This window comes from Lactuca saligna, chromosome 7, assembly GCF_052625555.1.
Source record: "Lactuca saligna cultivar CGN05327 chromosome 7, ASM5262555v1, whole genome shotgun sequence".
In the NCBI taxonomy this organism is placed as follows: Eukaryota; Viridiplantae; Streptophyta; class Magnoliopsida; order Asterales; family Asteraceae; genus Lactuca; species Lactuca saligna.
Genome location: NC_136423.1, coordinates 150,205,613 through 150,277,701, shown reverse-complemented (window position 1 = coordinate 150,277,701; position 72,089 = coordinate 150,205,613). Strand labels below are relative to the sequence as shown.

At 36.4% G+C, this 72,089-nt stretch overlaps 5 protein-coding genes across 5 annotated transcripts; 2 read left to right on the top strand and 3 right to left on the bottom strand.

Moving 5' to 3' along the window:
• Positions 1–13,586: 13,586 nt before the first annotated feature.
• Positions 13,587–15,417, bottom strand: CCB4 (cofactor assembly of complex C). The gene is made up of 8 exons (XM_078965654.1): positions 15,274–15,417; positions 15,036–15,202; positions 14,730–14,829; positions 14,566–14,639; positions 14,318–14,496; positions 14,172–14,242; positions 13,985–14,065; positions 13,587–13,823 (listed from the first exon to the last, which is right to left on the bottom strand). Exons 1-8 carry the CDS (start codon positions 15,379–15,381, stop codon positions 13,728–13,730), a joined length of 876 nt encoding a protein of 291 aa, XP_078821780.1. The 5' UTR covers positions 15,382–15,417; the 3' UTR covers positions 13,587–13,727.
• Positions 15,418–29,193: 13,776 nt separating this feature from the next.
• On the top strand, positions 29,194–31,980 carry LOC145004161 (purple acid phosphatase 2-like). The gene is made up of 8 exons (XM_078963052.1): positions 29,194–29,709; positions 29,911–30,114; positions 30,212–30,323; positions 30,416–30,645; positions 30,739–30,877; positions 30,984–31,204; positions 31,356–31,477; positions 31,582–31,980. The coding sequence occupies exons 1-8, from the start codon at positions 29,530–29,532 to the stop codon at positions 31,772–31,774; spliced, it is 1,401 nt and encodes a 466-aa protein (XP_078819178.1). The 5' UTR covers positions 29,194–29,529; the 3' UTR covers positions 31,775–31,980.
• A 1,953-nt stretch (positions 31,981–33,933) lies between these two features.
• Positions 33,934–37,696, top strand: LOC145004160 (uncharacterized). The gene is made up of 11 exons (XM_078963051.1): positions 33,934–34,341; positions 34,556–34,665; positions 34,909–34,999; positions 35,116–35,263; positions 35,351–35,488; positions 35,602–35,741; positions 36,007–36,054; positions 36,130–36,240; positions 36,328–36,509; positions 36,594–36,715; positions 37,242–37,696. Exons 1-11 carry the CDS (start codon positions 34,138–34,140, stop codon positions 37,442–37,444), a joined length of 1,497 nt encoding a protein of 498 aa, XP_078819177.1. The 5' UTR covers positions 33,934–34,137; the 3' UTR covers positions 37,445–37,696.
• Positions 37,697–39,088: 1,392 nt separating this feature from the next.
• LOC145005152 (chromatin remodeling protein SHL-like) lies at positions 39,089–40,732 on the bottom strand. The gene is made up of 5 exons (XM_078964202.1): positions 40,597–40,732; positions 40,157–40,502; positions 39,774–39,842; positions 39,482–39,617; positions 39,089–39,377 (listed from the first exon to the last, which is right to left on the bottom strand). Exons 1-5 carry the CDS (start codon positions 40,679–40,681, stop codon positions 39,351–39,353), a joined length of 663 nt encoding a protein of 220 aa, XP_078820328.1. The 5' UTR covers positions 40,682–40,732; the 3' UTR covers positions 39,089–39,350.
• Positions 40,733–48,691: 7,959 nt separating this feature from the next.
• On the bottom strand, positions 48,692–53,708 carry LOC145006360 (beta-galactosidase 3-like). Its single transcript, XM_078965446.1, has 18 exons — positions 53,502–53,708; positions 53,323–53,418; positions 53,087–53,199; positions 52,922–52,988; positions 52,606–52,698; positions 52,353–52,496; positions 52,058–52,149; positions 51,695–51,800; positions 51,523–51,610; positions 51,185–51,303; positions 50,823–50,987; positions 50,580–50,758; positions 50,341–50,444; positions 50,128–50,237; positions 49,933–50,043; positions 49,705–49,818; positions 49,266–49,468; positions 48,692–49,117 (listed from the first exon to the last, which is right to left on the bottom strand). Exons 1-18 carry the CDS (start codon positions 53,670–53,672, stop codon positions 49,006–49,008), a joined length of 2,187 nt encoding a protein of 728 aa, XP_078821572.1. The 5' UTR covers positions 53,673–53,708; the 3' UTR covers positions 48,692–49,005.
• Between the last annotated feature and the right edge of the window lie 18,381 nt (positions 53,709–72,089).

Below are 72,089 nucleotides of genomic sequence, written 5' to 3'. Positions count from 1 at the left end.
TAGCTAATGACTCCTCAAAAAGAAGCGCTTGGCGGGAGGCAACCCGTCGTTAGAGTTTGCTTTCTTTTACTCTTTATTTTTTTATTATTTTGGTTGTGTGTTTCAATTTTAATCTTCAAAATCATCGGACTTATCTGCTTAAGGGAGCGCCTGGCTTAAGAGTGGGGTGAAAAGATTTTGAATAAATAGCAAAATTTTAAAAATTAGTAATGTTTTACAAGAGACTCGCCGAGTCTGACCCTGACTCGACGATTATATACTGATTTCAGAAAAAAAACTTTGACTGCGCGTTTGGACTCGCCGAGTCTGACCCTGACTCGACGAGTCGATTTTATTTACTGAAAAAAAAAATAATCATATTCGAAATTACTTTTACATCTAATAGGGTTTTAACCCTAAAAATTCAGTTTCCACACCACACTCGCCGGGTGCCTCTCTCTACAACTCTCTCTCAAGCATTCAAGAGTTCCTTCAACTTTTCTTCCAAATTCTCAAGGTTTAAACTCAAAAGGTAACAACTTTCTTCTTGATTTCTAGATAGAATGTGATTATAAGGTCATCTATACTTGCAATTTCATGAAAAAAAAAAACCCGTTTTTGAAAAGTGATTAAATTCTAGGTTTTCGATTTGGTCATGAATATTGTTGTTTTGAACGTTTATTGTGGCCTTATTGCTTAGTAGGAAGTCCCTGAACAAAACCCTTGCAAGAATTTAAAGTTTTCATGGTTCAATTTTGTGAGACCCGACGACCGACTCGTACAGGTCGCGCGACTCGCCGAGTCGGGCGTGGACTCGACGAGTCCAGTCGATTTACAGGAACAGTTCGATTTTTTTAATTATATTCTGTGTTTTCTGGGTCTGGTTTATATGTTTTGCAGGAATCATGTTTAGAAGAGGACAATCTTCAAGTGGTAGCCAAGGGGAATTTCCATGGTTAAATTTCCCGCAAATCGAATCCGCTTCAACAATGCGGAAGTGGAAAAAGAAGCTTTCCGATATCAAAAAGAAGGAGGTCTATGTACCGAACAGAATTGATTGGGAGTGGTTGCAACATGTGCGATATGAAGAAGAATTAGCTCCGTATCTTCTAAAGGAGTTCCAACATGACGGCGAGTCGATGATATATGATGGTTGGAGCCGGGTCTTCCGCATACAAGAGCCGGTATATTTGGAGCTTTGCTTGGAGTTTTTCTCCACGGTATCTTTTACCGGTGGAGTGGATTTATATCATCCGGCGAGCTTCACGTTTTGTCTTGGGGGCAAGTATCATCAATGCTCGGTGGTGGATCTTGCTTGCCGACTAGGGATTTATGATCAACCTTTGGTTTCAACGAACCTCTTTCGGGCCTTTTTGGCAACCACTCACATGGTGTTCCCCGATGGAGTTACTAGCACGGGTTGGTGGAATACTATAGGGAATAAAGTTTATATCCCGAAGTCAGCACAAGAAGGGAGCATCCGATCCCCGACTCACCGCCTCATTCACCGTCTTATTTCCTCCACCATCAACCAAAGGAAGGACGATGACAAGGTTTCCAACCTTGATGTTTTCTACCTATGGAGCATTATCACGCCCGGCGTCTTTTGCAACATCCCGTGGTGCATTGCTTCATACCTCTCAGCGGGTGCGGTCAAATATTGCAAAACATCGCGTATCAATGGAGGCATATGTCACTCGATTGGCTAATTCATTCGGGTTGATGAACCGTGGTGCATGGAACCTCCTGACATTGATCCCGACACCCCCATTTAATCCCATTCTTTTCCGCAGAGCACGAATCATTGAAGACTATGGTGGTGGCCATTATGCCATCCCAAATGATGACCCAGTTGTAGGTCCCGAAGCACCGGGAAGGAGGGTGAGATCGCGAAGGGAACGGGATGTGGAGGATGAGCCGCCAGTGATTCCGGTAGAGACTGAAGACGTACCAATGGATTGGTACAATATAGAGATGAGGCGGATGCAAGACCAAATGGCTAGGGGGCTAAATTTTAGCAACCAATCCCACATACGACTTTTTGACCACTTCAATATTCCACATATTGATGGTGGGAATTACCCATACATTCCATCGTGGGACGAGAGGATTGGTGCACGACAAAGCGGAGCTGGGGGAAGTGGAGCCAACGATGATGAGGAGGAAGATGAGGATTGATCTTTGTGTTTTTGTGTTCAAACAATTTCAATTTTTATTTTGTTTTGTTTTTGGTGTGTATGCTTTGAGATATTATTATGTTAATAGTTGTTTGCTTTAGTTATTTTTAGGATTGCATTTTGATTGCTTGCTTAGGATGGTATAGATATGTAAAGCATGGATGTTTTTGCGTGTGAGAGCGAGTCAAGGAAGCGAGTTTTTAACGTCAAAGTGTCAAGTCCGGTCTTAGGGGTATGAGCGATTGAGTCCGCCTGTGAGGAAGGGTTAACGAAGTTGTGAGAGGCTAAAACAGTTGCCACATACCAAGATTTTTCATTCAGTGGCCAACTCGTCGAGTGCACTAAGCTGACTCGACGAGTCGCTTTGTATTTCCAGAAATTTTTAGACGGCGCGCTGCTACTCGGCGAGTCCATCATCAGACTCGACGAGTCATTCATTTTTTGAGCCGAACGACTGCTGATTTGATGCTAATACTTATACTACTTGCATCCTTCTAATTCCATATCCATTCTTGAAGATCTTACGCCGATTTTCGCATGTTTAGAGCGACCCACACGAGACATGGATGAGATTTTTCCATGTATAACGTTTATTGAAGATGGAGCTTAAATGAGAGTGATCAACCTATCCACTGCTATCCCAGGGGAGTTTGTTCCAATTCCCTCTTTATTTTTCTGTTTTTATGCATAATATGCAATGAGGGCATTGCATCACATAAGTGTGGGGTAGGGGGTTGGTTACATAATAGTCAAATTTTAAAAAAATTTGCATACCAAAAGGATTATTTAGGATACTAATTTAGAAAATTTTGGTAAAAAATTAGGATTCCATGTTAGAATTGTGTTAATAATTGCATGAGAACCCAAATGTTTAGTTGAGCCTATATACGTTCTAGTGCATTTGTGGCTTCCTTATTTCAGTGAAATCATGAGACAAAAACACGACCTTGCTCAGCCTGAGGGATGTAATATGTTAGCAGCCTAAACCTAAAATGTATCCAGGAAGATTTTTATCATTAGCCAATAAAGGTTGAGATTGAGCGCCCCTACTTAAGCATGTAGGGATTTGAGTGAAAAAAACAAGTGAGGTATACATGTAATAAAAAAAAGAGAGAGAATTACAAGAAAAAGTTTGAAGAATTTTTGGAGCATCAAAGTCAAATATCAAATATGAAGATCGAAAATTCCGAAGAAATCCAAAAAAGTTGAAGATACCAAAAATCAAACAAAAAGGTGTTGAATTCAAAGATATCCAAGATCAAATTATCAAGCAAGTGAAGAATTCCAAAGAGCTCCATAGTGGTATCGAAAAGTTGTAATTCTAGATTATGTATGCTTGGGTTGCTCAATTAAAAATACCTTGAGGGTAAAGAGGTTTTCTGAGGATGGATTCGGAGGGTTGCATAAAATGAGCATAGTTCGGGGTGAGTGGGTGAATGTTTATGAGGATTGTGAGTATTTGAAGTATGGGGGGTTTTTAGGAATTTTAGACACAAATGCATGCGTTGCGGTCTTGGCATAATGGCTGGGTTGGATTGGAGTTATTATATGTGATTCTAATGTGTTAAAATTCAGTTTTGCTTGAGGGCAAGCAAAAGACAAGTATGGGGTATTTTGATATGTGCATATTTAGTGTGTATTAAGTGTAATTTATTATTCATATATTAGCTAAATTGTTGCATATTATGGACAAAACGTACTTAAAAGTGTTAAATTATGTTTTTCAGTCCAAAGATGAAGCTCGGAAGCGAAAGGAAGCAAGAGAAGCGGTTAGGAGCTCAAGAGTGGAAAGAAGAAAGAAAACACCCATAAAAGGCTTCTACTCGTCGAGTTGCCCCTTGACTCGACGAGTCCGGTCGCGGAATCAGGAAGATAAGCATTCGGAAGTCAAGATAGTTATCGGATTACGACCATTGTGAGAGGGACTCGACGAGTCACCATATGACTCGACGAGTCGGAACGCATATATAAAGATAACTCTACAATGCGAGAGGGAAGAATTCTGGGAAGTTTCAGAAGTGCTTAGCTGCGAATAAGAAGCCAGAAGAACCCTAAAAGTCGACCAAAGAAGCTAGAATCCAATCCCGGGAGTAATTAAGGCGTAATTTCACCATTCTACTTAATTATTTTGTTTTGTCAACATGATTAAGCAACTTGAACTTATTTGTTTGCTGTTATTTACCTTAGTTATGAACTAATTTCTTTAAACTTCTGTTTGGGAATACAAAGTTGACAATATGGTTTGATTGATTGGTAGGATTAATTCCAAGTTGGTGATTAATTGTTATTTTAGCTTGCTAAAGAACCTTGTATATGAATGATAATTAATTTTCTGTTAATAGGAAGATAATTGATTAGCATGACCATCTATTGATTATCAACCTCATATGATATGTGACCACTATATCATATGTCTAGGATTAATGAATATGAAACTAGGATTAATAAGGAAATTGAGTAAACTCATGTGCAAGCTTGTAAGATAACCATCGAACAAGAGGTTAATTAAGAATAACGAATTAATTAGCTATTGCAAGTCTAACTTAACCCGAATAATTAATCTAGTAAATATAATTAAATTAAGCAATTGGCCACTGTTTGAATTAGTTTATTTGCTAAGGATTAGGGTAGTGAACACAAACTTAATCACTTGAATCGGTAACCAACGAAAGAATTAATCCATTGCACTATTACCTTAAAATCAACCATAAAGTCAACCGAGTTGAACTAAACAGAAGTTTCTTTCCCATTATTGAATCTAGTTGAATTGTTCTTTTCTAGTATTGCATTAGTTTTAGTTAGTAAGTTTCTAGTCTTGTAAAACTAGAGAAAAAACCCCTATTTGCTTCATTAACTTAGATAGAATTAGTTTTTAATTTAATTTGCCGTTCCCTGTGTTCGATACCCTACTTATTTAGCTATACCACAATTGATAGGTTCACTGCCTTTTGTGTGTTATTTGATAATTAAAGTAGGATTAAAACTAAGTGAGTTTTACACACACCAACAAACGTCATAACATTCCCACGCCTGAAGAACGTTGTTACAGGAAGCCTATGTCAATAACATGGTTATAAAACTCACATGAAGTATTAAAAACACAATGATTTATGGGGTTATCAAATATCTTAGTGATTTTATACATACATAAATCTATTATTCTAGGCATGACAACTACTAATGCATTACACTTTTGGAACTTTTAAACTACCACACACTCATGGAAAAATATTGGATTTTTCAGAAGTAAACTCAGTGATTTATACCAAACTTTAAATTTTTTTACATAAACGCTAATGAAATCACCAACTTAATTGTTGACACTCTTTCAAAACTACTTGTATTTCTCAGGGATTCAGTAATACAGGTAGACTTCAGCTTTTGGAGAAGTGATGCTAAGTCGTCAGTTTAAAACTCATTTTGTCATCATATTGTAATTTGTTTTGAACAAGTATCATTCAACAATGTAACTTTTAAATTATATATATGATGGTTGATTTGCTTTCTTTGCTATGTATTCAATTGTTACGATGCTACATGAAGTCATCTGTCCTCGTACGTTTCCGCCGTTCTAGTTTGGGGGTGTGATAGTGATCCTGTTATATAGTGGGAACCTCGGGATATTAGAAGTTGAGTAGTCAGTTGAGGGATAAACGGACTGGATTCAACGATAATTATTCAGTATGAGTGGTCTGTCAGGGAATCGAACCATCTCAAGACAGCAGATTTCAGACGGAGTAGATGTGATCTTGTTGCGAGGAATTCGTTCACCTGCGTATTTTAGGGCTTTCCGAAGATTGGTCACAACTACCCTGGGAAGGCTAGGGTGTGCCCAGGATAGTGACCATGTTACTAGAATGGTTGGGTGAGTAAGGAATGGTAAGGAATGATTTCGACGACGAAATCTAATTTAAATGAGAGAGAGTTATAACACCATGTTTATTAAACAAATATGTAAGTAAATTAATGATCGTATCGTAGCCCTAAAATCAACAATTATATATCAAGGTGTTGGTCTCGAGGAGCTAATTGTCACAATTTTAGAGATTAGGGGTTAAAAGTGTAAAATCTGGATTTTGGTTGTAAATAATTATGAAGACAGGGACTGTTTGGCAACAATTAGGACTCAATATGAAAGGAATTATGGAAGCAAGGGATAAAATGTAAATTCTGGATTTATATTGTAAAGATTTATGGAATCAGGGGATAAATGGGTAAATATTGGATTAATTTGAAAAGATCCTATGGGGAGGCACTAGACTTGTAACTATGCAAAAGTTTTAAGGTGGACGGGGTTTATAACCCGTCACATTCTCCATACCAAACCCTAAACCTAGTTGTTATGTCTCGGCCATCAGCACCGGTTTTCTTTCATACTCCGATCATCCATGGCCACCAACGACTGTCGCCCAACCAACATCGCCGTCATCAATGAGAGTCGTTGGTCATCCAACTCCTTCGTTGCTTCCGTCGCCTGCAAGGATCACAAGTAGTTACAGCCATGTTCTGCCAACAAAGCTGTGAACCGCATGAACCGACGACCCGCTGCTCCCATAGACCGATCAGACCACAACGCCACACTCCGTCCTCTTCTGTCGATGCACGGTCGTTGTAGCCGCATGTTACAAAAGGGGTAAAATATCTCAAATATTTTATAAAAACAAATTATCTTTTAGTTGAATCAATTGCATAAGTTTTAATTTTGTGAAATTCTTTTACAATAAAATTCACAAAAATCAGTTATTGGTGAATTATGAAGATTTGAATTGTTCTTGGCCATGAACAACTTACTACCTTTGAAGGGTTTACGGTCTTTGAAGGTCACGATCCGTTCTTGGTGAATTATGAAGATTTGAAGGGTTCACGGCCGTGAACTCAAGAACACGATGTTTGAATCAGCAAAAAAGCGGGTGTTTTATGCTCCAAAACGTGTTCTAAGGTAGTTAGAGTGATAGATGAAAAGGAAACTTGAGAATTCTTGGGTTTTCGGGTGAGGGTTTTTAGAGAGAGAAGGGTGTTTGCTGCCAGAAAAGGAAAAGTGAGGGTAGGAGTCATGTATATATAGGTTGGGGGTATGGTCGGTGGTGGGGTCCAGCTGTGAATGGGTTTACGACCGTGTTTGGGTTTATGGTCGTGATTGGGTTCACGGCCGTGAACACCGGTCAGGTCGGATTCGCAGATTTTTCGGAGTAACTCGAGTTTTTCGCGCGATTTTGGTTCTGACTCATATATATAAAATTCAATCATATAACTTAAATGATTTTCCAAATCATAAGAATTTGAGGGAACTAAATAAAAATTTGAATCAGAGACTGGAATGGGAACTAAATAAAAATTTCAATCAGAATATGGCTCTTGCGCTTATTCCAAAACTTTTTCTTTCCACCGCTCTCCTTGGGTGGTTCGTGGGCGGCTAGAATGGGATCTTGACGACCCCAATGATCAATCAGAGTCTGCGCCAACCATTTGGAACTGTCAAACATCAGCAAATTTGTAGCCAATACATTCCCTTGAATTGGGGGTGTTAACCCCCATATGTACCTTTCTACTTTCTTGCTCTCCGGGGTGACCATTCCCGGGAAGAAAAGATAAAGATCACCGAATCTCTCGGTGTAAGTAGCAATGTCTGAGCCTTTCATCTTCAAATTCCAAAGCTCCTCCTCCAGCTTCTGCATCTCGCCTCACGGGTAGTACTCAGCGATCATTAATTCCTTCAGATCCTCCCAACTCATGACATTAGCCACTAGAAGAGTTAGGGATTTGACTTGGCCATTCCACCAAGTTAGTGCTCTATCGGTGAAGGTGCACGCTGCAAACTTCACCTTGTTGGATTCCGGACATGAACATATCTCAAAGATTGACTCGATCTTCTCAAACCATCGAGTCAGGGAAATAACACCTCTAGTGCCATCGAAAGACTGCGGCTTGGTATTGGAAAAGTCTTTGTATATACATTCCCAGGTGTTACCATGACTGTCACCGAGGTTGGATGTTAGGGTACCACTACCCGCCCCGCTTGTCTTGCTGACGTTGATTTAGGACATTGCAACAGCCACAACGGTTATCACAGCTTCTTGGAAGACAGATGGGTCGTACTGAGGAGGTGGCGGGGGCGTCTGATCCGTCGAGGGATTGTTGTTCTTCCTGTTGGGTATCTTTCTCAGAGGCATCTTATTCTGAAAGAATCAAGAAGAATAGGATGGTAAGTCCCCTAGAATAAAGAGATATGAAACAAGATATATCTCAACTTGACTGGTATGTATATATACTATTATACTTTTTATAAAATACTTATATTTTAAAAGTATATTTTTTGTTCAGAGCACTCCGGCCCCTTAGTGTTTATAGTTGTATACCGTGTAAGGTTCGGTATATTTAATTCACCATAAACAATAGCTCTGATACCTATCTGTCACTCCCCCAAACGGAAACGGCGGAAACGTTCGAGGGTGGAGGACGTCATGTACATTATCACCACAATTGCATCATAGTAATCAAAGTAAACACAACCATTACATTAAGATATGAATATTTACATCTGTGTTCATAGTTTGAGTACATCGAAAGTCTATCAAAAATATATAAAAGACGAGACTTAAACGCTCCGTCTTCTCAAAAGTCTGCTGGAGTACCTGTCTACCTATTCCGTGAGAATACAAACGATTTTGAAAGAGTGTCAGCGTAATGCTAGTGAGTTCATAAAATGCTTTTACTATGAAAACCTCTCATGGAATCTGTAAAATAGTTGTATGCTTTCCCAAAAAATCCAATATTTTCTAACATATATTACTATGTTCTATTTGAAAACCCTGGTTACCACCAGTATGTATAGTAGTTTTATCAAATAAAACCATGTGTTGTATCCCTAGAATCCTCCAATGTAAAGTATAGTAGTTTTATTAATTAAAATAAAACTAATGAAGAATGAAATACCGTAAACAAATGTTAGTTTATACTATTGTGAGTCATATAACCATGCTTGATATGACTGGTGACCTCTACGATGTTCTTCAGGCGTTGGATGATATGTTATTTGTCACCCCAGGCATGTCTGCCTAACTGTAGCTAGCAGTTTAGGTGTGGGATTGTCAGTCCTGAATAGATTTATTCACAAATCTCACGCTCTCCCTCCAAGAGACTCTGGTTACACTAAGGATAGGATTTAGCTCGTACCCCGAAGGGTACAAATGAAGAGTTATCTCACAATCCTGTATTAACTAGTTTACGTGCGGTTTTGTATTGTTCTCTTATATTTGAATTTGTTTATATACATTGAAGAGTAAAAATAATTATACTTAAATAATTATTTAGTGCAGTACTCGTGAAATCCGAAAGTGATAATGAATATCATAAACTAAATCCATCATAGTTTATATGTTTGATAATGTATAAGTTCTGAATCTGTAAAACAATATATTGAAATCCCAAACTATACCTATTATAGTTTGCATGAAAGGTTATGTACTTGTTCCATATATTGATCTGAAAACTATGCAATTATGACTATAATTTGAAAATGTCCCTTATGCTCAGCATGTTACCAAAGGGATAAAATATCTCAAATATTTTATAAAAACAATTTATTTTTTAGCTGGATCAATTGCATAAGTTTTAATCCTGTGAAATTCTTTTGCATTAAAATTCACAAAAATCAGTTGTGTTTGGCTTGTATTCCTCCCTTGAAAACGTTAAAAAGAGTAAAAGAGTAGGGGTATGAACTCACTGTTGGTTGCGTGAAAGTGTCGGACAACGAAACTGGAATTATGGACCCTCGAGTTGTATGTGAAGTTAACGAAATCATGTCAATAATTAAACATATATTTGTATCTAAAATTAGCGATTTCATTAGATAATGTGTTTGAAAAACACTTACTTTCGGTTAAGGAATGTTACCGAGACTCTATTGAATCGGAAAAAGCGGGTTTTCAAACAAGATTCACGGTGTAGGGCTGATTACGGTCGTGATGGGATTATGGCCGTGAAGTGTTCTCGGCCGTGAACAACTTACTATCTTTGAAGGGTTTACGGTCTTTGAAGGTTTGAAGGGTTCACGACCCGTTCTTGGTGAATTATGAAGATTTGAAGGGTTCACGATTGTGAACTCAAGAGCACGATGTTTGAATTGGCGAAAAAGCGGGTGTTTGATGCTCCAAAATGTGTTCTAAGGCGGTTAAAGTGATAGATGAAAAGGAAACATGAGAATTCTTGGTTTTTTCATGTGAGGGTTTTTAGAGAAAGAAGGGTGTTTGCTGTTAGAAAAAGGATAAATGAGGGTAGGAGTCATGTATATATAGGCTAGGGGTATGGTCGGTGGTAGGGTCCAACCGTGAATGGGTTCACGGTCGTGATCGGGTTTATGAACGTGATCGGATTCAAAGCCGTGAACACCAGTCAGGTTGGATTCGCTGATTTTTCAGAGTAACTCGGTTTTTTCGCACGATTTTGGTTCCGACTCATATATATATATATATATATATATATATATATATATATATATATATATATATATATATATATAATTCAATCATATAACTTAAATGGTTTTCCAAATCATAAGAATTTGACGAAACTAAATAAAAATTTCAAAATTTATTTAACGAAATCGGCTAACATTAACGGAAATAGATTCAGGTTGTCATATCATCCCCCCGATAGAGGGATTTTAGTCCCGAAATTTTGACATAGAATAAAAATCATGGACTCGAAAAAAGATTATGGTACTTCTATTTCATTTGATCTTTGCACTCCCAAGTGAATTCAGGTCCCCGCTTGGCATTCCAACGGACCTTCACTATCAGTATGTGACTTTGCTTTGTTCGTATGACTTCCCGATCCATGATTTCGACTGGTTCTTCCATGAAATTTAGGTTCTCGTTGATCTCGATCTCATCAAGAGGGATCACAAGAGTTTATTCGGATAGACACTTTTTAAGGTTCGACACGTGGAAGACGGGATGGATGTTACTAAGCTCTTGGGGTAAACGAAGTCTATACGCTACGGGACCGATCCTAGTAAGAATCTCGAACGGCCCAATGAAACAACCCAATATACTGGGGTCCCAACTTGCCCCTTTTTCCTGAAGCGTTTTACATCCTTCCAAAGAGATACCTTAAGTAAAATCATATCCCCGACCTGGAACTCTAACTTAGATCGACGTCTGTTGACATAACTATTTTGCCGACTCTGAGCTATATGCAAACTCTGTCTGATCTGTTGAAAAAGCATATTACATCCTTCCTGAAGTGTATTAACCAAGATAGAACAAGCATAGTAATGGTTTCCAAGGTTGTTCTTACTCCATGAAGTACGAATCACAACTTCAGCTCCATAGTTGCACCTAATGGACATTTTGGGTGGATAAAGCTAATCGAAGAAGAAAATGGGGAAGAAGAATACCAATGAAGGTGAGTGAAATAAGGGGAGGGGTAATGATGAAAATATCCCTACATGCTAGGCACGTGGGGCACCCAAACGGAGAAAACAAATGGTTAATTTCGATAGGACTCTCCCTGGGCGGGCAGGAAACAAATGAATGAGGGACGAACTGAGTTAATTTTTAAAAATAAAGACTAAATGTGCAAATTGGCATTTGGACCAGGCACGATTCATGTAATATATATATATATATATATATATATATATATATATATATATATATATATAGAGAGAGAGAGAGAGAGAGAGAGAGATAAAGAGAATGAGTGAGTGAGTCAGTGAATGAGAGAGAGATGTAGGTTCAAATGTTTTCTACAAATATTGTATGTATGTATGGATCAATGAGAATTTAGCAATAATTTAATCATTAAATAAATTAATAAGGGTAAATTAGAAAATCATGACTCTAAAATAATGGTAATTGAGATCAATGGGGTATTCGATTTTTAAATCACCAAAATAAAAGGAGGAAGAATGATTGGCCATCATCTCCATATTGTCGACGATCCCCATCTTCATTTATCGGTGCCGCACCCTCCTTCACCGCCACAACTTGCAACGCTATAATATTTCCCCACAAGCATCTGAACCATTAAAATAAAACCGAAAATTATCACCATTATTCTACCATCACAACTTTGATTTAGTTTTTGATTCAGGCGTTGAAGGGATTAGAAAGAGGAAGTGTTCAATTGGAAACGAAATTTGGGATCAAATCGTTGGTTGGAGAATGTGAAATCTTTGGAGATATGATGTATATTAGGGCTTGTTGTGAGGATAGTTTGAAACGCCTTGATAATGATTACATTAATATGTATTACATCCATCGCATTGACCCTCATGTTCCGATCGAGATCACGGTTAGCATTTCCATACCCCTTTTTTCTCTTGATCTGCATAAATTTTCTTAAATTCGCATCAGATTGTTGCTCAACGAAGAACAATGAGGATATATGTTTTCTTTATACTTTGATCTTTTGATTATTTATTATTTATATATGTTGCACAAAAGGTGTTTGTGGAAATGCTTTATTATGTGAGAATTTGATTTCAATATTTTTATTTGTCAAGATAGGAAACGTAAAAAACATTGTAAGATAGGAAAATAAAAAAAAAAAAACATTATAGTAGAATATGTTATCATTCTGCATTAAATAAAAAAACATTATATCGTTTCCATTAAATAAGAGTATAAAATATATATCCCAACTAATTAATTTTAATAATAGTTAAAAAATAATAACAAATAAAAAATTAGTTTAACTACTTTATACATAACCTAGATATACAGACGATTAGGATGTAGTTTTAATATATTTTTATATTATCGTATATTTAAAATATTTTATATCTATTTAATAGTAAAATTATTATTTCATAATTCATGACAGCAAAATATTTGTTAGGTTTTATTCGACGCATGAATATTAGTCTAGTTGAATGATAAATTGACCGATTCTTCCATACTTGGGTCATTTAGTGACATTGCATTGAAAAATTGAGGTAATGAAGTGGGTTGATCGAAAGTCTAAACACCCTCTTTTAGTTTTATATTTTTAAATTATTTAAATTACTTTTTAAAGGTAATAACATTTTTTGCAGAAATTTGGTGCCAATATCTCAAAGTTCTATTATTTTTCATTGTTTAAAAGAGGTTTTAGAGGGTAATCGCTCGCATAGGTGCATTTTTATCAATGGTTGATTGCTTTCATAAGTGTAGTGATTTATTTTATTTTCTATTTTCAGACTTTTAGTCCTATTGTTTTATGAGCTGTTTTTTTATATTAAACTATGAGTAATTTTTTTAGAACAAAAATAATGCGGTGATTAACTCCGATATTTGCCAAACTACAGTGACTTTTATATTATTGTCCCTGTGCAAAATTCATTATTACAGTGAAAACCGCTGAGAAATAGATTTTGAGGACAGTGAAATCACAAGAACAATAACAATCGTAATAAGAAAGATGTAACTAGATTCAAATGAAATAGAATACAAAATAGAAATATTGAATGATTAATACGAACACCAAACAATCCCAAGGAATTATTATTGTGATATACATATATATTAAATTATCATTGTGATATACAAACATAGTTAAATTAATAATGAATAACAAAAAACAAAACGTTTATCTTGGTTTGGAAGTAGCCAAAGGTTTTTTGGTGTTGATATGCGTAGAAAGCGTGGCATCCACCTTCTCTCCTATTAAACTGATCCATGCCTGCAGCAGGTGTATATACTTTACTAATATTATTATTACATCACTTTTAACTTATGCAAAAAAAAAAAATGCATATTTTCCTATTTATGGAAAACTAACTGAGATTATATTTGGAATTGAATTAAAGAAAAGTAAAAAATAATAAAAAGATGAATGCTTTCCTGGTCTGATGTTGTGAAGCCTCGAATAGTGTCACCTCCAATTATTGCAATTCCTTTATCTCCAAGTGGTTGCAAGATCACTGCCTGTAATAAGTTTGTGCAAATATGTAACGAAGTTTAAAACTTGGGCCAAAAGTGTAAATATACAAATGACCTGGTAAACTTGAAGACGATTTGAATGGTTTGTTACCTGTGTGTTTGAAGGGAGAAATGGGAGCTCAGATTTTCCAGGATACAGAGATAAATTTGCCAAGTAGCTTTCTGTAAAATTCTTCAAATATTATAATATAATTTATTTCAAAAATATCATCGTTATCACATTCACATGTGGCTTACGTGATCCAGATTTCATAATTCCTTGATAGATTGATCCTTGCATCAACTTATGAGCATCTACAACCATGGCTTCACCTTCATTTTCATTAGAAGCATATCCAATTTGTGCAACACAAATCCCATCATATACAATCACTAGAGACTTGCTGCATGTCACTCCTGACAATGATTCCCATGCCCTAACATCACAATTCACAAACACTAACTTATCGTCATTAAAAAAATTGAAAAATGATGTTTTTCCATACCATTTTAATTCAGAAGATACAAGATCTGGAATGCTGGAATGTATTCTTTCACACTCCACACCTCTAGGTGGCACCTGAATTCAAAATTTGAAATTCATGTATTAAAGTGGTGATAAAAACCAAGTTAGAAGCTGATATGAAAGGGGGTTTTTGGGTTTTCTTACCACAGATATGGATTTAGGTCGAATTGAAAGCCACACTAGACCTGCTAAAATATTAGTTACTGCTAACCCAATTGCGAGTAGATCGGCTCTGGATTGTGAACTGCATGATGATTGAAAAAAGCTTTTAGAATACGCATTTTACGATGTCTCCAGGGAAAGGTCTTGGATTCAATTCGAAATCAGTTGCTAATGTATTGATGAATCGTATTTAATCAATCAAATTAAGAGAAGAAAAAAAAAGGAGATGAAAGAAGTTAATTACGAAAATCATTAATTAGTAGAAGAAGTGAGAATGCGATTGATTACCTGCTGGCATCAGCAACCGGAGCTATGCCGGAAATTGTCCTGTTGAACAGAACGCCGAATAGAGAGGTTCCTCCGACGTAGATCGGAATACTCCTGACAATATCGTCGTTTTTTGATACCCAATCAGCAATCAATTCTCTTTTTGGCCTTGGTCCTTTATAACCTCCCTTCAATTGTTCAATGAAAGCTTTAAATTGAAACACAGATACATACATATAGAGAGGGAAGACAAATGCACCTGTAAGTTGGCCGAAACCCTGGAGAACTGTCGATTAGATCGGAGAAGGAGACCGGAAGGTTTATGAGAATTTAAGGAGACTGCTCGGAGGAGATTTCCCGCTTCCATTTAAGCTCGTTTATGAAAAGGGAACTGATTTGATTTATCCACCGAAGGTGTTTATCTATCCACAGAAAAAGAAAAAAGAAAAAAGAAAATGTATAATGACAATTATACCCTCGTTTAATTTCTAGATATTGAATTGATAAAATCCCAGGTTTGGAAACTCCAACGACCCTTCTTCCTCCTTCTGCCACTTGTTCTTCGTCTGATGATACATAATAAACTAACAGTTCTTTAAACATTTACGCATAAGTCTGCATTTGATAATTTCAAAGCCCATGTTTAACGAGGAATGAGGACCAAAAAATCTAATGAACATATGATCAAACAGTTGGTGTGCAAGGATGATACCAGTGTATGGTTTCGAACATGATTTTTATGTCCTTCCGCAACTAATAACAAGGAATCCAGACTAAAAAATTGCAAATAACTTATAGAAATTGAAGAGGAAATCTAAACAGTACATACAAGAAAGTTGTAAAAGACTCGTATCGGTGAAATTAAGGACAATAACGCCAACAATCAAATCAATAAATTTGAAGATCGATAATTGATATGGTTAGAGCATGAAGATTGACGATAGAGAACCTCGAGCTCGATTGCTGATCGACGATGGAGGCGTCAGATGGATGGAGTACTTGGAGAAGATCGTGTCGATGGTAATGAGGCGTCGATTAGAAGTTTCAGAGGATGGAATGGGCGCTGGTCGTGCGTTCTTGAAAACATAACGATGTTTCTCTCCTCTCATAAATCTACTTTTCGTTATCCAAAGCACCTAATCGTACAGAAATCTCCAAATATAAGTTTCCTTTATTGTATGAACTAGAATCGGTGAAGAGATGCTATGTTACTCAACGAATCTCTGATTCAAGCTTTACATGGCGATGGAAGACATCACTTCATGGCTCTGCAGTGTTAAATGAATTCATGGAATTATGCTCGATAATTAATCACATCCGACTTACACCTGTGTTCTTAGGATTTTGTTTTAACCTTAATTATGATGGCGTGTACAGAGTTAATACACCGAGAAAGCAACTAGATTCCACATCAGACTCTCACAGCGGATTGGTTATTGAATGGTCGAAAGTAATACTACCACTTAACATCAAGTGTTTCGTGTGGTTAGCTGCATTAGGGAGGTTACAAGTTGCATCAAACCTGGTAAGTAGGGGTATGAATGTCCAGTCCAAACTATGCCCTTTGTATGAGATTGAAGGAGAATTGGTGGATCATTTACTGTTACACTGCAAAGTTGCAAGAGAGACCAGAGGATCCTCAATTGGTGCGCAATTCCCAGCAGACGATTTTCCAACATGAATGATTTTCTTGACTTCGCTGCCTCTTGGAGCAACTGTCTTGGGAAAAGTGTAACAGCCCGGAATTTCAGGTATTGCTTAAAAACTATTTTTTTGGGGCATTTTTAGGAGGGGACTCGGCGAGTTGGTGCCTGACTCGCCGAGTAGGACCACGGACTTGGTCGCAGATTCGCGACTGGACTCGACGAGTCCATTAGGGACTCGGCGAGTCGACGCTGTTCAGCAGAAACCCTAGTCGTTTGATTCTGGATCGTATATAACGTCTTTAGGGCCGTCATTTCTCGTCTTTTGGCCGATTGAGGATAACCTAAACGTCTGTGGGCATCTGGAGCAGGAGTGAAGGCTAGTGGAAACTTGAAGAAGTTGTTAGGCAAGAAGAGGCAAGGTGGTGGTCAAAGGAGGATCAAGAGGATTGAGCTCTGAAGGTTAGGGACACAGAGAACACGTTTTCCAGGTAACACTCGGGTTATTTCTGTTGTTTTGGTGTTGTACACGAATCTAGGGTTTATGAGACCCATTTGAGGATTAGATAGATTATTATGTTGTTACCCAATCGTTTATACCCCAGTAATAGGATGCTTAGAGGTCCAGAAAGTCCCATGGGTGCATGTCTCGGGACCATGCGTATTTCAGGAGGCAGATGATCGACTGCATGGCATGGACTCGCCGAGTCTGAAGATCAGACTCGGCGAGTAGCTTGAAGATTTACTGGGACTCGCCGAGTTGTTCTTCAGACTCGGCGAGTAGTTGAGGATTCATTGGAACTCGTCGAGTTGTCTGCGGACTCGGCGAGTGGAGTCGGGGTGGCCCCGCGATTCTTCCACGAGGACCTCGTCGAGTCAAGAGGGATGCTCGACGAGTAAAAAGGGGAACAACAGGGAAAGTTGGGGAGGACGTCTAGACTCGCCGAGTCGCCTTTGCACTCGACGAGTCCGGTCAAGTTGACCGTTGACCAGAGTTGACCTGCATGTAATTCTTAGGGTCAGTTGTCTTGAATGATAAGAGTATTAATAAGGGTATATGGTATTATAGGGAGTCTGCAAATCGGCGGATCGAGCGCGAGTAGTTTCAAGAGTTGATAGCTTACATTGCCACGAGGTGAGTCTTCTCACTATACTGTACCCGGAAGGGTTTGACTGTGTGACCGGAAGGTCGGATATGTTACGTGTTATATATATGCTATAATTGAAAGGAATAGTTGCTATGTATGTTTCTATGGGCCGGAAGGCAATGTATTATGCGACAGGAAGGTCAGGTATGATATATGATATATGTGATATATGTGTTAGAGTAAATGTATTATGTGTTATATATGTTTATGGGCCGGAAGGCAATCATGTTATGGGCCGGAAGGCAATTATATTATGGGCCGGAAGGCGATTATCATATGGGCCGGAAGGCATTGTACTGTGGACCGGAAGGTCCGGGCCTGGAAAGGCGTATATGTGTAAGTGGTATACTGGGGAACTCACTAAGCATTTATGCTTACAAGTTGTTATGTATGTGTTTCAGGTACTAGCGAGGACCGTGGGAAGGCGCCGGCATGATGCATACACACTGCTGATATTTGAGATCTTGGGGAATTTACATATGTATTTGTTTTGAAACATGAAATAAATATTATTGGTTGAACGAACTCACTTTATTTAAAATGAAAAATTTATTTGAAAATTTGTGTTGTTACAATTGGTATCAGAGCCTTGGTTTGAGGGATTCGGGTGTACCTTCGGGTGTAACTGAACTCAAACCGAGGATTTGAGGAAAAAATCTTTTAAAAAATAATAAATACACAAACTTTTATAAATGGTAAAGTGGTAAACAAGAAAGACGCAGTGTGTACGATCAGCCAGCGCCCGAACGGTAAAGATCCCCAGAATACCTTACAATGTTATGTTATGCACTGAATTATGAATTGTTATGCATGCTAGAAGACTAGGTATACATGATAGGACTAGAATGGCCTGTTTTGTGATGCCTTAGTCTAGGGAGGTTGCTTGTATGAGATATTCGGTAGCGTGCAGGTAGATAGTGCATACGAGAAGTAGAGTACTCACTATTCGGGGTTTGGGGAGGAAGATTTGGGACGAATACTGACACGGTGTGGTCGGTGGTATTGGGCCCGTACTACCGAAGACACCGGGTCGGTGGAAGACCCAAGTAAGAATCCCTGGATATCGGAGACTGGGTAGGGTTGCGTTATCGAGTACAATTGTACTTGATGGAGTCTCTGATAATTTTATGTTGTATTTCAGAGACATCATGGTTACGACACGCCACAGAGCGAGGTAGTATTTCGAGCAGTATGAGTGACGAGGAGATTCGTCAGATGATTCAGGAGGAGGTAGCTGCGGCGGTTCGGGCTGAGATCCCGGAGATGTTTGGGTCCATTAAGACCACCCTGATGGAGGAGTTTGAGGAGCGGTACGCCGCACTGACTGAAGCTGCAGTCGCTGCCGCTACCGCAGCTGTGGCCGCTGCTAGGCCGCAAGGGGGTGATTCGTTGCTATTCCGGGAATTCAGCAACACGAAACCCCCTGAGTTCGATGGGACGCAGGATCCGATTGCTGCGATGAGGTGGATCGCCGATATAGAGGGGTGCTTCTACACTTGTTCATGCCCGGAGCACCTGAGGGTACGGTTCGCCTTGAACCAGCTCCGTCTGGGAGCGAAGGATTGGTGGAAGTTCGTGACTGCGAACTTCACTCAGGCGGAGATTTCAGCGGTGACATGGGAGAGGTTTACTGAGATGTTCAGGGACGAGTACGTTCCCCCAGTGGAGAGGGAACGATTGATCCAGGAGTTCTTGACCCTTAAGCAGGGTACTGATTCCGTTGCGGTGGTTACACGGAAGTTTCATGAGAGGGCGATGTTCTGCCCCGAGTTGGTGTCTACAGAGCAGTCACGGATGAGCCGGTACTTGGGCGTGTTGAGGAGGGATATCCGGGAGTTTGTGTCAAACTCCACCTATCGTACTTTCACTGAGCTTCAGGCGAATGCCAGGAAGCGCGAGATCGAGTTGGAGACCCAGGCCAGGGAGGAGGCCGAGTCTCGGCAGGTGGACCGGCGACCGGCTCAGTCTCAGCCGGCAGCCAAGCGGTTCAAGTCCGCTGATTCGAGGACGGGAGGTTCGAAGGGCCGCACTTGCGGAAAGTGCGGCAAGAGTCATGAGGGGGCGTGTAGAGCGGGCGGTTGCTACAAGTGTGGCAAGGAAAGACACATTGCCAGGGATTGTCCTAAGGGGTTTATGGTTTGCTTTCATTGCAACCAGACAGGCCATCGGAAGGCCGAGTGCCCGCAGCTTCGACAGGGATCTACACCTACTACCAGGACTACCGAGACACGACCGGCGAAGGTCGAGGCCCCGAGGGCTCGCGGGAGAGCCTTTCAGCTGACTGCGGAGGAGGTCCGCGCTGCACCCGATGTTGTGGCAGGTATACTGTAATTCGCGTATTTATTTAAAGTTGAAATGTTATGCTTATGTTAATATATGTGTAGGTACTTTTATTGTGAACTCTATGCCTGCTCTTGTGTTATTTGATTCGGGTGCGAGTAAATCCTTTGTATCTTTAGCTTTTAGTCAGCATATCAGCATTAGTCGTGAGCCGTTAAGTCGGCCTCTGAGCGTTTCTATAGCGGCCGAGAGGGTGGTTTGTGCTACGGAGGTTCTTCGGGGATGCGTGCTAGAGATTTTTGGGGTTGCGTTCCCGATTGACCTAATTCCTATTGCGATGGGTGATGTCTGTGTCATCGTGGGCATGGACTGGTTGAGCCGATTCAGCGCCGTCATCGACTGTGAGCGCCAGCTGGTGACTATACGAGACCCTAGTGGGGGAGTTCTTACGGTGTACGGCGAGGGTACCCGTTCGGGATCAGCTTTTTGTTCGGCTGCTAGGGCGAGGCAATGTCTACAGCAGGGATGTAAAGGTTTTGTGGCGTATGTGATGGATACGCGGGAGACTTCCGAGAGACCGAGGACAGTGGAGGAGGTTCCAGTGGTGCGCGAGTTTCCAGATGTTTTTCCCGAGGATTTGCCGGGAGTACCTCCTGCGAGGCAAGTAGAGTTTGGTATCGATCTGGTTCTGAGGGCTGCGCCTATTGCGAAGGTGCCTTATCGTCTTGCACCTCCAGAGATGCAAGAGTTGTCCTCGCAACTCCAGGAGTTGCTGGGGAAGGGATTTATTCGGCCGAGTAGCTCGCCGTGGGGAGCACCGATTCTATTCGTCAAGAAGAAGGATGGTTCACACCGGATGTGTATTGATTACCGGGAGTTGAACAAGGTGACGGTCAAGAACCGCTATCCGTTACCGAGGATTGATGATCTATTCGATCAGTTGCAAGGGGCATCTTGGTTTTCCAAGATCGATCTGAGATCAGGGTACCATCAGGTAAGAGTGCGGGATGAGGACGTCCAGAAGACAGCATTCAGGACGCGGTATGGGCATTACGAGTTCGTGGTGATGCCTTTCGGGCTCACCAATGCCCCGGCAGTGTTCATGGACCTCATGAACAGGGTATGCAGGCCGATGTTGGATCGGTCTGTGATTGTATTTATCGACGACATCCTAGTATATTCGCGAACTAGAGAGCAGCATGAGAGACATTTGAGGGAGGTCCTTGAAGTACTGAGGTCGGAGAAGCTATATGCAAAATTCTCCAAATGTGACTTCTGGTTGCGGGAGGTCCAATTTCTTGGACATGTTGTTAATCAGGCAGGGATATTGGTCGATCCGGCCAAGGTGGAAGCAGTGATGAGTTGGGAGGCACCGAAGTCACCTTCCGAGATCAGGAGTTTCCTTGGGTTGGCGGGGTACTATCGGAGATTTATTAGGGACTTCTCCAAGATCGCGGTACCGCTCACCAGATTGACCCGGAAGGGTGTGACATTCTCATGGGGACCCGAGCAGCAGACTTCCTTCGAGACACTTCGTCAGAGACTGTGCGAAGCCCCGGTATTAGCTCTCCCGGAAGGGATGGAGGATTTTGTCGTATATTGCGACGCATCGATTTCGGGACTGGGTGCGGTGTTGATGCAGAGAGGTCATGTGATAGCTTATGCGTCGAGGCAGCTGAAGCCTCATGAGGCGAGATATCCCACACATGATTTAGAGTTGGGGGCAGTGGTGTTCGCTCTCAAAATATGGCGTCACTACCTGTACGGGGTTCGTTGTACTATATACACGGACCATAAGAGTTTGAAGTATTTGATAGATCAACCCAACCTAAATATGCGTCAGAGGAGATGGTTGGACGTGGTTAAGGATTATGACTGTGAGATCCTATACCACCTAGGCAAGGCTAATGTGGTAGCCGATGCATTGAGTCGTAGAGCGGAAAGCACTCCATTGCGAGACGTATGTTTGAGACTGACAGTGATGACCCCGATATTGGATGCTATTCGTGGGGCGCAGGCCGAGGCTGTGAGATCCGAAATGCAGAAGAAAGAGAGAGTCGTTGGGTTAATTTCAGAGTTCGTTAAGGATGGACGAGGACTTTTGACGTTTCAGGGTCGGATTTGGGTACCATTCGTGGGCGGTACGCGTACTATTTTGATGGAGGAGGCTCATAGATCGAAATTTTCGATCCATCCCGGTGCTACGAAGATGTATTTGGACTTGAGGAAGTGTATAGCCGATGAATCGGCGGTGGTTCCACTAGAGGATATTCAGGTGGATGCGAGCCTGAATTACGCCGAGAGACCAGTAGCTATCAGGGATCGGAAGATCAAGGTTCTGCGGAACAAGGAGGTACCTCTGGTGTTGGTTCAGTGGCAACACCGGAAGGGATCGGAGATGACTTGGGAGCCGGAGCGTGAAATGCGGGAGCAACATCCGGAGTTATTCGCAGAGTGAGACTTCGAGGGCGAAGTCTAGTTCTAGTGGGGGAGAGTTGTAACAGCCCGAAATTTCAGGTATTGCTTTAAAACTATTTTTTTGGGGCATTTTTAGGAGGGGACTCGGCGAGTTGGTGCCTGACTCGCCGAGTAGGACCACGGACTTGGTCGCAGATTCGCGACTGGACTCGACGAGTCCATTAGGGACTCGGCGAGTCGACGCTGTTCAGCAGAAACCCTAGCCGTTTGATTCTGGATCGTATATAACGTCTTTAGGGCCGTCATTTCTCGTCTTTTGGCCGATTGAGGATAACCTAAACGTCTGTGGGCATCTGGAGCAGGAGTGAAGGCTAGTGGAAACTTGAAGGAGTTGTTAGGCAAGAAGAGGCAAGGTGGTGGTCAAAGGAGGATCAAGAGGATTGAGCTCTGAAGGTTAGGGACACAGAGAACACGTTTTCCAGGTAACACTCGGGTTATTTCTGTTGTTTTGGTGTTGTACACGAATCTAGGGTTTATGAGACCCATTTGAGGATTAGATAGATTATTATGTTGTTACCCAATCGTTTATACCCCAGTAATAGGATGCTTAGAGGTCCAGAAAGTCCCATGGGTGCATGTCTCGGGACCATGCGTATTTCAGGAGGCAGATGATCGACTGCATGGCATGGACTCGCCGAGTCTGAAGATCAGACTCGGCGAGTAGCTTGAAGATTTACTGGGACTCGCCGAGTTGTTCTTCAGACTCGGCGAGTAGTTGAGGATTCATTGGAACTCGTCGAGTTGTCTGCGGACTCGGCGAGTGGAGTCGGGGTGGCCCCGCGATTCTTCCACTAGGACCTCGTCGAGTCAAGAGGGATGCTCGACGAGTAAAAAGGGGAACAACAGGGAAAGTTGGGGAGGACGTCTAGACTCGCCGAGTCGCCTTTGCACTCGACGAGTCCGGTCAAGTTGACCGTTGACCAGAGTTGACCTGCATGTAATTCTTAGGGTCAGTTGTCTTGAATGATAAGAGTATTAATAAGGGTATATGGTATTATAGGGAGTCTGCAAATCGGCGGATCGAGCGCGAGTAGTTTCAAGAGTTGATAGCTTACATTACCACGAGGTGAGTCTTCTCACTATACTGTACCCGGAAGGGTTTGACTGTGTGACCGGAAGGTCGGATATGTTACGTGTTATATATATGCTATAATTGAAAGGAATAGTTGCTATGCATGCTATGTATGTTTGTATGGGCCGGAAGGCAATGTATTATGTGACAGGAAGGTCAGGTATGATATATGATATATGTGATATATGTGTTAGAGTAAATGTATTATGTGTTATATATGTTTATGGGCCGGAAGGCAATTATCTTATGGGCCGGAAGGCAATTATATTATGGGCCGGAAGGCGATTATCATATGGGCCGGAAGGCATTGTACTGTGGACCGGAAGGTCCGGGCCTGGAAAGGCGTATATGTGTAAGTGGTATACTGGGGAACTCACTAAGCATTTATGCTTACAAGTTGTTATGTATGTGTTTCAGGTACTAGCGAGGACCGTGGGAAGGCGCCGGCATGATGCATACACACTGCTGATATTTGAGATCTTGGGGAATTTACATATGTATTTGTTTTGAAACATGAAATAAATATTATTGGTTGAACGAACTCACTTTATTTAAAATGAAAAATTTATTTGAAAATTTGCGTTGTTACAAAAAGGATGATTGTCATTTTAATCTTTTATTATATTATATGTTGTGGTACATTTGGATGGCAAGAAACCAAAAGGGGTTTAAAGGAATGGAGGTTCTAAGCAATATGGTAGATGGTTTGAGTGGAATATTTCTCAATTTAGTTTTTGTTAACATACACATGCAAGGATCACACGGACATCTAGCGTCCTAATCATAACAAACCACGGGCGTCATTGGTGCCTTTTAGACCCAACACATATTCCATGAGATTTCGGTCCAAGCTACAACTAAACCCAATAATGTTTTTGGTCCTAGACCGAAAACTACAAATGCTTAAAAAACCAAAGTATAAATCATATTTTAGATCCAACACATTTTCCATCGAAATCAATAGTTCACATATATACACCATTATTTCCATATCAATATTTCTTTCACAATTTTTAACCCAAACAATCATCGTGGTCGTTGTTATCCTACATCAAACCTATATCAAACAATTTATCAAGAAATTACAAAAAAAAAAAACATAGACCTATATTGCTAAATAACAATTATGAACAGCTGTGAATAAAACACATAAACATATTCTAATGCATCCAACCCCACTACTAGTGATTCCGATATCCTATGCTTCCTCCGCTAAACAATATACCACCTGCTTTGAAACATCATCGTCACCACGAAGACAAATCGACCACCTCGACGGCACACCTAGGAAGGAGAACTAAGCATTCTTTAAAAGGGGTGTGAATACCTTCCACCAGCGGTGATTCCGACATCATATGCTTCCTTTGGTATGTTTTTGATCGTGGATCATCGATTTCATCTAGAAGAAGGGTTCGATGAAGGAAGGTAAAAAGAGACGGCCAATTCTCTCTGTTCGTTTACTGCTTGTGAAAGACAAAAAAAAAAAAAAAAAAAAAGGAAGGGGGAATGGGTATGTAAAAGGGAAAGAATGGATGAGATCTATTTTAATTATTAAATAAATAAGATATAAATAATATAAATAAATAATAAGGGTAATATTATCTTTTTAGGTATGGCAGAGACTAAGCGCATAACAAAACCAAATGATAGGGATGGTCAGAGTTAAAAAAAAAAAAAAAGTTAGAGATCAAACCCGCAAATTATACCAAACCAGGGTCGGTCCAGACGGTGGGTAACCCGGGCAACCGCCCAAGGCCCCACGACTCTTGAGGGCCTAAAATTTATGGGCTATATAGTGTAAATATATAAAAACAAAAATATTACCAAAATGATTTTTAGGATTTAAAGTTGGTTCAAACTTAAACTAAGTCAAAAGATAAACAATTTGGCTTGTTTTTTATTGTTAATTGAATGTGTTTATAGTCAATAATAAATTATATTTTTTGAATCTTTATTATATTTATCTTTAAGGGGATTTTTTTTCGCCCCGATCCCCGTATACATTTGGACCGGCACAATACACACACACACACACACACACACACATATATATATATATATGTGTGTGTGTGTGTGTGTATGTGGGCGGATATGGATAAGATTTGGACGAGGGTGGCTACGATTGGATAGATGAGATTATATTTTTGTCCTTTTATTTGGTTCGGTTCGGTTCTGACCCGAATAACCCAAATAACATGTATAAGATGATTAATGACCTATTATGATTGTATAACCCGAATAACTCAAATAACCCAAATAACATTTACAATGTGATTATAACTATTGTATTTTGTATGACTTTGTAGTTTATGATTTCATAACAAATTTTTTAAAGAAACAAATTTCTTAATTAAAAATAATACAAAGTATATATAATTGTTTCAAAGGTGCAAAAAGAGTTAGAATTTGTATACTAAGAATATAAACACAGATTAACATTCAAGGCAGTAGATCGATCAAGGTAACAGTCGCAACTCGTAAGTAGGGATGAGAAAAACTCTCGATCGATCAAATATTCATGTTGTCGATTTGGTGTATTACGCTACTGGGATCGATTGCGTTGATTTTTTTTTGTTTCCAAGTTATGTGGGTATTGGGTTACGATCGATAGAACACAAGAGTACAAGACCGAATAAGTTATCGATCAACGGGAAAAAATGTGACTTTTCAAATTCGGTTCGGTTCAGTTGGCCCGAATAAGTCCTTATTCGGGTAACCTGAACCAAATAATTCGAAAACCGAATAAGCCTCATATAGATACCCGAAAACCGAATCGAGTTGCCTATTCGGGCCTAATTCGGTTTGGGTTGCAGTTTGGTTCGGGTTTTCCGGCCAAATTCTCATCCCTACATTCAACCACAAAATTTAATAGAATTTGAAAAAATAAAATTAATTCATTTAATTTTATCGCCCAAACATAGTATTTATTGAAATTTATATTTTATTTTTTTTAAATCTTTCGAAATCCATGAACCAAACATGTCTTGGTGTAGTTCTACATGTATTAATTGGATTACCATATGAAAGTCTAAGGTCATGTTTGATACTCGTCTGACTGAGTCGAGTCAGATGTTTTTGGCTGACTCGGTCAGCAAAAAGTGTTTAATAATCTAAGTTTGGGCATCTGAGTCGATGTGAAAAATCTGATTGAGATAGATGCGGGAAGATAGCTGACTGAGAAAGAAAGCTACGTTTCCATCTTTACCCTTGCCTGTAATTCTCTTTCAGCGTCTCCATCTTCTTGCAGCGTCTCCATAGCCACGCATCAACCAACCATCAACGATTTCTGTGATAACCAACCGACGGTCTCCTCCATACCAGCACCTCCATCGACTGCCTCTTCTCATTTTTCTCACCAGGTACGATTTCCGCATAATTAGGCATGGGTTCGACTTTGCTGTTGAACATCATCAGGTCTGATTTTCTGTTGAATAAGTATGGGTTCGATTTCTCTGATTTTGCAGTTATCAAACACTCCCTAAAGTTTCGAATTTTGATGATCTGTTAATGTTTGCTCTTGAATTCTATTGATATGTCGATTTCTCTAAATTTTTCTGTTATTTTTCCCATTTTGTTGTTGAATGTTCTACTGTTGTTGAATGTTCCCATTTTGCTGTTGATTTTTGTCCCATTTTCTAAAAGTTATTTTGCTGTAAATGTAGAAAAAATATTTGGGTATGCAGGACCAAACATTTGGGTTTCAGGTTTGTGATGTTCTCAATTTTCACTTCAATCATTTTACTTTACCTTGGGATATAATTTGTTAATGAGAGAGTTTTCATTGGCTAGATTAATCAAGAGAATGGAAAAAACATATCAGATTGTGATCTAAAAAAAAAGATGGACTGGAATGATCAAATTTCAGGACTAGGTAATTTTTTAATTGATGTCCCATGGGAGGTTTTGTTCCGTTTGTTCCTTTGTAATAATGGTAGACAATAAGAGTCGGAATTTAAGCAATATGTCAAATAAATAAAGATCATTCTACCCCAAAAGTTGGTATAAATCTGATAATTAATACCAAAACTTATTGATGCTATGATTAAATATTCATCAGGTATAATAGGTTTCAAGTTATCTTGTCATTGATTATATAGAACTATGGTAACCGTTGAATTGTTTGTAATCACATTTGGTATATTCAAGGGTGGTTGTAGAGGTGGTGGGAATGGAGAAGGGTGGTTGTAGCGGTGGTTGTCAAGGTAGGTGAAGAAGATGAGGGGTGAGAGATGGTGATGTGATGATTGATCATGGCTGCTCTAGTTCAAATATTCTTTTATTTCAAAGATATCATCAAGTATGTGATGTAATCAACAACTATTTTTTTTTTGTTTGTTTGAATTCTCGTGCAAAATTTCTAGTTAGGATATTAGATCATCTCTTGAATTTGTTACCCCATTTTGCATAATTCCCATTAATGTGTGGAATGTTGGAAAGAAGCTGGTGTTTGTTGGAAATGATATTTTTGAACAATTTGTTTTGTATATTATGGAAAACGAAGAATCTCTTTTGTTTTTGGGTCAAATATTCATATGTAGTATGTGATTAGTTATGGGAGGGTAAAATGGTCATTTTTTTGTTAGTAAGTGTAGGGTTGTCAAATATATACCATAAAGAACCAACCAACATGTTACCAGCTGAACCAATTAAATTGGTAGCCAAGTTGTTTGGTAGCCAATATGTTTGACTGGTAATAGCATGCCAATTAAGTAGTCTTGGTACGGTAACGGTATGAAATTTTGAATACCACGGTTGTACCATACCAACCAATATATATATATATATATATATATATATATATATATATATATATATATATATATATATATATATATATCAACTCATAAATACAAAGAAATATGAGTTCTCATATCTTCATGTTCTAATTAGAATAACAACTAACAAGTCTTAGAATTACTAAATTAACACATTGACCGACAAATTTCTTGATACTTATTGTTTGATGTGCACGAGATCGGTGATACATACACTAAAACTTAAAAAGGAATATTAACTTCTCATTCCTTTTACTTGTACTGTTACCATTTGTTTCCTCTAGCAATTTGCTAGGGGTGGATCTCATTTAATCATTTTAGTGGTTTCCAAAAAGAAAATACTACCAGAAGCAAGTGAAGCAACAGCCAAATGTTCACAAATTCAACTTATATTCATGTATAGTACATATTAGTTAAAAACTTTGGTATATACCAAATACCAATATATACCAACCAAAATTATTAGTAGCCAAATTAATTGATACCAAGTACACTTGGTACTGTACTGGTTGCAAAAATCTTATACCAACTATAGTTGGTACGGTACACGGTTTGGAGAAAAAAAACTCGGTACCGTACCAATTCTACCCCTAAGTAAGTGCATTTAGACAGATATACAATGAAACAATATAATTTCTTACTCATTCAGACAAATATACAATGAAATTATCAAACAGGGCCTAAATCTTTGTATAAATTTATTTTTTAAAATGCTCTAAATTAAATTTAAATTTTATATAGACATTTATAAAAGAATAGTTTATAAAATTGTTGAAATAATGTCTCTTTTCCCTCCCAAATAAATAGGAAGAACCCATGACCGGGTTGTTGGATCCGATTTGCGAGTTAACCATACACCTCCAGTCTCATGATCACTCCATCTTCATTCAGAAACCAGAGATTAGACAAAATTTAGCAGATCCTTGAAGAATTCCTCAATACCTTATTCCCACTCATTTGCAATTATCAATCGCACACATTAATCCGCAAGGATTAGGCAGTGAAAAGCCAGAAATCGACTAATTTTTTCATTTGAAAGGATGTAAAAAAAGTAAAGGATATTAGAGTTCTGGTTTTGCGCATGTTAAGCTGGGAGGAATCGAAAGGAGCGTGAATAAGATGAGTGTCCGATGGTGCCATGTTATTGTCTCTGTTCTTGGGCTATTGGTGTTCGAATCCGCTTTGTTTGTTGATGGAGGGACAACCAGTAGTTTTGTAAGAAAATATGACAAAACTATCGATATGCCTCTTGACAGTGATGTGTTTACTGAGCCTCCCGGTTATAATGCGCCTCAACAGGTATCGATTTCCATCTAAAATCCCCATTTTCATATCGCTTTCATTTTAGGTTAGTTTTGATAGGGTTTTGTTCAATTTAAGAACCTCATTTGCATTTCGTTCAATTTCTGAGATTAATTGCAGCTCATCTGCATCTACTTGATTTACACTTGGTATTGTCGATGATGTTAATGAAATTGAATGTCCGTTTTCTAAATCAAGGTTCATATAACCCAAGGTGATCATGTGGGGAAGGCAATGATTGTATCTTGGGTGACAATGGAGGAACCAGGTTCAGATACAGTTGTTTATTGGAGTGAAGACAGCAGTAGTAGTCAGAACATAGCCGAGGGCATTGTTACCACCTACACATACTACGATTATACTTCTGGATTCATCCATCATTGCAATCTTACTGATTTGGAGGTACTAATTTTGATTTCTAATTCGTAACATTTAGGATCTTTACACTAATTAAAAGAAAAGTTTGTTTGGAATCATATTGATTAGTTCTGTTTTGCAGCATGATACAAAATACTACTATGAAATTGGGATCGAACATGCATCAAGAACTTTCTGGTTCACAACTCCTCCTCCAATTGGACCAGATGTCCCTTTTACTTTTGGCCTTATTGGTATTATTCTTTCCTTCAAAACTTTCTCTACTTTGGATAATTTGTACTGAATATCTGTGTCATTAAGGTTATGTTTTTGTTAATTTATACAGGAGATCTTGGCCAAAGTTTTGATTCAAACATCACACTTACTCACTATGAAATGAATCCTACAAAAGGAAAAACCGTCTTATTCGTTGGAGACATTTCTTATGCTGATAACTATCCTTATCATGATAACACAAGATGGGATTCATGGGGAAGATTTGCTGAAAGAAGTACAGCATATCAACCATGGATATGGACTGCAGGAAATCATGAACTTGACTTTGCACCTGAACTTGTAACTCTTCTTTGACTTTATTCAATCCTCAAATACGTCTCAAAAGATTCAAGAAAAGTCAAAAAGATTCAAGTTTTGGTAATTTTTTTGCAGGGAGAGACTGAACCTTTTAAGCCTTATACTCACAGGTATCAAGTCCCCTTTGAAGCATCAGAAAGTACTTCCCCTTTTTGGTACTCAATCAAGATAGCTTCAGCATACATCATTGTCTTATCTTCATATTCAGCTTATGGTATTCAAATTTCAATTTTTTTTTTTTTTCTACTAAATATCAGAATCTTTCACAACCCCAAATCATAGAAACAAAAAGGTGTAAACTTTTTACAAAATTTTGTTAGGTAAATACACTCCTCAACATGAATGGCTGGAAAAAGAATTGCCCAAAGTTGACAGAAGTGAAACCCCATGGTTGATTGTAATGACGCATACGCCCTTGTACAATAGCTATATCTATCACTACATGGAAGGTGAATCTATGAGAGTCGTATTCGAGCCTTGGTTTGTAAAATACAAAGTTGATGTTGTGTTTTCTGGTCATGTCCATGCCTATGAACGAACAGTAAGTCTTTCTTTCTAGTAAATGAGGGCAAATTTGTAAAAAGTTAAAACTTTATGCATTGAGTAAAAAAGAAACACCCATATAGAGGTTGCTTGACTTTTGGTTAAAGAAAAGTTTGAGGGTAAAAATGACGATTTTGCCCTTGGTACAGGAGAGAATATCGAACATTGCTTATGATGTTGTTAACTCGAAATGTGATCCTATAAAAGATGATTCTGCTCCTATATACATAACCATTGGTGATGGAGGAAATCTTGAGGGCTTGGCTATCAAGTAATTAAAATATAATATTTAATGAGATTGTATTTTTAATTTTTATTATAAAAATTTGATGATAAGTAACACTTATGGTTTGTTGAATGATGATGATGATGTAGCATGACTGAGCCACAGCCGATGTACTCTGCTTTTAGAGAAGCTAGTTATGGGCATGCTATTTTGGACATCAAGAATAGAACACATGCGTATCATAGTTGGCATAGGAATCAAGATGGATATGCTGTTACAGCTGATTCAATGTGGTTTTATAATAGATATTGGTATAATCATGACTTACATGCATCATCATGATTCATGATCATTTTCTTTTATTTTTTTTTTAAAGTCAGTAGTACCTTGTAAATCAATTCGTGTAGTATCTGGTTTTCTTTCCAGAAGAGCCATTGTCCTACATATTTAGAGGAGATACGAATGTGTCTATCTGGGACTCTAATATAGGAATATATAAAGTTTTATATTGTATGGGTAAAATGGATATGGAAATATTTCATTGCAAATGCTTAGTTTTGGATAATATTTGTGGTTAGCAGTAAGTAATATCACAAACTAAATCAATTGTACATGCAATTAGATACTGCTGGAATATAATATACTTCGTGGGAAAAAAAAAGTATGTTAGAGTGTTAAGACAAATAACTAATTGATATCTTAATATACTAGAAGTAATCTACTAAAACAGGGAATGCTCGACCGATGTCAAAGATGAAACATGTAGCTTTGGAGGTTATTTTCATGACAACTATATGGGTTTTGTGGTCTTATAGAAATACAATGGTGTTTTGTCACAAATACATTAGAAGGATCAGATTTTCAAAAAGATCATAGATGGCTAGTTTTATGCATACAAGTAGTAAGATCAAAGCCAACTAAGTTGTGTGGTTACAAAATCCCATTATGGTTGATCCTTTGTAATTGTCTATTCTTTTGCTAGCTCATTGCTAGTTTGACTAATAAAATTCACAGTATCCATATTTGATTATATCCGCATTTTTAACCCGTTATAGTTTTCTTGCTGGTTCATAGCACGATGACAAAAATAATGGAGGGGTATACCGGTCAATTGGGTCATTTCTTTAAAATGTTCTACTGATTATTATTTTATAAAAAATACTTTGATGACTCTAACACACGACAAACAACTTAGGGGGCAACCCCCACAATGGCAGAGCTCATGCCACCTAGGTCCCTTGGCCGGTAGTTAGCTTCAAACAAAGCACCCCAACCTGACAACTCAATCTGTTGGTGAGTAGTTATGCTAAGGCCCTCGCCAAAGCTCTTAGCATGGCTGAACGCCGCCCCCCTAGGGTGCGTTAAGGGGGTGCCCCAAGGTAAGCTTGCTATGTGAACTTGCTGACACTTTAGCGAGATGAGAGAGGAGAAAGAGAGTGTAGGTTGTTTGTGATTGGCTATTTCAAATTTTTAATTTTTATTTTTTTCTTCCTAAGGCATATTGACACACTACAACTTTCTAACATCATGTTATGCTTACGTGACATGTAAAAAATGATGTGGCAACATATCATACACACCCCTACTCCCTCTAGTCTAAATGAAATGTTAGGTGCAAAGTGCGCATATATGTATCATGTGAACTGCACACATATGTGGTACTCCTACTAGGACTTCCATTATTATGTTAGGTACTCTTTACTATACATACCCACTAAAAGTTTGCCCACTATACTTGATTCAGTTTTAATTTTTTTTTTAATTCAAATATTTGATTAGAGTTGATATCTTATTCATTTTAACTTTGATTTTGAATATATAATATATCGATTTTTCAAAGGACAACCCAATAACAAACTTTGATTTTGAATATATAATATATCTTTGCAATACAAAGCTTTTTCAAAGGACAACCCAATAACAAATATCCAGCTTTCCACATGTCCAAAGTCGGTGAAAATTCACATTTTCTAATTAAAGAAATTCATGTTTTTTTTTTTCGGTTCGTAAATTGGTAATCATACACAAAGTCTTAGATTTCCACTCCAACATATATAGAAGCAGATGTCTGATGTGGGACACTAAAAAAATCCCATGAGAAGGATACTCAATGAGATCAGACTAGATGCATAATGAGATCATACTAGATGCGTTGAGTCTTGTGCCGGACACCAACCGATATTAATGTGTTGTTGAAGATTTTTTTTCAAAAGACTTTAAAATTATTGAGACTAAGTCTAACCCATATAGAATAATAGCATATATAATATATATCATACTTTATCACAAAGGTTTGAAATTTCGGTCTAATAAAATGTAAGTATTTATTTTGAAAAAAAGATATATTTTTATTGAATTGGAACCGATTGAAATCTTAAACCGATTAAGAAATAATACAAGGAGCAAATTGTCAATATGTTCAAGCTAAGAGGAAAAAAGTGTAATTATACCGTCATCGAAGGTCCAGAAACGAAAAATGGTTCGTTGTCATTTGTCAACACCATTTTCAAACTCACGACTCGTGAAATCTCGATTTGTATGAATTCTGGAAAAAACTCCAAATTTAAATTTACTTTGCGTTGTAACGAATTAGAAAGAGCAGGTTTCCGATAATCGATCTCAAAATCCTCGATTCGTGTATCGATTTTCTATACAAGAGTTGAATTTTTAAGTGTGATGAAGGATTCTTCGGGAATCTCGTAGAAATGGCGGATCAGACGATCGAGAAACGTTCGTCTGAAGTTGATGATCATGAGAGAGAGCCGAGTAAAAAGAATGACATTACCGAGGATCCAGAAACCTTCAGCTGTATGCTTCAGCCCTGTCCTGCCGACTCCGATCCTAAATACGTCGGAATTCGCCGCCTTCTTCTCTTTCGGAAAGCTCAGTCAGGCGTTCTTCGCCGAAAGGTACACTTTATTAGTCACCTATTTCAAATGAAGACATTTTGTTACAACAAATGTCAAACCTCGCCGGAGGATGTCGATAGGTATCCTTATTCCTTAGTTTGTCTTACCAATAGAACTCGGAATTTGACGAATAATTTGGTGAAAACAGCGACTTTACTGTAACTGCTTCCTTCAATGATCAATGAATATAGCTGTGCGTATCTGTTGTGTGTAGGACTGGAGATGCAATGCTAAAGGCTATGTAGCTTATCGCAATTTCATCAACAGGCCAGATAATTGGTTAAATTCGCAAATACCAAGTCGAACTAGCACCCCTGGAACCAGGTACCTCAACTTACTTACTTACATACTTACTGATTCCTTCTTTGGTTGCTCCTTTGAATTTATCAGATGCAGAAACACAAATATCCTCTGCCATTGTTAGTTTGTTCACTAGTTAGACTATGGTTTGTAAAGTTGCAAGCATATCATCAAAGAATTTGCAATGATTGGCATAGTATTATTTGGAATTTTTGTTTCATATAGTAGTGACATGACATCAGGCTAATTTACTCATTGGTTCACCAGTGGTCGATGGGTACCATCTCCAACTCCAAGTCAACTATCTATGGCTCTTGAGGTGGAAAACTGGTCCACTGGTAGCTGGACTGGTATGAAGGTTAGTTTTACTCCTTTTTTCAACATAACTACATTGATAAAACAGACATATTGGATTTGGATAATAAGTCTTGAATCTTGATGCACTTTTTTATAATCTGGTTTATATTTATGCAGGATCTACGTGATAGTCAAACACCGAGTCATAATACTGTTAGTAGTTTTGGTGTAAGTTCAACTGAATTTGAACACCCTCGTCGAAAAACTGAACATGCATATTCGTTTGTGGGAATGCATTGCATCTTTGATGAATGCAAATCAATGGGTAACTTCCGTTATGAACCTGTTCTTCTCATTTCAAGTGATTACTTTTTCTTCATGGAGTGATTGTTTCAATTCTACATATATGCAGTTACTGTTATAAAGTTTGGGCATATGAGTTCTGATGTTCTTGCTTATGGAGCAACAGATGGAACATTAACAGTTTGCAGTGTCTCTGATCCACCTTCAATCATGAACAAATTGACTGGGCACTCAAAAGATGTCACAGGTTTGATCAACTGGTACTGGTTCTTTAGTCTTTCCTTTAATATCTCTTGATTGAAAGGGGCTATTAATCATGTGTTGATGTCTTTTTTTTCATCTTTAATCTCATTTTTCCAGATTTTGACTTTTCATTGAACAACCAGTACATTGCATCATCTTCATTGGATAAAACTGTCAGGGTTTGGGATATACCAAATGGCCTTTGCATTCGAGTAATATATGGAGTTACTTCTCAGCTTTGTATTCGTTTTCATCCTGTAAGTAACTTTCTCTTATATTTATGTTCTTATTCCTTTATTTTTAACCAACATAATAAACTTAGGAGCTGTTTCTTTTTTTCCCTAAATGAATAATCATGTATGTATGGATAAAGTGATGTATGAATAAACCATCTGAACGAGACTAAATGACCATTTTACCCTTACATTTCAAAAAAACAAATTTCACAGTATTCACGTTAGAGGAGTTAGGAAATAAAAAAGAAGGGGCAAATAGTAATTTTTTTTTTCTTAATAAATGCAGGTGAATAATAACTTCCTTTCAGTTGGCAATGCACAAAAAGAAGTCTCGGTAATTAATTCATATCCTTCACTGCTTCTTTTATTTCTTTTAATTAATTAATTAATTTTATTTTTACTATTTCAGATATTCAATTTTAGCACGGGAAGATTAATAAGTAAAACAGTTGTGGACAGTGAGGTTACGACTGTTGATTATGACCATACGGGTCAGTTTATTTTTTGTGGGGATGCACAGGTGAGCTTTTTATTTTCTATTTTTTTTTATAAACTTCATTTTCAAAACTCTTTCATTTATATAAAAACTGTTGTTTTATTTATTTAGGGATGTATATACACAGTTAAAGTAAACTCTCATCAAGGTACTTTATCACGCTCACATCGCACTAAAACTAGCAGCAAGGAAAAGTCAGAATTCACTACTATACAATACAGAACATTTTCTTTAATGACACAAGGTCCTGTGTTATTGGCTCTTACACGAGATGGAAATTTGTCTTTCTTCAGGTTCTTAATTATCTGATTTAAAATTAATTTCATATGTTTAAATTTGATGAAAGTAAGTTGTTGTTTAATTTTTATTTGTTGCAGTGTTTCATTGGAGTTACAAGGCTATTTGACTCTACAATGCTCCCTCAAGTTGGCCCCACGTCTTCATAGCATTCGTGCTTCTTTTTGTCCATTGCTTTCCCTTGAAAAAGGGGAATATATAGGTATATACAAAATGACTTCAAAATTTGGACTGAATTTGCAAGTTTGAGTAAAGCATAGGGACCGTATTCGTAATGAAATGCAAACTTAAGGACAACTTAAAATTTGGGACTGAGCTTGCAATTTCGAGTGCAGCACAGGGACCAATTTTGTAATTTACTCTAGTATTATGATCATATTAGAAAAAGTAACAAAAGTATGTTATTTTCCATAATTAATTACCGCTGGAGAGAATTGATAATATGTTCCGAGAGTAATTTACATTTTTGGTCCCTGAGTATAGTTGAGTTTTTCAATTTTGGTTTTTGTGATATTTTTAGTCCCTATGTCAAGTAAAATGATTATAGTTTGGGACCAAAATTGCAAAAAAAAATCGGATATATTCATGGCCAAAAATAGTCATTTTACTTGTAACAAGGACCAAGAAGGTTACAGAAGCTTAGAAAAGGACCAAAATTGCGAAAACCAGATATAGTTAGGGGGGGAAAATGTAATTTACTGATACAAGGGTTTTTGTGTGTTAATAAGTGATTGGAAGTGAGGATGCAGCTGTGTATTTCTATGACTTAACTCGGCCGAAGAATACATGTGTGAACAAACTACAGGGACATGGATACCCGGTGATTGCAGTTGCATGGAATCATGGTGAGAATCTTTTGGCTTCCTCTGATTTTGGTGGCACTGTAATTGTTTGGAAGAGAGAAAAATCAAAGCAAAAAGAGGTCACCTAAAATAAAATCTTTTTTTTTTTTTTTTTTTTCTTTTCAAAACTCTTTTTCTGATATCTAGATCAATGTAAATTAGGTCATTTTTAGATAAAATCATTAAGGTAGTTGAAATACATATTCTCAATACAACAGTTTAAAACATGTATTTTTTTTTTTATAATCATCGACTTCAAGTAGGCATTTCACCATTGTCTCGTGACCCACTTCTGTCCTCATTAGTTATTCCCCATGGAAACCAACCCATACGTTAACTTTTCTCCCATACCCATTTCCCATTAAAATCACATAAAGGGGTAATTTATCCTTTAATTATATACTATTAAGGTATTTAATATGACATAATTTCTTCATTTACTTCTATCTGTTGCGTCCATTGTAGCATCTGATATGACAGAATTACCTGACTGAAATACACCCTAATGCTGTAATGTAAACACATAAAAAGTTGTGGCAGTTGATACAATTAAAAGATAAATGGACTAATAAGTAAGTTGTATATTATTGGTGGTCATTTTATGACATTAACCTATTAACATTTTTGTTGCATTTCATTTTAGGATGCACATCATCAATTCATCATACTCATGTATTTTGCACACGAGTTCGCAAAATTTGAAGTTATATATTTTCATCCAAAGCAGTTAAGAGAGAAATTACAAAATACTTTATGAAATTGTGAAATGCTTTCAGAATAAAGCTTATATAGTGGGGGGCATTTTAGAATTTTGCAATTTGCAAAGAATGAAAAATTATGATCATAGTAAAGATGGAACTGGGTTGAAAGATCCTACGGTAATCAACTAGTTTGTTTTTTTAAGAACTATAATTTATCTCAAAGATTAATTATGAAACATGTTCATAAATTATTTTAACTTAAACTTTAGATTTCAAAAGATCTATATGTCAAAGGTCCAACAAATATGTAACACAATAAAAATATATCTGATCAACAACATCTATCCGTTCACAACTTTTAAAAAAACATAGATATTAGGTCAAGAGGAGTACCTCCACTCCACCACATCTCTCTCCTTCAAAGTGGATCCATATTTGAATGAGGCAAGATGAATCCACCAAGTGTTAACATTCTTTTGCTTGCATATATATAATATTTTTGAAATAATAGTTTCTTTCAAATGATCCGACTTAAATAGATTTATTTATAATCATTAAAACCGTTAATAATAAAATTGAAACTTAAGTTAAATAAAAGTTTTGATAACAACATATGTTTCTAACCTAACAAGACATAATAGAACAAATTATATTGTTTTTGTGATGCACTCAACTATGACTCATATCTGGTGTCAACGAGACAACAAATGCAACTTTTGTCTCATCCAAAAGAGTTCAAACACCGTGGGACATGGACTCACTTTCTTTTCTCGTTTGTGCAAAAGACATAAATAACTTCATTGTTCTAAAATAGCCCTAAAAAGTTTGTCCAACTGAGTCTAAAACACAACCTTAAAGATAATAGAAGACATGTCTTAAATGTAAACTATAGAATTGATCATTTAACATGGACTTAACGGATGTACCATTATATTAATCAGTTGAGGGATCAAACACGCAACAAAGCTACGTTTTAAGGACCATCTTTGCAACAAATGAAAATTTGGACTCTAAAATCCAAAATTCTTGGCATACCAAAGGGACCATTCCTGTAATTTACTCAAAAACTTATAACATACACTGTTACATTAAACAAGAAACTTAACTTACTTCAAAAACATAATCATCATAGGCCACCAAAGTACCAAACTCATAAAATTCAAACAAAATCAAATCATATTCACAAAGATTATGATAATCAAACCCTAGTTTCCATCTCATAAGTCACATCAACCTACTGTTGCTGCTATCTTCAACAAGAGTTTTAACTTTTAATACAGTAAACCTGTGCATATTACCTTCGACGACGTTTTGTCTCCACCTGAAAACCCCATAATCATAAACATGAAAATTTTAAACTTCATATACTGTTTTTAATTTTTAATTTTTTTTATCATGATATGTAATTGTGGGACAAAAATTTACCTTCATGGTTGAATTCCTGGAATTAGCACGAGGGTTTTGGAGAATCCTTTGTTCTTTAGATGAACAACTTTGACAAAATAAGTGTTCAATTCTTTTAGCCTCATCCACTGTCATGTGTAAACAAGCAGGATGAAACCTGAAACCAAAAGGGTATCAAAGTTTAAAAACTAAAAATTATCATAATCCAAAAGTAGATTCATGGAAAGCATATCAAGATTCAAGAGAATTCAAACATTTGGTGTTTTAATCTTGTTATTTTTATCCCCAAAATGTTAACTTGAATGTGACTTACCAATCAGTGCAGCCACCACACTGGATCATGAAGTGATCAGGATTGTAAGGCATTTCACATGTGCAGTACCTGTCGTATTAACACAAATTAAACAGATTAATCAACAGCATATCTATGAACTATGAACTAAATGTATCTATCAATCCACAACTCTTCGAATTTAGTCATACCAATCTTAAGTTAGGAAAAGCACACAGATTCAGAAGCCCTGATGTTTGTTATTTTGATCCTGTTAGCATTAGGTAACTAGCAGTGTATAAAGTTTGAAGTTCAATCCAAAATCCCTAAGATAACTTTTTTTTTTCCAACAAATTCTATCCAAATGCAAACAATTTCATCAACAAAGTATGGAAATTATGAAAAAGGATATAGCAGAAACATACACTGCTACGCTGTTTGGACTGAAGTCTCCGGTGGAAGAGTGATACTCAAAACGACAGAAGAAATCGTCGTTGCCAATGCCATCGAGTGATGTATAGCTCTTGAAAGTGTGAACCTTACACTTGCCTTCAATTGTATCGGGGCTTTGAACATCACGGTGATCGGAAATGAAAACTTCTTTGCTTCCGTGAAATGGTTGTGTGCCGCCTTTTGATTCCTCCGGTCGGTAGTACCACCGGATGTGAACTTTCACGTTGCTTCCGTTGTTGTCGGATACGATCTTGTCCACTTTTGCTATGTACGATGGCTTCGAAGGATTGGGAGATCGCATGAACACGCAATCGCCGGCTGATTCGAAGGGAAAAACAGAAATTGGTTAGAAAAGAATGAACTTTTTAGAAAGAAGAAAAGAGCGATGAGGATTGATTGAGATGAAACTAACGTCTTATGGATTCGTTAATGGCTTTGACGGTGTAAGAATCTAGGGTTTTTCCGTTGCCGCGGACTTTGGCCATGGACTGATGCATGACTTCAAGCAGGCATGAAACACGATCAAAAGACAAAAGAGATTGCGTGTGTGTATTACTCAGAGTTGAATTTATACTTCTTTTGTAATAAAATTAATACAAAACTACATATATGGTCCTTGTGTTTTATAAAAAGTAACACATTTAGTCTCTAATTTTTTTTTGTAACGAAGATGGTCAATGGTTTCAATTTCTTACATGGTTGGTATATATATATATATATATATATATATATATATATATATATATATATATATATATATATATATATATAAAGGGATAGAAACCACACCCTATAAAATGAATTGACTCCACATTGTTTATGTGGAAGTTATTTCCACACCAAAGATACCGTTGTCGTTTGTTCATGGTTTCCATCGACTCTCCTTCCATCATCAACATTGTTTCAATTCTACAACACAGAAGTCTATGTTCAATCCATAAATCATTCCTACACCTACGCTTCTACAATTACAGGTTATGGTTTATCCCCTAAAATGTTTCCACACCCTTAGATATCACAGCTTCAAATAGTGGTGTAACATCTGAAACCCTAAGGTACTAAAATTCATTTATTTATTTAATTTGCATTATGACGATCCTCATGACGTTAGATCTTGGGAATCACGGCGTGAGGGACCATTGACTTGTTGACACATATTTTGGAGACTCAAGACGTGAGGCATAAGGTCTCACGACGTGAGCATGGTTTAATGACCTCAAACCTTAATTTTCGAGTATTTAAGAGAATGAGAGGCTAGGTTTATACATCCTCAACCTCTCTCACCCTCTAAGCCTCTGGAAAGCCCTAATCTCAATCCTCTTGAAATCCTTAGGCATTTTTGAGATCTTTGAAGCATTATTTGGTGGTTTTTGGCTCTTTGAAGTGGAAGAAGACCTTGGTTGAGCAACCTCTTGGTGTTTTGGCTCCTACCTTGCAATCACTTGGAGCTTTTGGACCATTGTAAGTCTTAAAGCTAGGACCTTTTTACCTTTTTCATTCTAGATCTAAGTTATAAAGTCCTTTTTACATGATTAAGTCTAATTGCTTGCATGTGTTCCATAAAGTTGGCATCTTTATGGATCATTGAGTCATTCTCTATAATATAGTTTTTGGATATGAGTTTTGGTGTAGTTTGAGACTCAAATTTTGAGTTTAGATCTCATTTTCCCCACTTTTGGCCTGATAAGAGCTTGAGTCATGCATTCGACATGCATGACTGAAAAGTTACGATTTTTATCATCCCTTGGGTAAAGGAAGACCCTCTAGAAAGTCCCAAGTTATGGCTGTAAGGAATAAGAGCTTAATGCTTGAAGTTGGTCAGTACAAATCTCACGACGTGAGGATTAAGATCGCTGCGTTGTGAGAATGTTGGCCATCCCGACTATTTTGTTTGTATTAAGTCACGACGTAACTTAGGGTTAGGTCGCGACGTGACAAGGACTGGAACCTTCTTGATGGGCTGAGTTGACTTGCTGAGTCGGGATTGGGTCGAGTTGGTCCTTACGACGTGACCATGGGCTGGTCATGACGTAAGGACCAGTTGTTGGAGTTTAGACCATTGACTTTGAGTCATGTTGGATCATAGCATTTCTAATTTGGGATTTTTGTCTAGCACATTGGGCTTCCTTGGTTTTGTAACATCCGGTTCCTGGTACGTATTTAAATTCAAGTAAGTTCATGTTTTGCTCTCGGACTCGGCGAGTTGGAGGCCCAACTCGTCGAGTAGACTCGATTGTTGACCGGGAAGTTTAATGATCTACTCGACGAGTCGGGAGACCGATTCGACTAGTAAAAGTTGTATGGATGAAATCCTAATATTTGGGGTTTTCACCCTATTTAAACAACTTATAACACCCCAACCCAACCTCCATTATTCCTCCCAACCCAGAGAAAGCCCTAACTCAAACCCTAAGCCTCTTTTGAGTGTTCTTTAGCTTTTTGGTGACTTTTGTGTGCATTAGAAGTTGGAAGAGAAGAAGGAAACTTGGGAGTTCAAGTGGAAGCTATTAAATCCAGAGGTTTTGCTTCATTCTCAGTTCATTTAAGGTAAAAAGCTTAAACCTTGACCATCTATCTCTTAGGTCTTGTATTGGGGCTATTTTCTACCCTTTTTATGAGTTTGTGAAGTTATAATTGGATTTTGTGAGTGTGTTTGGAGTTACACTTCAGATCTGGAACTATTGAGGGTTCCCATGGCATAAAGGTGCCAACTTTATGGCCATGGGAGACCCATGCTTCTTGTATACCTCTTTTTATGGCTTTTGAGCCAAAAACCCCATGCATGGACGTCAAGATTGGAACTTTACGTATAAAATGGACCTTAGGAGGTCAGATCTATGGTTTTGATGCATTAAAGACCCCTTATAATCGACTGAATAGTTTTGGACAAAGAGGGACTCGACGAGTCGCTTGGCTGACTCGGCAAGTCGGGTCGCATTTCCCCCTGAATGTCTTCTGGTAATGGTCTTTGGTTAAGTGGAAGGAACACTCAGCCTGTTCGGGGTTTGTTATGGACTTGAGGATCGAAGGACTTGACAAGTTCAAGGAGGAACTCGGCGAGTTCAAGGAAATGTACCAACTACATGAAGACGGAACCGACGAGATTTAGGATGAACTCGACGAGTTATAGACTGAACACCTTCATACGGATGAAGATGGACTCGACGGGTTTAAGGAAGAACTCGGCGAGTCAGTTGAAGAAGGTCCCTATGTTTTGTTGAAGGAGAACTCATCGAGCTCTTGCTAGACTCAACGAGTAGGGATGGGATTGTAGCCTTTGGTGGACGTGGGGGCTCGGCGAGTTGGTGGACCAACTCAGCGAGTTGAGTAAACCATAGGTTGACTGTGACCAAGGTTTTGACCTTGACTTTGACTTGAACTTGAGTTGACCCTGGTAGGGGTTATGAGTATGAAACGGTAACTTAGAAAGGATGTTGTGTATGGATTGAGGAGTTGAGAAGCATTAATTTCCGTACCGAGGACATTGCAGACACTACACGACATTGAGGTGAGTTACCTTCTAGTAGAAGTGGGTCTAAGGCACCAAGGCCGATCCACTAGTAGTTGATTATAACTGAGATGATTATCTTTGTGATAATTGTCTGGTTTGCTACTACCTGATGTGTTCTATATGCTAGTATGATATACTATAAGTGTTAGTGGTAGTATGAGGGGAATAATCCCATGATTCGGTCGTTAGGACCGAAGGGTAGGTCGGACACCCCAGATATGTTTGACAACATGATTATGATATGTTATTATGTGATAGTGGTATGGAAAATAGTCCCCGTGACCGGGTGAGATAGACCGTAGGGTAGTCAGGCACCCCAAAACGGCCAGACACGGGTAAGGCAGCACCCCAGAATGGCTTGACATGGGTAGGTCAGCACCCTAGAATGGCTTGACATGGGCAGGTCGGGCACCCTAAAATTGTCTGACAGTACGTGTGATTGTATGGTATATGGTATGTTGGGGGAACTCACTAAGCTTTATGCTTACGGTTTTCAGTTTTAGTTTTAGGTACCTCTTCATCTAAGGGGAAGGAGCCGACAGGGTAGCAGCGCATCACACACATATGATTCCGCATTTGAGAACCCTGGGATTGTACTTTGACATCATACTATTTAACATTAGGGTTTTTGAGACATGTAACTATGGTTTTGTGGTTTGATGTGATATCAATACTGTTTTTCCTTAAACAATCTTACAAGTAATATAAATTAAAACAAAAATTTTTGGTCTTGATTTTTGGGATGTTACAGGTTTTAGGCCCATGATGGGTTTTGGGCCCAATTTGGAAGATTGGGCCATGATTGGACTTTGGGTTTCCATTTAGGATTTGAACCTTTTTAGTAGTTGGGTTGGGCCTTGGCTTTGAGCCAAGTTAGAAAAATGTTAAAATGGTCTTTTACCCTGATTTTGGGCTAAGCAACTTAAATTCTTGATTTCGGGTCAAGATGCAATTATTAATTGGATATTATCTTGTGATAATCGCGCGGGGATTTTCCGGACCAACAGACAGAGATTTGTTGAGTGATTCAATAGCTAGAGGTGAGTTTCCTCACTTGGTTTAGTGGGTCGAAGGCACCAATGTCGGTCCATGGTTGTTATGTTAGGATGTCGGATGTCTGCGTGACTCTTGCATGTGTTATGTGCTTGTATGTTTACCGGTCGGGGCCCGATGACTATTTTGTATGATATGTATCTTTGTGATTATTGCATGTGTTATGTGTTTATATGTTTTATGTATATCGGGCGCGGCCCGATGACTGACAGATCTGTATACCGAGCTAGGCTTGATGCCGAGCGGGGCCCATTATATGATTATTATGTATGGTATGTGGTATTTTGGGGAGCTCACTAAGCTTTGTGCTTACGGTTTTCAGTTTATATTTTCAGCTACTTTTAGTTTCAAGGGAAAGAGTTCGGGATGACTGCAGTGCACACACCACCTTGTTACGCATTTTCATGATTACTCTGATGTTTTATGATGTAGTTGATACACTTTGTTCTACCATGGTTTTTATGATGATGTTTGGATTACAGTTTTATTAATTTAGAAACGAAAATTTTTTGTCTAAATTTTTGGAACGTTACAAGTGGCATATCCAAAACAAAATGTATGGGGCAACATACATGATTTTAAAGGTAGCACGCCGAAAAAGTTACATCATTTTATAAAATTTCAAAAAAAAATTACATTATGCCAAAAAATTTAAAGGGTAGCACGGCTACCCCAAGCAATCATGTATGGCTTCAAACCAAAAGTCAATTCCACACCCACATATTCTTTAATTATAGGTTGTTCAAGTCGCATCATATTATCAAGTTTTATTAGTGGTCGGAGGTTTCGAAAATACGAGATTCAAGCGTATGGTGGTGGCGATGATTAACGACATGGGTTTGGAGTTGCAAAAATCGTCGATGAGGCTTCCAAAAATCACTTTAGTTTGGAGTTACATAACTACACAAAATGGGTTATTCCGAAACAAGTTTGCCACTTTATTATCTAATTTGTATGTGTTCTTTATATATATGTGAAACTTTGGACGGTGGGTTAATGGAAATTGTTATGGTTTAGAAAACTCTCAATCATTATACTTTTTCTAAAAAAAAAAAAATTCGACTGTGATGCATTCATACTTGTAGGTCATGGGCTCAGACACAAGTCTTCCAAGGTTTATAAGTCTATACTTATGTACTTACATACCCATTTTCCTTTCATTCTCCCAACCATGTGGTATAAACTAAAAACCCATTAACCTATTTGTTAATTTCTTTCAAACACCTCGTTTTAACATATAGTTTTTTCATTCATTTTTAATCTATTTTAGAAGTGTGATATACCAAAACGAATGTATCACGGAGGATAACACAAATATAAACCGTTTGTCTAATTTTAATAATGTTTAAGGTTCACAAATCATTCTCAAAAGTAGGAAACGGTCCACTTTTGAAATTGGTTAAAACCAATTTTCCAACATCGTATTTTCGGGCTTTGTTTCACGGTTTAGTGGTTGTATCATAATGAAATTTTGAAAAGGGTATAATCACCATAAAGCGCATTTTCCATAAATAGATATTAAAAAATAATATTTTTTTAAAGAAAACCAAAATGATCATCATATTTTATAATCATGTTTCAGAATGCATTATGAATTGCAAACTCAAATATTATGGTCACTTAGTTTAAAGTATCATATTTTATAATCATGTTTTAGAATGCATTATGAGTTGCAAACTCAAATATTATGGTCACTTAGTTTAAAGTTGTACGCTTTAAAAAACCAATGAAAAACTTTGAAAATTTTCGTCGCAACTCTATCTCATTATTCTCTATAAATAGTTTTTCATACGAAGAACAACTTCAAATATGAGGAAAAGATATGGAAATTACTTTTATCTGAATGGTTGGCACTTGAGAAAATTGAAATAAGTTCTTCTTTATCATGATTTTGAAAGCATAAAAAATAGATTTCTAAGTTCGAAACTCTTAAACAACAAAGAACATGCTCGAAACGTATAGGGAAGAACATCTTGGAAACTAACATATATACCACCTCTTTTTGATTGTTTATATGCCTTTAAAAAGGTTTATTTCTCAAACTCTTTATATTTCCGCATCTATATTTGTGTGTCATTTTGTAGTTGTCAACACCAAGACTTGCATCATTTTATATTCATTTCTAAAACAATGTTGAAGTTTGTTTCTTTAGAACTTTACTAAGGGACTTGATAGTTTCATTTTATTTACTTCTTTTTATAGTTTATTTTAGCACATTCCATCTCATTTTAGTTAATCTTCATGCATATTTTCTTTTTTTGTTATTTTTCTCCTTTATCGGGTGCTTTCCAATCTTTTGAGCTTATTTGCAGGATTTATCGAAGACTATTTGTCACTGGAGGTATGAAAGGAGTGCGAGACTTTTGGAGGCTTACGGTTTTCTTGTGGACTTGAAGTGGTGTGATTGGGCATGTTGTCAACATAATCAAAGGAGCAAGTGGGCTTAATTTTAGATGAAGAACGATGATGATGTGAAGAGAATTTTGAGCTATAGAAGATCAAGGAAGCAATGACCCATATTGGGAGAGTCAAGAAGACACAATTGGGCTATCAAGAACCTTTACATGTGGGTTGGACCAAGAAATAAAGGAGCAAAACTAGAAGGCCAATCAAATGAGCCAAATGGCCCAGAATCCACGCGGTCTGCGTGGATTTACAAATGGCCCGCGTGGATCGCACTGTGGAGAATCCGGATTTTGACTTTTTGACTCTATTTTGGAAAGTTTGGTGGAATGCTTTTGGGGGACTTTTGGATCCTATTTTTGAACACTTTTACTGGAGATTTGAGGCATGCTTGGCATCTAACACATGGCAGAACAACACTTTTGCTCTCTAGAAGATTGGAAGATTTAGAAGGTTGGAGCAATTTTTCTTCCAACTTGCATCTTGAACAATGTTTGGTATCACTAAACTTTCTTGTATTTCCTTTATTTTGGCCATGCTTGGCTAGACTCATATTTGGTTGACTTGGATGTAATTGCTTGAATGTTTTGGTTATTTTGAAGAACTCTATGAACTTGTGTTGAATATCTATGATTATATTTTCTATAAAAACTTCCTTCATGTTTATATATCTCTAGTCATGAATATTAATATATGAATGTTATTTTTGTTGGTTAAATTCTTGGCTAAGTAATGGGTCTTCAATTTAACAAGCAACAATTAATTTAAATGTTTGTTTTCATTTCATTGAGACTAAGAAAATATTTTCTTTATAGTGGTAATGAAAGCAATAGATTACTCTTTGGATTTGGTGACTCTTAAAACCTAATGCTAATTGATTTTCACAAAATTACATGCTTCATTAGTTTTGTGACTTTGATTTAGGAAATGTGCTATGAGCTTCTCTAGTCATTTTAATATAAAAGAAGAGTTGAGGCAAGTTATGCTTATAAATTGCTATAGCCAAGTTAGATTATAAACACAAGTATTGCACCTTGGTATTCTCATGATTGTTTAACCAAATGTTCAAGTAATGAAAGTCCAAAATTAACCATCTTTATCTTATTGATTTTAAATCAAAAGTTTCTTTTGTTGAATTGTGTTTTTAAATGTTAATGTAGTTCTAATTTTATTTTAAACATCTTAAAATATCAAAATCCCCCAAATTTTATTTTGTTTTAGTTTTACAAGTGTTTGTACACAAAGATTATCATAGAAGTAATAAATTGCATCCTTTACCACTATACATTATTTTAGTGTGTAATATTTAGGGTATTTATTTTATTGGCCTCGACAACCACCATGACTTTTATCTAAATTTTTGATTAAGCCTCATTAATCTTGTTTGTGTCCTGATATCGTTAGAAGGATGCAAATTGGTCCCTCCATAATGGAAATTCAAAGTTTCTAACCCTACATCAATTGATTGTCGGAAGTAAAATTTCCAAACATCCTAAACGCTATAGGTTGAATTTATGTCTAAGCTCTACCAAATTGAATCTTGTTTTTCACTTTTATCATCATATTATAATATCAAAAGTCTAGACATCGACTCCTTTTAGTTCATGAGGTTTATGCAAAACACTCATTTCCAACAACCATTCCATACAATTAACTTTTTTATGGTATCTTTTGACTTTTATCTTGTATAATCTTATACCTTATAAAAATTACATCTTTTACCACAATAATTTTAAATAATCATATATAACGTGGGATACACATCTCAAAATTCGTATCCTATACTTTTTGACATCTCTCGTAGAGTTCTCAATGAGCTTCACAACACCTATTTTCCTTGTATATATATGATCTTCACTTTAACGTTCTTCTCATAATAGAAATAGTCGATGGATCACCACCCATTTCTTCAAACACAACTATCAAATTTTGTGTTGGCTTTAACCATGATCTAGGGACATGGTACCTACAAAATTAAAACAAAAAATAAATAATACATAAATTTAAGACTTAAACATGAGACATCTGTTATCAGATAATACTATCAATAATACTATTAGACAGTTATGTGGGGACATAATGTTTTATTGATAAATGAGAATGGTTGAGTTTACCATCTTTGAGTTGGTTTTCCGCAACGAGTTTGACACTTGGCGGGCCGAAAAGTACCAGCATAATTGCAGCCAGTACAACTCCCTTTTGCACGAATTGTCCAATATCTTCCTATGCTTTGACCATTGATCCATACTTGACCCTTTCCCATTCTCTTCATGTCAATAGCTAAAGGCTCAACCCCTTCTGGCGCATTGAAATAAGCCTGCATGTTGACTAGTCAATGCAGTTCGTGCATAATTCTGACACCAAAACTTTCCACTAAAACAATTTATTGCTTACATTTTTGGTCTATTTTAATAATAGACCCTTATTAATTTTGCAATTAATATAACCAGATATTTTTATTTATAATAACTATAATAGCAATATATTTATATTTTTCATTGATAATAGCAATTTATTTTATGAATTAAAAAGATAGAAAAAAAAGTAGTGTACCTTATACCAAGTAAGTGGCCTATGGTTTTGTTGAAGCAACGATGATTCAATCCAATCTACTGAAGAAACCCCCGTCGGCGACGCTAAATTTTGCGATTCTCCCTTCAGGCCTACCTGCAAAACCAAATCGGAATAACAAAAAGGCGAAATTGAGCTCCACCGATCCTAGAAAAACACGACGGAGTTGGAATTTTGAGATTATGAAACGAATTATCGAACGAAATAGACCTGGTATGACCATTTCTGCCTGGAAATATCCCTCGATCCACGATCTACTCCGTGTAACACAACAGGTCCTAAAACTCCGGTCTTCCATAGCTCAAAATGTGGCCCGTTGTTCTTCGATCACAAAGAGTTATCGTATTTAGATTCGTGTAAATCAATCGAAGAAGATAGAATGAATTTGGAGTTAAATCAACTTACTTGTAACCCAACGGCGACACTTAGCAGCGAGATCTTGTTTATTCCGGCGTGTAGATTAGCGTTTCCGGTGAACTTAACGTTCTTATTTTCTGGATTTCCGAACGCCGATCCTGATAAATTCGCGTACAAATTACGAACAATTCAACAAATTCACAATACAAATTTGAATCTGAGTTCTATCTACATGGCAATGCTATCGGAGTTGTATAGTACCTGATAGCTGGCCATTGATGAAAACATGTACAGCATGGCCTTGGGAATCCACTGTTAGCGTCGGAACAATATTCCCGTGTATTTCCCATGGCTTTATCACAACACTAGAAATTCAAGTTCGAGAATGTAAGTACAAATTACAATGCAGAATGTACAACAACTATAATGGATTTTATCACAATACATAATATACAGGTTTTAATACAAGAATTATGTTTAAGAAAATAAATTTTTCTAACCTGGTTGAATACCAAAGATAATCACTTGCATCTCTAGTTACACTCAACTGATCCAACAAACCAGAAACTATCATCTTTGATCCAATATCAACAGATGAAACATCTTCACTGAAAGTTTGCCATGGAAGTCTATTCACATGTGTTGGCAACATATTTACAAGAGATGTCTTTGATCCAATCTAAAAAAATGATCAGAAGTCAGCTTTAGGTAGTTGTAACTCATGCATGATTCGTTGTACTAACCTGAGCTGTATTGAAAGCTACATTTTTGCAATCAGGAAGAATGCTGATTGACCATGGAGGCAGATTGTAATGCATGTTTCTGAATGTGACTGTTGTGGATGAATTGAGATGATAATTGGCTAAAAATGCAGCACAACCTCCGGTTTTTGAAGAAAATACATGTGCCTGATATAAACATGTTGAGATTTTTTAGTAGTGAAAATGTTTTATGGTAAAATACATAAAAACATTTGTATTTTAGTATATCTTTTTTTAAAAGGTTAAAAGATTCTAATGGTTTAATATGTACATATATAGCTAATTAGTGTTTTTCTGTATTTTCAGTTAATAAGATTGTAAATAGTTTTTATTCTACAACAAACCTGTTCGTAGGTTCCTAAGGAAATAAAAGTAGGATCAGCTGAAACGAGAGCTCGTTCACTTAATTTTATAGCTTTATGAAGCTCCTTCAAGTGGTTATATTTTGGTTGCCTTAGCAAACCTGTGTTTACAAACAAAGGCTATATGTTAGTATTTTTACTATTTAAAGAACGACTTAATAGATAAAGTTATGGAAATGAACATTTTACACCCTTTACTCCTAACTTTTGACAAAGTTACCTTTATCTTTTTAACTTCCATTTCCATTTGGCATCATTTTCTCAAATATGTTTTGACATTATTTATCCAGACAACACTTTGTACAGTATAATTTTATTACCGTATTCATCTATAGGAGCATCATAATCGTAGCTGGTAGTGATGAACGGGCCTCCGGCTGTCCTTCCAAAATTTGTTCCTCCGTGATACTATTTAGTATAAGAAAATTGGATTAAGTTATCAATGAATTTTAATTTTTGGTTTCCATTTAGTCTATGGAAAAACATGCTAACCATGTAATAGTTCGTGAACGAGCCTCCCTTTTGAATGAATCGGGCAACTGCAAATGCCAGATCTTGAACGGGTCGATGGGGAACCGGTCCACCAAAATCCGAGAACCTTTAAAGAATAAAATTCCAATTACTGACAAGATCCTACATTTGAAATTGACTTTTAAAGTTATCAAAATCATATCTATTCCTTATTCTTCTACATTTTTACACCATTTTTTTTTCTATATTGAAATACTTATTATACCACTTCATTTAGTTTTTAAATTCTCCTCAAAAATCAAAAAATTCATATCAAATTTTAGAATCGAAAATTTCCAAGTTCGAGTATGACAAATAATCGAGAATAGAAGTAGTAGGATTTACCATCCGCTCCAAGCCTCCGTCCACATTGTAGGTTTTGTTTCTTTGTTATTTGGAGAGAAATAATCACAATAAAACCCATTGCAAGTATTTATCTGTCATAAAATCCAAAAAAAAACATAAATCTACGGTACCAGTGAAAACATGTTGTGTCAAATCAAACACAATGGATTTAGCAGACACAAATGTATCTACTATCCATATTTCATATTCTTAGATTCTAGTATTGGATTCGTGTCCAAAACTGGACACGAATCTTATCCCCATTACTCCAGATGAAATTGAAAAAAATACATACAATAGAATCGGGGGCATCATCTTGCTTGCACATGACCCATGGGACACCGGTGTCCAATCCAACAGCCATTTTGGCAGCCCAAGTCAAGTAAGCATGACCAGCTGCACCATATGCTTTGCTTTCTGCCCCATATTCATTTTCTATCTGTCCACAATTACCAAATTCAATTTTAAAATATTTATATCCTTTTTGTATAAACAAATTGGAATCTTCGATTTTATAAATAAATAAAAACAAGAAATCAGAAACTTACCTGAGAGAGAATAATTGGGCCACCTTGTGACTCGAACAATTTTTCATACTTCATCATTTGCACTATTTTTGTGGTGAACTTTTGCATTGCCATCTACATCACAACTTCTGATTAAAAAATATATACATATTTTCAAGTGATTAATTCTTTTTTTAAATAACAGTATTTATTTCTACTTTCTTTTTGCATTAAAAACACTTCAGGCATACACACACATCCCAATAAACGATGTAGTTTTGTCCTGACAATGTCAGCATCTATGTAATAATATAATACAAACGCAATTAATTTTCGACTTTAAGGAAAAATGAGACACCTTGAAAGGTTCGTTATCAGTTCTAAAGCTGATTCCAGGAACATACTTCAACCAAACAGGAAAACCTCTTCAAAAACATTAAAAATCATCATCAAAATCACTAAAAACAATTTTTTTTTTTTTTTTAAAAAGACGAAATTTGTTCTTGAATCTTGATAAAGTTACCCAAAATTCCACTCTGCACAAACAAATGGTCCAATTCGAAGATGCATATACATCCCAGCTTTCTGAACCAGTTTCACAAACCGAATCAAATCATATCTTCCTTCAAAATTATACTGCAAAATTCAAATCCAAATCCGAATCCAAATTCATCAACGTAAAGTTATCAAATCAAATAAATGGGAAACTATTAAAAAGGAAAAAAAGAATAAAGTAAAGAAAAAACAGAGTATATATACATTTCCTGGAGAAGGTTCATGTCCATTCCAGAAAACATAAGTATCGATCACATCAAGTCCTCCATTTTTGGCTTTTAAGATGAGATCTTCCCACATCTGCAACAAAGTTCGGATTGGATTTGAGTAATTGTTGAAAGAATGGGATTGGAAGTCAGAAATGTGAAGAACAGAGAGATTACTTCAGGGGTGCTTCTTGGATAATGTATAGAACCAGAGATGAGGATTCTTCTTCTGCCATTGATGATGAGAGATTTCTTGTCGTAGGTTACGCTGCATTTTGTGAAGTCGATACATAGCAGAAATGAAAGGATGAGTAGTGAAACCCATTTGGAAGCTGAGGTAGCTGCCATTTCTTTCAACTAGAGCAAGATGGAGGGCTTTTTCATATATTTATATAAGATGCGAAATAGTTTTAAATGCGTTCAATTAATATATATCTTAAATCGTGTAATGTAATTTTTATAATATTTTTTCATTTTATATAAAGTATGAGTACTTAAATACAACATATTTAATACTTTTTAAGATCTATGTTGTTTTAAATCATTATTTAAAATGTTAAAAAAAAAACTCATAAATTAAATGTGTGTAGTCTTTGTATGCAATTAAAGCACTTATTTTTGTATGCAACTAAAATGTTCTTGTGGTTTGTCCGAAAAGTTTTGGACTAATATTACTGGTCCAAAATAAGTATTTTGTTGTGGTTTTGGTTAAAAATGTTTCAAAAATATTTAAAATGACAAATCATATATATATATATATATATATATATATATATATATATATATATATATATATATATATATATATATATTATGATTTGTTGTATGAATATAACATTTGTGGGTTTGAAAAAACCCAAGCTTAGACTTTCTAGATCTAAAGATGGCAGCGAACCTAGGGTTTGATATAACTTGGTGACTGACACTTGGAAGCCAACATCCTTCCATTAGTTGACGTATTTCCCGAATCTAGCCCCAACCCTCGTCATAGCTTCTTTTATCTATGTATCTCTCTACCTCATCATATTTGTGTGTTCATGTAACGGTTTATGGAGACCTTGTTACATCTAGGTCTTGTGTGGTAGGTATGTTCTTCATCTATTTAAGAAAAATCAAGACTTGTTGTTCACAATTATATATTTATGATATTTCTTTCCCTTGATTTCTGAACTTCATGTGTTAGATATGAGATGAACACAAAGATTAAATGTGAAAAATATAGGATTTGTGTTGAATCTTTTGGTTCAAATCTCCATCTTATCCATCCTTGTATGTATGTGTATTAATCAGGAAATGCAAGATGGTGGAGATTTACAAATTTAATAGTTCTCTAGTTTGAGATATGGAAAAATTGTGTTTGAGTTCATCATATGGCAACGGCGGCATTGATCGGTGATGGTGGAGACGACAGCGTAGGTCGGTGGTGGCGATAATGACGGTGATGATATTGACTGATGGTGGTGGTGGTCTCTTAACTCTTAAATAAAAGTATTGTAAGAAAAAAATGGGTGCGGCAAGATAGTATTTTATTATTAATTTATGTAATAAAAAATGAGTAAACAAAATTAAAAAGGTAAATCAATCATTTTTAATATTTAAAAAAAAATAACCAAAGACTACAACAAAATTCATATTTTGAACCATTGTTCATTTTCTTAAAAAATTTGTACAAAGATAATAATTTCGGCAAACCATACGATCATATGGATCACTTTTACCATTTAGTCTTACAAAAATAAAAATAAAAATATATTCCCTGCCAATAGAGAATTGGAAATCGTACGTAACCAAAGAGAAATCGTTAAACTCAAAAAGAAATTAAATATTGTGAAAATTACTTTTTTTTTTTTTTTGAGTGATTACTTTATTATCATCCAGCATGTCAATCTAATATCATTTATTATCTTTTAATTATGTCACATCAGTTTTGCAATATCAGGTAACTAATCGAATACCCGCACATTGCCTTTGATATAAAAAAATATTTTATATTAAAAATAACTAAATAATTATTATTAACAATTATATAATAATTTCATAAAAAAATATAAAAAATAATTTTTAGTATTGTTATTATGTTGAACTATATTATAAGAGATAAGGTTATATTATAAGAGATAAGGTTGAAACTTGAAGTTGTTTTGCGTATACAAAGTTATATGATTAAAATAGAAAAAAAAAATTAAAATAAATAAATCGTTATTGTTATCTATTAAATAATAATTTCGTATTAAATTAAAACGTTTATATTAAATATTTTCATTATGTAGAAAATACGATAATAGAAACATATTTTTATCTATCTTAAATTTTGTCATTATGTACAACATATGATAATAGAGACAACTTTTTATCTTAAATAGTAAAAAAAATGTTTTGTATCATAAATATTACCATAATTATGTAGAACATATGATAATAGTAACGTCTTTTATATGGTTAAAACTTTAAATTGTATTACATACAGGGTTGTAAAACTTGACTAACACAACCAAATATTCGACATGTTACTTAAACTCGGTCTCCAATGGAAGCAAGTTTGCTTAACTCAGCTAGAAGACATTCGGATCCTTATTAAACTCGATCCAAATCTAAAAAATATGGTCCAAAATCATTTTCGAAATTCTGAAATTTAATTGGTCACTTGTCGACAAAAACAATCTTACCAAAGAATACACTCAACGCCCTACAAAGTTATATGCAAGGAAGATCTCATGGCTTAGTCCATTTGAAATAGTATTTATAGAGAAAAATACATTCTCTTGTTTACTCTCACGATCAATGTGGGATGAAGACATTTTAATTAAACTCGTTTCTTTATGTTCCAATAATTTCATTTTGTTAAATAAAATATTAAATAATAAAAATAAAACGTTATCCAGAAAATTTGTTGTTCAATAGTTTCATTTTTCAATAATCTCGTAAGCTGCTATAAAAAAATTAAGTTTTTATTGAATAACTTTTTGTTAAATCCTAAAATCATATTTTCAGTTAGGTACTTAATATAGAATGTTTGTTTATATGTATTTTCATGATTCAAAATGTCATTATAAAATGAATTCATTTATAAAATATAATCGAGTATATAAATTCCGTGCTTTTGAATCAAAGTCATTTTTCAAACAATTATAATTTTATGTTTAGGTAGATTTTTTTATATTTATATAACATTATGTAACTTATAATATTATTATAAACAATTTGAATAATCATGAGAGTTTCAAATGTATGTGGTGAAAGGAAAATGCTTTATTTATCGGTCCAAATTGATCAAACTCGAACCGATTCAGCTTAATATACCAAACTACATAACGTTTTTTCTATTGAAACCCGGTTTGTATATATTTTGTGTTCTTGAATCAAATTTATTTTTCCAACAATTATAATTTTATGTTTAGGTAACTTATTTATAATATTATTAGAAACAATTTGAAAAATCATGGGAGTTTCAAATGTATGTGCTGAAAAGAAAATGCTTCCTTTATCGGTCCAAATTGATCAAACTCAGACCGATTCAACTCAATATATCAAACTACATAACGGGTTTTCAACTGAAACTTTGTTTGAACCTAAAAAAATCTTGTTCAAAACCATTTTCGGGATTCTAAAACTTAAATGGACAGTTGCCAATAAAGACAATCTCACAAAAGAATACCCTCAACATCCTAAAAAGGTATGCATAAGGAAGTTCTCATGGTTTGGTCCCTTTGAAATATTTCACAACCTTTCCTATTTATAAAAGAGGAAACGTTCTCTTGTTTACTTTCACCATCGATGTGGGATGAAGACATTGTAATAAAATACGTTGTCTTGTTTATAAAACATTATTCAACTTATTTAGTATATCATTTCATTTCTCTTGTTTACCGTTTCTTTATTGTTCAATAGTTTCATTTTGCTATAATCTCGTAAGTTACTATCCAAAAAAGTAAGTTTTTATTGAATAACTTTCTGTTCAATTCTAAAATCATAAATTCAGTTAGGTACTTAATATAGAAAATTTGTTTTTATGTATTTTCAAGATTCAAAAGTTCATTATAAAAAGTATTCATTTATAAAATATAATTTGCGTATATATTTTGTGCTTTTGATCAAATTGAATTTTCAAACAATTATAATTTTATATTTAGGTAGATGTTTTTTTATATCTATATAACATTATGTAACCTTTTTAAAATATCATTGGAAATAATTTGAAAAATCATGGGAGTTTCAAATGTATGTAGTGAAAGGAAAATGCTTCTTTTATGGTCCAAATAGATCAAACTCGGACCGATTCAACTAAATATACCAAACTACATATTTTTTTTTCTAGTGAAACCCAGTTTGTATATATTTCATGCTTTTGAATCAAAGTGATTTTTCAAACAGTTATAATTTTAGGTTTAGATACATGCTTTTTTATATTTATATAAAATTATATAACTTATTTATAATATTATTATAAATAATTTGAAAAATCATGAGAGTTTCAAATGTTTGTTGTGAAAGGAAAATGATTACTTTATCATTCCAAAATGATCCAGCTCTGGTTTAACTCAATATACTCAACTACATAATTTTTTTTAAAACTGAAACACTGTTTAAACCTGAAAAAATTCGGTTCAAAACCATTTTTGGAATTCTAAAAGTTAACTGGACACTTGCCAATATAGACAATCTCACCAAATAATACCTTCAAAATCCTACAAAGGTAGGCATAAGGAAGTTCATATGGTTTGATCCCTTTGAAACATTTCACAACATTTCCTATTTATAGAAGATGAAACATTCTCTTGTTTACTCTCACCATCGATGTGGGATGATCACATTGTAATAAAACACTCTTTCTTGTTTATAGAACATATTTAAATTATTTATAATATTATTGTAAAAAAATTGAAAAGTCATGGAAGTTTCAAATGAATGTGGTGAAAGGAAGTTAAAAGGGGGGGTTTCAAATGCATGAGATTCAAGAAAAAATGTTCGTTTTATAAGTATGTATGATAATAATACTCTTTTAAAAATAGCCCCACTTACACATCAACAATTTATATATATATATATATATATATATATATATATATATATATATATATATATATATATATATATATATATATATATTAAAACATTATTTTATAATATATGTAACACCCAAAGTTTCGAAGGCCAAGAAAGGAAAGAAAAGCCCTAATTTAAGGGTAGACTCGGCGAGTCCAAGGAGGGACTCGGCGAGTCCGAGCGGGATCCGGGTCGAGGAGTAAGCGACCGACTCGGCGAGTCGGCCAAGGTGACTCGGCGAGTCTGGTCTGAACGAGGAAAACCCTAATCCCGGGAGTTGTATCCTATTTAAAGGGTGTTATGTCCCTCCCTCAGCCCCCATATCATCCTAGAGAGCCAGTGCACCCTTGAATTCGTGAGAGCTTCCATCATTTTGAGAGTTAAAGTTTGGAGGAAGGAACTTTGGGGAAAGGAACTTGAAGGGCAAGTAGGTTGCTTCAAGAAGGAGGTGTAGATCCGAGATCTACTTCAGTGGTGTTCATCTTGGAGGTAACAAGCTACTATCTCCCCTCATTTGCACCTAGATTTTTGTGTGTGTTTTGGGCATTCTTGGCTTAAGAGTAACCTTTGAGCTAGAGGTTCAGATCTGAGGTTGCTACCTCAGATCCATGCTTATTTTGGTCTAGAATTCCATAAAGTATCAGCCCTTGAGTGGATCATGGAGCCTTTTTGCCTTAAGCCCTAGTTTATAGCATATTTTTCCTAGATCTCCTTCTCTACACGTAAAGTTTGCAACTTTACGTGGGGAAAAGGCTTGGGAAGGGTGGATCTACAGTTTGGAGTTCATGCATGACTCAAATGTCCTCTGCATGTAAGGAGATCCGAAGGGACTCGGCGAGTCCTTTGAGTGGACTCGGCGAGTAGCATGAAGTTGTGGAGAAACTCGACGAGTGGGATGAATAACTCGTAGAGTCGTATGAAGATTGCCTTTTACTCGGCGAGTCTGTTCCTGGACTCGGCGAGTCAGGTCACAAAACCCCAAACCCTTCGAGTTGAGACTCGAATCAGTGAGTCGGGTGGAGACTCAGTGAGTTGGACAGGTCTAGACTCAGAAATCGGTAGACTCGTCGAGTCGCGAATGGAAGGAATCCGAACATTATGAACTTGACGAGTCAGTAGGGTGACTCGGCGAGTAGGGTTGACCTGGAAGGTTGACTTTGACCAGGACTTTGACCTTGGACCAGGGTGGACTTGGTTGTCTTTCGGGGGTCAGTTAAACTCAGTGTTGCATTGATATTGGTAGTTTGGGAAGCAAGGGGAGTAGGAGTTCCGTGAGTTGTCGGGCAGCAACTAGTGAGATCATCCGCAAGTTCAGCCAGTGCAGGTGAGTTTCCCTTTGTGTGAATGGGTCTAAGGCCACAATATCGGCCCATGTAGTTATGAGTAGAAGACCCGGGGGTTAGCCCTAGGCACAGTATGCTAGTATTATTTTCAGGACGAGGTCCAGTAATAGCGGGCGGTTGCCCAAGGAATTGTTTATATGATAGTTATACTTGTTGTCTGTGTGATACATGTATCTGCCTGGTAAGGAGGTAAGTGTGGGCGAGGTCCCGTATCTCACCAATAGCAGAGTGTGGATGGGGTTCCATACCTCATTAGTAGCAAATAGGGGCGAGGCCCAAACTAGAACAGGAGTGAGAGTGGGCTAGGCCCGTACCTCACTACCATTAGGAGCGTGGATGGGGTCCTATGACTCATCAGTAGCAGGACATGGGCGAGGCCCAGGATAGGCAAGGCCTTAGGACAGAACCAGTTGTATGTGTTAGTTATGTGTTGTGAAATGTTTATGTGTTATCATTTGTTGACGGGCGAGGCCTAAGTAAAACAGATATGTACATGAGCGGGGCTCGAAGCCAGGGTGTCGAGAGCGGCGGGGCCGTTGTAGCGGGCGAGGCCCGAGGTAGGGGCGAGGCCCAAGATAGTAGGCGTGGCCCAGTATATGCAGTATGTGGTTATGCGTGGTATGCGGTAGGGTAGGGAACTCACTAAGCTTCGTGCTTACGGTTTTCAGTTTTGGTTTCAGGTACTTCCGGTAGCAGAGGGAAGAGCTCGGGGTGATCGTATGACACACACACCATAGATTAGACAGCATGGGAATGTTTACTCTGATAATGAATATGTGTTTTGAAAACTTATACTCATATTATGTTTTGGAATGATGACTTTACTTTAAGTAATGATTTATTAAAAGAAATTTTTGGTCCTAAATTTTGGGTCTTTACAATATATATAATACATCTACTAAGTTACTTGCAAAGCTTGCAATCTGTGAATGATATCAGATGATGTGGACTCATTTTGGGCGTATTTGGCATTTCCAATGGAATTGCAAGATTGCGATGCAGATGTTCTTAATATAGGTTTTCTATTGTGGATCACCTGATTCGAAATTTTAGGGTAGATTCAAGAGAAAATCATAAAAATAACCATTATGGTTGGATATTGTTACCAACTTGACCATATATAGCCACAAGTTTGTCGGTTAGACAAAAAAAATAATAAACATCTCAAAATTTTTAAAAGCAATATTTTATATCAAATGAAAAAGAAAACCCAATAGACTCGATGATTGATGATTTGTTCGATCAGCTACAGAACGTATTTTAGTTTTTCAAGATAAATCTATGATCAGGATATCACCAGATGAAGGTTAGAGAGGAAGACATGCAGGAGAATGCTTTCAGGACTCGTTATGGTCATTACAGGTTCGTGGTGATGCCTTTCAGACTCACCAATGATCTGGCCATGTTCATGGATCTTATAAACTGCGTGTGTAGACCGATGCCAAATTGGTCTGTCATTATATGTATTGACAATATTATGGTTTATTCTAAGACCAAGGAGAAACATGAGGATCATTTGCGAAAGGTTCTGGAGACTCTGAGGAGGGAGAGGCCTTATGTCAAATTCTCCAAGTGTGAGTTCTGGTTGCACGAGGTGTAGTTTTTGGGGCACCTTGTGAATTTAGAAGGATATTTTGGTCGATCCGGTCAAGATCGAGGTCGTTATGTAGTGGGAGGTTCCGAGGTCTCCATCTAAGATTTGGAGGTTCCTTGGGTTAGCAGGGTATTATCAGAGGTTTATCGAGAACTTCTTCAGGATCACAGTTCCGTTGACCAAACTGATGAAGAAGACTATCCCTTTTCGTTAGGGGCCTGAGCAAAAGGCGACATTTGAAACTTTGAGGCAGAAGTTGTGCAAGGCTCCGATTTTTGCTCTACTCGAGGGCATGACGGATTTTGTGGTTTATTATGATGCTTCGATCACAAGGTTGGGTGTAGTGCTTATGTAGAGGGGTCATGCGATTGCTTATGCTTCAAGGTAGCTGAAGCATCATGAGACAAATATCTTATCCATGATTTAGAGCTAGGGGTTGTGGTTTCTGCCATCAAAATTTGGCATCATTATTTGTATGAGGTGGATTGTATCATTTACATGGACCACAAGATTTTGAGATATCTAATAGATCAGTCGAATATGAACATGAGCTAGCTGTCACACCCCTAAACCAAGGGTGGCGGAAACGTCCGGGGGTGGAGGACTTCATGTATAGTATCACAACAACGAGTATAATAGTGCTCAAAGTACAAACAACCAACATAAATATAATTGAAAAAGTTACACCATAATATGAGTTTACATGTTTCAAATCAATTACATTATATTGACAAAAATGAAATGTTTAACGCCTTAGCGTCCCATCCTCAAAAGCCGTTGATTTCCTGTCTTACTGATTTCCTGAGAATACAAGTAGTTTTAAAAAAGTGTCAACAATTCAGTTGGTGAGTTCATAAGAGTTTTATTTGATAAAGATGTCATTTTCCTTGTAAAAGTGAATGAATATGATTCCAAAAAATCCAATATTTTCTTTATAAATTGTGTAGTGAAAGCTCTTATGTTATGCAATAATGTTCCCTAGAAAGACCATAGATCCGCTCTATAATCACTCAGTGTATATAAGTTATATAAAATTTAAGTTAAATAAACCGTCAAATATAATGGGTCCACCCTAGGTCCACAACTAAACAAGGAACAGGAAGTAAGGCGGGCCCATCAATTCTAAATCGATCGCAACTAAATTCTTATATAATTCTAACATATGCACTTAGCGATTATAGTCGGAAACTAACAAATTCTAGATAAATTGTAGTTTTAATATCACAAAAACCATTTTGTGTAACCTCGGTACTTTGTATTTGTACCCCATTTATATGAAAACCCAGTAGTTTGTAATGTACCACTTTTGTATAAACTCGGTACTTTGTATTCGTACCCCATTTATATGAAATGAAAACCCGGTACTTTGTAATGTACCCCTTTTGTATAAACCCAATACTTTATAGTCGTACCCGATGTATATGAAATGAAAACCCGATACTTTGTAATGTACCCCTTTTGTATAAACCCGGTACTCTGTATTCGTACCCCATTTATATGAAATGAAACTCAGTACTTTGTAATGTACCCCTTTAATGAAAATCTTTTGTACTGAGTTCGAAATGTAAATGAAACATAAACTATACCTATTATAGTTTATCAAAATGTTTGTATTGTATATGCAACCTAACTATACCTGTTATAGTTTAGTTTAATTGTTTGTGGTGTATAATAGACTCAACCATACTTATTATAATTTATTATAATTATTTGTAGTAGTAGTACTTCTTTGTATATGATTTATATCTTTAATCTAAGGTAAACAATAAGTACAATCAGCAACATGTATTCAAATAATACTACACACCTTGCTCAGCAAGTTACAAGATGTAAATATGATTGTTAACTATTTTATAGTTTTTAACTTTTTATGTTCCTGCTATTGGAAAATTTATAGAAAAATCCCTAGAGGTCAAAATTTAGATCCGTAAACTCTAAGGGTTTAGAAAATGTGTCTAGTTCATTCAAAAAAAATTATGATTTTTAGATGTCTCTAACTTGTGTGAATATGTCCATATTCACAGACTAGTCCGAATTCGTAGCTACAATGATAGATAATTTTGTAAAAATCACCATAAATTATAGAAAAATCCTATGGGCATGTGCAAGTAGTCATTTTAAATGTATAAACCTGAGTCTATAATATCTTTAATTATATATAACCTTAACGTATGCACTCAATCATTATAGACCTACTAATAAGGGTCTTTAGTTTTCACACAAGTTGGTTATAGTATTACAAAATACTCCTATAGTATTTTAATGTTTGTCTTATATTCTCAATGTTTCTTTGTAAATAGAGTTGGTAAGTTTTTAGTCGCAACACCACAACCATTCCCGGGTATACGCTAATCACTTCTGGGATAGACATGGTTGATCAGGCTGTCTCATTCCCAGAACTGACCATACATCCCCAATACTATTTGTGTCGTTCAACAATCACAACTCGTGCTTTGTATACGCCTGAGTGTTTACACACATGTTGGAACTCCGGATCCTCCACCACCTCGTAAGTCTACTTGTACTCGTAAGAGAACTAAGCTCTCGAAGTTTCCATATTCTTTTATTCAACATAAATTTCCTACTTTCTACCAATATACATCGTTTATCATAACATGAGTCCTACAAATAGGCTTTTCTAATCTTATTTGGCAGGATGCTATGCATGAGAATCTTATCTCCCTTCATCGTTGGCAAGCATAGTATCGATTATTGTTAGGTCTACAATATTAAAACCAAGTCTGATGGGTATGTTGAACGATGCAAGCAAAGGCTACTAGAAAAGTACGATATAGATAATGAGTATACCTTTGATAAGTTTCATAAATGACGACTATTTGTACTCTAATAGCATTATCATCTACTCGCTAGTGAAAGATATGTCAGTGTTGAATATTGCTATATTGTAGATCGATAATATTTTAGATGTTATCATTGATATATCGATGTTTAATATATATATATATATATATATATATATATATATATATATATATATATATATATATATATATATATGTGTGTGTGTGTGTATGTTTAAAAATGGCATATAAGATATTTTAAAATTTTATAAAAAGTTAATATGATATTTAAAAATTAAGTTGGACAAATATAATATTTTAATTTTTAATAGAAATATATATGAAATTATCGTATTAGAAATTAAAAACTAATTTTCATTAACATCCTCTCTAATAAATGAAGGTTTTTTTTGCCACTTGTCACACTCTAGTTCAATTTGTCAAATGTCATTTTATGGTTATTTTGAATTAATTTTTTTTTCCACATATCATTTTATGAATTTTTTTTTTATTTTATTAAATTGCACATAATATTTTAATGTAATAAGTGCAATAAATGTAATAATAAATGACTATTAATTTCACTAATAAAGTTCATTAGTTTATTTTCTTTATTTAAATTGTTTGTTTATATTTAAAAGATAAAAAACATTTTCATTATAATAAATCATTATTTTTCTTATTTTCTTATAAATTCAAAAATCTCAAATATTTTAATCCTTATATTTAACTTTTTTTCTTACATGATTTAATTTTAAAAAAAAAATTAAATATAAAGATTAAAATATTTAAGAATTTTAAATTTATAAGAAAAAAAATAATTTATTATAATGAAAATGTTTTTTATCTTTTAAATTTAAACAAATAATTTAAATAAATAAAATAAACTAATGAGTTTTAATTTTGAAAACTTTGAAATTAAAAAGTACGTTTATTATTACATTTATTGCACTTATTATATTAGAATATTATATGAAATTTAATAAAATAGAAAAACTTATAAAATGTTATGTAGAAAAAAAATTAATTCAAAATAATTATAAAATTACATTTAGCAAATTGAATGAAAGTGTGACAATTGAAAAAAAAAAAAAATGAAATAATTTAAAAAAAAAAAAAAAAAAATTTAGAAGAAAATCGTTCGCTTCTGGGGTTATACTTGTGTAAAAGTCAAATGACCACTACCGAAAAGCATAAAGTGGATCTGAATTGAACAATTTTACACATGAAATCCAGTTCAATACATCAAGGATAAGATTATAAGATTATTGTTCTCGTGTTGTTAAAATATACTCAAATTGACCAACGAAATGACAAAAACTATAATTGACCACGTGGTTTCAAACTTCTAGATAAATCATGTAAATAAGACAAAAAAAAATATTAAAACAAAGAGAAATCTTAGATATTACGTATAAGTCAATATCTTTATTTTAATTGGGTAACTAACCCGCAAACAATTAAACATGAAAATGGTTCACCCAAGATTTTCTTGGGTATGTAAATTAGTTGATTTTTCTACCAACTCCACATAATTCCACCTTACACTAAATTATATTTAATTACAAATTTTTAATGATAGTCATATTAATAAAGTCGTGACAACTGTTAACAAAAGGAAAGTCATGGGGTATATTCATAGGATGCTTTTTCTTTGTGTTTTTGTTTCTTGGTCTTTTGGCAACGATTTCTCTTTTCTTTACGAGAAAATGGAATTTCTTTAGAAGTGTCGGTTGGACTAAAATTGATTAGTGGGTGATAGGACTATATGCTATTAGTAAAGAAGAATACAAATCATTTTAATTTCGTGTTGGTGATTTGAATCATCAATTATATTTAAGTGTAATGGGATGAATTTTTTAACGGATAAAATGATAAGTATTCTTCTACAAGAATAATATTAGTTTGAATTTATTTAGATTTAAAGTACATCTTTATTTATGGGCGAAACCCTTGAACCACAGGGGTCTGGGGGTCGTGTCCCTGGTAGCTGGGTTGTGTCCCTGGTAGCTGGGTCTAAGTGACAGATACCCTGGCTGGTGGTTAATGATGGTTATGAAACTACGTAATAATTGTTTTTAGCAGCTTTCAGACAGTGGTTAACATTCAGTTGTCCAATTCAAAATGTTGAGCTACGTTTTGCCACGGCATGGTAGCCTATTTGCCAAGGTGTGGCGGCCATTTTGGTGCAAACCCTAGATTTTTGGGGTTGTACCCTATTTAAGGGCACTAACTCCCAAGAGTGTCTCATTTGGTAGCCTCCATCCTTTGAAATTGTTCCCCACCCCAAAATCGAGCTTAATAAGTGTGTGAAGCCTTTTTGTTTAGCTTGAAAGAAGAAGAAGCTCATCATGTGGTTTATTAGCTTGGTTCCAGCTTAGATCCAACATATTCCTCTTATTTCAGACATTGTGGAGGTATAAGGTCTCAACCTTGCTCTTTGTTTCTTAAGATTTCTTTCACGGTATTTTGTGAGCTTTTTTATTCCAATCTTCTTGTCCTTGGAGTTTAAGTATACTCCATATCCTTTAAGTGCATATTTTGGCTTCTAGACCATGGTGTTGGTTGGAAACTGGTGTTGCATGAATCATTTTGGTGATTATGCCTTTGGTACACTCATTAAGATCGTTGGATTTGAGATCTTATCTTATTGGGATGTCCTATTAGATAAAGTTGGAAACTTTATCCATCAACGCTTTGTAGAGTTTCAGATCTGAGCTTTGGAGCTCTTGGGATTTGGAGTTAAGAGCTTAATCCATTAAGTTGACCATGTATAGTTTCCACGATATGGCAACTTACTTTCCACGACGTGGAAACTGGTTTGGTCGCGACTATTTTGTCTGTTTTCTGCCACAACGTCGCACCATGCCTGACATCGCATGGTAAGTGGAGTTTGATCGGGATTAGGATGAATGACCAAGACGTGGCCATTTGTTAGCCACAATGTGGAAGGCAACTGGAATTAACCTTGACCATTGACTTTTGACCTGGGTTGACTTTTAGTAAAATGGCTAGTCTGAGAAGGTAAATTAAGGGTTTGCCATGTATGATCCATTAGGAGGTGTGTAGCATCCACTTTTCGATGGTGTGAGCACATTAGCTATTTATTAAACTTATGAGACGAGTCTATTCACTATACTATGTAGAATTCTAGTTGTCTTTGTGACTCTTGCACTAAATTATTGGCCAAGTCCTATTTATATGTTAGGTGTGTCCCGTTATGTGAATTAGGAGGGGCCCGTTATGTAAGATAGTCGGGGTCCATTTGGATTGAATGGGCGGGGCCCATATGGTTATGTGGTATTTTTACGGAACTCACTAAGCTTTGTGCTTATGGTTTTGTGGTTTAAATGTTTTAGGTAATTCCGATTTCAATGAAAAGGGCCCGACATCATCGCACAACATCCCCTAAAGTTCTTTCTGCACTATTTAGTTGATTCACTCTCATTTTTTAGAATACTTTATACTTTGGTTTATTTTGAAAGCGATTGGTTGTATCGATTTTGGTGTTTCGAAAATTAAAATTTTTACTAGTAGTTTCGGACGTTACAAGTTGGTATCATAGCCTTGGTTTAAGGGATTCGAGCACACTCTCGAGTATGTCTGAATTCAAACTGCGGAATTGATAAATCTTTTTTTAAGAAAACAAGTTTTCTAAAAAGATTATTACAAGTAAAGGGGTATGATATGTGGAATTAGCCAAGCTCAAGTAAGTAATTCCCAAAATACACATACATAAATGTTATATTTTAGTATGTTATTATGTGAGTTGCATGCTTGAATAGGACTAATGATCCCTTCAAGATATGTAGGATAGAAATGTCTGTAATCTGGGATGCCTTATAGCCAAGGGAGTTGTTGTTACGTGTTACCTAGAATCTAGATTAACAATGCTAATTGTTAAGTGTGTGTTTTAGAAATTGTACATGGTTAGGGTTATATAGCCTTAGAATAATTGATTTAGCCTTATTACCTATTCCTTGTTTGGTTGTGAGCTTACGGTAGAATCATTTATTCAACAATCTATTTGATCTTATATTGTGTACAATTTGCATGCATGAGGCAACCAACGATGTTAGTAGAGATTCATACTAATGCAGAAGTAAGTAAGTGTAACATCCCCCTCTAGCACGTATCACAATATTGTCCACTTTGGGCTCTCAGCGCGAAAATTCCCAGGGGGTTACCCATTCCTAGATTGTTCTCGTCTGAGTACACTTAACTCCAGAGTTATTATGGGATATGTTGACCTCACGGATTTGAAACGCGTTGTGTTAGGGAAGGTATCCACACCCCTTATAAGGAATGCTTAGTTCTCCTTCCCTGCCGATGTGGGATCAGGTGAAACCCACCTTCACCCCCCCCCATTATGGGGTTCGGCATCACAATTAAACACATCGACCCGTGCCCCAACTCTGATACCATCTGTAACATCCCCCTCTGGCACGTATCACAATATTGTCTGCTTTGGGCTCCCGACACGAAAATTTCCCAGGGGGTCACCCATCCCTGAATTGCTCTCGCCTGGGCACGCTTAAATGCAAAGTTCTTATGGGGTCTGCTGCACTCACGACTTTAAAACGCGTTGGGTTAGGGATGGTATACACACCCCTCATAAGGAATGCTTAGTTATGCTTCCCAGTCGATGTGGGATCAGGTATAACCCACCTTTAAAAAACATTGTAGTGGAGGAGGATCGAACCCGGGTCTCTTGCCTCCTCAACCAATGCCTTACCAAATCATCTAGCAGTCATGGTGAAAGTAGCACCTTACTCTCGCCGTTGAACAGAGAATCGGTCCGCGTTGTGGCCTCTCGGTCTGGATCACTAAGTTTCCCCCACTAGGAGTGCCAACCCTCCCAAACTGAAGCTCGCAATCAATCATTGCTCCATTGGAGCTCAACCAATCCATACCCACTATAACCTTATTGCCTCGCAGGGGAATGGGAACCCAATCTACCGAGAACTACTCATCAAATAACCGCAGTGTACATCCCTTGTGAACCCTTGTAACTCTGAAAATCCTATCATCTGCTATCTCTACATCAAGTGGGCAATCCAGCTCCCCCGGAGCTCTACTGGATCGCTTGCTAAGTGCGAGCGATACAAACGATCGGGAAGCTCCCGAGTCAAACAATACCATAGCTGATATACCGTTCACTAAGAACGATCCTATACAAAACACATAAACATAATCAATAATCAGAAGTAAATATGAGATAATGGAGAAGATACATACATGTAACCACGCCAGGATTTGCACGTAATCTCCGTGAAGATAAACTCCCTGGTTTGCTCATCCAACTGCTCAGACCCAGAGCCTGAGCTTGATCCCTCACCTGAACTGCCAACTGCTGGCCTAGGACATAGAACCATCATTCTGAAAATAAAACATCAAAATGAACATCAGAATACTATCACAGTCTCGAGGAATCACAAACACTACTAGCTCCCTGACTTTATCTCAACCTTCCTTGATTCGAGTACGGATCATCTGCTTTCAGTAGTACAGGCACATACTACCTTCCACATATATCCGTACTTTCGTCAAGAACTGCCTCGACTCCACCAAGTCCCTTCTACTACTACTATTATTGATCCCCTTCTACACTCTTCCTAGGCTTGCCCTAGGGTAATCACCAACCCACTCTCCTCTATCAGCTGCATAAGAAGTCCCTACTATATATACACAAAGATCCTACCCGACATTGGGCATATGATAGCCCCCTACGCTGGGTGTAGGAGGAATATTGGACACGAGTTTTAAATAATCTACGTGTGATGTAGATTATGCTACACAGGGCGTAGCAACCTAGAACTAAAACTCTAATTCTTGGGATTATGAGCCCTATTTAAAGGCTCTACCCCTTAAAGCCCATTCCATTCTTAGCCTCCACCCTCCCAAACTACCTCCTTGAAACCTTAACTTCCATTTGTGAGTTTTGAGCTCTTGGAATGATAAGAAGAGTATTTGTTGAACCACTTAGGAGCTCAAATCAGTGTAGATCTGGAATTGACATCCACTCATCCATCTCCATAAGGTATAAAGTTTCCACCTTGATGTTGTTTTGTGTTAGATCTATTTATGCCTAAGATTTTCATGTTTTTGTCCCCATAACCATGATTTTTATGATTATGAGCTACTCTAGACCTTTGGAGCACCATTTCCATACATTTTTAGGGTGATTAAGTCATAAAAAATGGAGCTTGGTCACTATCATCCATCCATGCATGTGTTCATGAGAAATAAACAACTTTATGGACCTAGGTTTTGATTATTTACTATTTGTGACCATGAAAATGGATAAAGTCGAAGAATTTATCCATTTGGACATTCATATGGTATAGATATGAAAATAAGAAGAGCTGGTTGTATGTTTTAAGGACTTAATAATTAAGTTAGTCATTAGGAGTCTATGTTGGGCGTAGCCTTGATGTCACCCATTTTTGCCACCTTAAGCTCTATGTTAGGCGTAGAGTTGCTACGATTAACATAAGTCGGCTGGAGTTACCGTTGACTTTTTGACTGTTGACTGTTGACTTTGACCAAGTTTTACTTTATTTCAAATTAAGTATTTTGATCTGTAGATTGAGACTTGGTCCCTTTTTGTTGTATAGGTGACATGTAGAGCTGGTTATCAGATCAGGATCATTATTGTTATCTACTACACTAAAAGGTGAGTATTTTCATTGTACTCGTGGGTTGAAGGCACCAATATCGGCCCATTCCTTTGTGTTATATATATATATATATATATATATATATATATATATATATATATATATGTATGTATGTATATCCTTGTGTATAGGATGTTGCTATGCTATAGTTATCTGTTAGATTGGTAAATCTATATTATTACCTGTATCTTTTGGTTATTGAGTATCTGTTGCATATGTCAACATAGTGCGGTTAGGTTGAGGCTTTATTTCTCTATGCTATAAGCCAACAAACCTGAGGCAATCTAGTCTGATGACTGTGGGTCAGGACAATCTAGTCCAATTATTGTGGGCAGAAATAAACCAGTCCGATGACCGTAGACCCGAGGGTAATTTTGGGGTAACTCACTAATCTTTGAGTTACAGTTGGTGGTTTCAATTTTTTCAGGTACATCAGATGATCGGGTCAAGGCAAAGGCATGATCGTACACATCCTCCTACTTATTTATGTTTTGAGAGGTTTTGATACTCTAATTCTATGGATTTGATTTGAAAATAGTGGTTTATATCCTATGGTTTTGTGGAAATGTTTTATAAAAAGAAAAAAAATATCATGGATTTTGGGATGTTACAGAAGGTTTTGGGTGGTCCACTACGTGGTGGATGAGGCCCCACTACATGGCATTTTGTCTAATTAAAAATACGGAGCGACGTTCTACCACGACGTGGCAGCCTGTTTCCTACAGTGTGGCATCCATTTTGGTGCAAACCCTAGATTTTCAGGGTTGTACCCAATTTAAGGGCACTAACCCCTAGGTCTGCCTCATTTGGCAGCCTCCGTCCTCTGAAACCGGTCCCCATCCCAAAACTTGTCTTAGTGTGTATGTTTTTAGTGTGTGACGCCTTTTTGTGAAGCTTGAAGGAATGAGAAGCTTATTATGTGGTTTATTACCTTGGTTCCAGCTTAGATCCAACGTCTTTATCTCATTTCAGACCTTATGGAGGTATAAAGTCTCAACCTTGCTCCTTGTTTCTCTAGATTTCATTCTAAGTATTTTATAAGCTTTCTAGTCCCAATCGTCTTATACTCGGAGTTTGAGTATAATCCAGAGCCTTTAGGTGTATATTTTGGCTTTTAGACCATGGTGTTGGTTGGAAAGTGGTCTTGCATGAATCATTTTAGTGCTTATGCCTTTGGTACACTCATTAAGAGCCATGGAGTTGAGATATTGTCTTATTGAGATGTCCTATTGGATAAAGTTGGAAATTTTATCCGTCAAAGCTTTGTAAAGATTCAGATATGAGCTTTAGAGCTCTTAGAATTT

Bases quoted from the DNA above. Each gene is read 5' to 3' on its own strand.
- LOC145006360 (XM_078965446.1), bottom strand. From the start codon at position 53,672: ATGGCAGCTACCTCAGCTTCCAAATGGGTTTCACTACTCATCCTTTCA. The intron at 52,497-52,605 runs GTAAGTTTCTGA...AATTGTGGACAG, and splicing joins GCCCAATTATTCTCTCTCAG to ATAGAAAATGAATATGGGGC. The intron at 51,304-51,522 runs GTAATAAAATTA...TTGTAAACACAG, and splicing joins TGCTCCTATAGATGAATACG to GTTTGCTAAGGCAACCAAAA.
- LOC145004160 (XM_078963051.1), top strand. From the start codon at position 34,138: ATGGCGGATCAGACGATCGAGAAACGTTCGTCTGAAGTTGATGATCAT. The intron at 35,000-35,115 runs GTTAGTTTTACT...ATATTTATGCAG, and splicing joins GTAGCTGGACTGGTATGAAG to GATCTACGTGATAGTCAAAC. The intron at 35,742-36,006 runs GTAAGTAACTTT...TAATAAATGCAG, and splicing joins TTTGTATTCGTTTTCATCCT to GTGAATAATAACTTCCTTTC.
- CCB4 (XM_078965654.1), bottom strand. From the start codon at position 15,381: ATGGAAGCGGGAAATCTCCTCCGAGCAGTCTCCTTAAATTCTCATAAA. The intron at 14,830-15,035 runs GTAATCAATCGC...ATCATCATGCAG, and splicing joins CCGGTTGCTGATGCCAGCAG to TTCACAATCCAGAGCCGATC. The intron at 14,243-14,317 runs GTAAGCCACATG...AGAATTTTACAG, and splicing joins AATTATGAAATCTGGATCAC to AAAGCTACTTGGCAAATTTA.
- LOC145005152 (XM_078964202.1), bottom strand. From the start codon at position 40,681: ATGCATCAGTCCATGGCCAAAGTCCGCGGCAACGGAAAAACCCTAGAT. The intron at 39,618-39,773 runs GTAAGTCACATT...TTTTGGTTTCAG, and splicing joins TGTGGTGGCTGCACTGATTG to GTTTCATCCTGCTTGTTTAC. The intron at 39,378-39,481 runs GTAAATTTTTGT...TGGGGTTTTCAG, and splicing joins CCAGGAATTCAACCATGAAG to GTGGAGACAAAACGTCGTCG.
- LOC145004161 (XM_078963052.1), top strand. From the start codon at position 29,530: ATGAGTGTCCGATGGTGCCATGTTATTGTCTCTGTTCTTGGGCTATTG. The intron at 30,878-30,983 runs GTATTCAAATTT...AAATTTTGTTAG, and splicing joins ATCTTCATATTCAGCTTATG to GTAAATACACTCCTCAACAT. The intron at 31,205-31,355 runs GTAAGTCTTTCT...CCCTTGGTACAG, and splicing joins TCCATGCCTATGAACGAACA to GAGAGAATATCGAACATTGC.